This window comes from Neovison vison, chromosome 7 (genome assembly GCF_020171115.1).
Source record: "Neovison vison isolate M4711 chromosome 7, ASM_NN_V1, whole genome shotgun sequence".
NCBI classification, from domain to species: Eukaryota; Metazoa; Chordata; class Mammalia; order Carnivora; family Mustelidae; genus Neogale; species Neogale vison.
Window position 1 is genome coordinate 156,643,212 of NC_058097.1, and position 54,289 is coordinate 156,697,500.

The 54,289-nt window shown below is 52.1% G+C and overlaps 1 protein-coding gene across 3 annotated transcripts; it reads right to left on the reverse strand.

The window, feature by feature from the left end:
• Positions 1 to 311: 311 nt before the first annotated feature.
• On the reverse strand, positions 312 to 40,612 carry LMO1 (LIM domain only 1). 3 transcript variants are annotated; one of them, XM_044260893.1, is made up of 5 exons: positions 40,529 to 40,612; positions 35,819 to 36,078; positions 4,873 to 5,086; positions 2,187 to 2,312; positions 312 to 704 (listed from the first exon to the last, which is right to left on the reverse strand). In XM_044260893.1, the coding sequence occupies exons 2-5, from the start codon at positions 35,841 to 35,843 to the stop codon at positions 599 to 601; spliced, it is 471 nt and encodes a 156-aa protein (XP_044116828.1). In that variant the 5' UTR covers positions 35,844 to 36,078; positions 40,529 to 40,612; the 3' UTR covers positions 312 to 598. The 3 variants fall into 3 exon arrangements, with proteins under 3 accessions (XP_044116828.1, XP_044116829.1, XP_044116830.1); XM_044260894.1 differs by lacking the exon at positions 35,819 to 36,078; XM_044260895.1 differs by lacking the exons at positions 35,819 to 36,078; positions 40,529 to 40,612 and adding an exon at positions 5,568 to 5,600.
• Positions 40,613 to 54,289: the final 13,677 nt, after the last annotated feature.

A 54,289-nucleotide genomic window follows, 5' to 3' on the forward strand; every position in this document is an offset into this window, starting at 1 on the left:
GAAGGGAGGGTTTCACCTTGCTTCTATTTATCTTGGGGGCCAGGGTATAGGCTCTTCCAGGAGGAGGGGAGGACACCCCTGGTCCCACCTCTGGCTGTGGGATATGTGTGCTTGTCCCCTTCCCTCCAGCTTCTACCCCCTAAAGCCCACCTGGAGCTCCCCTGCCCTGCCCATCAACAGCACACACTGGAGCCCCAGGTCCTGCTCTGTGCCCAGCTTTAGGGAGCCCAGGGGAGGGCCCTGTTCCACTCCCAAGCAGAGGAGAGGGACCCCCAGGTCTGTATCAGTCAGGTGATCAACGCACAGTAACCTCCCCGGAAACATTCATAAGTTTAATCCACGCCAGTAATAAAATCGCATTACATTTCTCATAAAATAAATGTTCCCATTTATATACAGAAGACAGACTGTACAGGCCCAGCCTGGCCCCAGGAGGGGTCACACACAGACGGGCAGCGGAGGAAGGGCCATCCCTCCCATCGAGGACGGAGGAGTTCTAATCGGCAGGAGAGTGGCTGGCCGGCCAGGCGGGTGGGCAGACGGGCAGACGGGCAGACAGGCAGACGGACAGATGGGCCTGGAGGCCAGGCGCTGGGCATTACTGAACCTGGGATTCAAAGGTGCCATTGAGCTGTCCCTCCTCATAGTCCATCTGACACAAGATCATGTTGTTCTTCAGGAAGAATTTGTCTCCCACACAAAATCTGGAAAATCCAAGCAGGAGAGAGAGGCCATGGAGGGGTCCCAGTGGATGGTGGGGGCTCCAGACAGGCCCCAGCCCAGCCCAGGAGGTAGACATGTGAGAACTGAGGTCCTGGAGAGTTTTGTTCCTTCAACTTTCCAGAAGGGATCCCTTAAAGGTCTCATAGCCAACCTGGTCAATCACCCTGGGTCAGCCCAGTCCTCATCCAGACCCTGTAGTCTGGGGTATAGGACAGACAGATGGACAAGTCTGGGCCATAGTTGGGTCTTCCCTGGAGGGATGGGGTTGGTGGGAAGCTCTAGGAATATCCTACCCCAGTCCCGGAGAGGGAGAAAGAGAAAGAAGGACAAAGAAACAGAAAAAGACAGAGAGGAGACAGGTGGAGAGAGGCAGAAATGGGGGAGGAGGAAGGGGTAAAATGGTTGATTTTTTCTATCCTTCTGCTCTTTTTCCCAACTTAAGAGGATGACTCAGTGAAACTCTTCCTTTGAACAGAATCTGTAGGTTTCCTGGAGCATCCTTCCAGAAGGAGGTGACCCTGTCCTACCATTTTCCCTCCCACCCAGAGAAGGCCTTGCTTTGCTACCCGCCCGCACCCCCCACCCCTCTGTTTTTCTACAGTATGGGAGGATTAGGCTCTTTCCCCAAAGATGTCCCCAGGGTGGCTAGGCCTTCAGCCAGACCCCTGGGTCACAGGCTCAGTCCCAGAAGATCCCAATCCCACCACCAGGTGGCACTGCAACTTCACCAAGCCCTCTTAGCCGCAGGTTGGTCTGAGCTCCCCTCCTGCCCCCCCCCCCCCCCCCCCCGCGATCCCCCTAGGCCTTCTCTACAGGTCCCTCTGGACCTCATCCTCTGGGAACAATTGGAGGAGCCCCTGAGAAAATGGCTTGTCTTCCAGTGTTAGGCCCCCAGAGAGGGCTGAGAGGTTCTGGCCCCTTAGGTCCCTGGGGCCTCCCATGGGGCTGGGACATGGTGTAAGGGTTAGAAAGTGGCTGGGCTGGACCCAGACTCACAGGAGTGAGTAGCTGTTCCCATCAGGGCATTCCCTTCCAGGCACAGGAACTCCTCACTGAAATGTAGAAACATGCACATACGTATGGCCCGGTAGACCCCTGGCACATGAACATTTGAATGTGTGTGTGTTCGTACTCATTTGTCATGTGCACACAGCACACTCATGCCTGTCCTGTACATGCACGTTTAAAAATCCACACACGTGCGTGACACGATGTTCATACACAGTAAGCACATGCATGTGTGACCCATCACACCCACACAGACATGGGCCCTCCAAACATATACACAACAGTGCCAGAGGGCACACATCCGGCTATGGGGCTCAGGCATACGCGAAACACACATATGCACATGCATGCTCACGACCACACGACATCTGAGCCCGTGCATATTTGCACGTACGTGCGGGCAGTGTGCTGGCCCCGCAGGCGGCAGCGGGGGTCTGCTCTAGGTACGCACTCACCTCTGGTTGCAGAGCTGGCAAGCGAAGCAGTCGAGGTGATACACATTGTCCCGGGCCCGCATCACCATCTCGAAGGCTGGGATCAGCTTGCTGCAGGCAGCGCAGTTGCCCGTGGTGCCAAAAAGCCTGCCAGGTGTAGGGTGCAGAGGGCTCAGGGGCTGGTCAGGGTTGGGGGGCAGAGGAGCAGGCTCTACCAGGGGCCCCGCGGGTCCCTACTCCTGGGTGCTTGGCAGGTGGGCCTAGGCAAGGGGGAAGGAACACAGAGGGCAGCCTCTGGATTCTGCTAAGAGATTGGGCTTCAGAGAAATCAGTTCAGCCACCCATGGAGAGCAGTGTAGGGGCTCAGGAGTTGGGTGACACTGCCCTTCTCTGGGCTGGGCTGACAAGATCCCCCTCCTAGGCTCCCACTGGGGCTGGGCTACTGGGACCTAGGGCCAGTGGAAGAACACTGGGCTGGGCCATGAGCAAGGACTCAAGTCACACAAGCATGAACTCAGGGGCAGTCCACTGGCCCTCAGGCAGGTCCTAGGTCTCTCTGAGCCTCCTTTATTTTGACTATAAAACGGAGACTGAAGAACATTCTTTGCAGGCTTGTTGTGGAAACTTCGGTTAAGTTCTCAGTCCTGGACCACTGAGTGAATGCCTCTACTGAGTGTGTTTGCCATGTGCCAGGCCGTGTTCTGAGGGCTGTACTGAGATCAACTCATTTAATTCGACAACAGCCCTGTGGGGTGGTCTTTTTCAGCAACCAACTCACTGGGTGACTTGCCTAAATCCCTTTTTCCTCTTCCTAGATCTCAGCATAACCTTTTTCAAAAGGGGGTTCTAGACTAGGTGATCCCTCAAAGATGCTTCTAAAATAGGACAAATGCCCAAAGAAAGTTCCAAGGCCATCTGGCCCAAGGCCTCTTTCACACAGGCATTCCCTCCCTCCTCCTAGCTGCTGGCTGCAGAGCTCTGGGATGGGGCACTCACTTTCTCCCCATGTAGGCCAGTCTCGGGCAGGGTATTCCAATGGTTGAAGCCCCCACCCAGGCTCCTCTTCGCTTCTTTTCTGCACACTGGCTGAGCAAGTCCCAACTGAGGCAAGAGGGCTGAGAGGCAGGCGAGAGACCCCCTAATCCCTGATTTGTCCAGCCCAAACCCAGGCGCCTGCTGCTCAAGCTTGGCTCCATTGTTCATCAGCCTGAGCTGCCTGGTGGCTCAGATTAAGGCAGACAAAGACTGGGCCGCAACATCTGCCTGCCAAGGGAGGGGCCTCACTGCCCCCAGTGACTGCAGGGGGGCTGCCTTCAGAGAGGCCTCTCTGGGGAGGAGCCGCCCCAGGAAGCCCCACCCCTACCCTAGCCCACTGACCTACCTGGCCCCAAAGTCATTTCTTGGCCTCTGCCAGAGCCCAGAAACAATACCTTCAGCTCCAGTAGGTGTCAGGGCTCAGAATGCATGTGGGTGCTTAGACTCTGCTGAGGAGTCCATCCTACACTGTGGCCCCTCCCGCCCAGGTCCCGGGGACCCCTGGGTTGGTATGCCAACTCTCCTCAACCTGGGATGTCCAGCCCCCAGGGGCTGTCTGAAATCTTCCAACTTGGAGGTCATCGAGGGGGGAGTCCCCAGAAATATTCTTCCTTAGCCCCTCCTCCTGGCCTCAGCCCTTGCCTCCAGCCCAGCAAGGAGCACTGAGTCACACAGGTCCTAGATTATTGCAATACTTAAAAAACGTCTGGCTGAAGGCAGAAGTTGAAAGAGAAGGTACAGGCAGGTAAACCCTAGGCTCTTCCCGAAAGTAAGTCTGCTGATAACCCTGCCCGCTACCATGGCCCAGACCTGGGCAGTGGGAGGCCCCCAGCGAAGCCCTTGCCTGACCTGTTAATTAATGCAATGGGCCTTCCTTCCTCGCAAGGCCCGGCCTTGGCCACCCAGCCAAATGTAGATGCTGGGTCTCAGCCAAGGCCCCCACTTTGTGGCCTCCTTCCAGCCTTGCTGATGTCATAAATGGCCTAAGGGAGGGTTAATTGGGGGAGACAGCCCCAGGGAATAGGATCTAGGTTGTGGGGGGGGGCGGGTTAGAGCTCCACTGAATGTGAGCTGGGAAAGCTTTTGTCTTTATAATTAACTATTCACGGAGGGACAAACTGCTGCTTGGAGAAGGTCAGAAGCTAGAGGGTTCGGAGCTAGTTCAAACCCAGGTCTTTAAGCTCCAACATCAGTGGTCCTTCTCCCAGGGTCTGGCTACCTGCCAGATGCACCAGGCGCCCAGGTGTCTAATGCCAGGGCCCACTGGGCACAGGGAAGAGGAGGCAAGAAGACTTCACCAGGCAGGAGGGGCCCAGGGAAGTCAGAGCTTGACCACCTGGTCCTGGAAGGCCTCTGAGGTGTCTCCTCCCAGATTCCAAGGACAGGGTGGGTCAGAAGCACCTGACAAAGACAGGCAAAGCCAGGCTGGTACCCTTGGGAAACTTATCTCAGGTGTCCCGTGGTCTCGAAGGCTGGCTCAGGCCCTGTGCTGGGCGCTGAGCCAAGCAGCTGACGGTGTGGCTCTGTCTTTGGGCCTCTGTGGACATCTGGGGGAGCAGGGCCGGGCAAGGATGGTCAGGGATGAGCACTCAGGGCCTGGGTCTAGAAGCAGGGGCAGAGCCACGCTGGGCCTGGGGTGGGGGTGGGGGGCTGGGGCCGGCGGGAGGCGCACCTCAGGTAGTCGCGCCGGCACAGAATGAGGTTGGCCTTGGTGTAGAGGGTGGAGCCCACCTCGCCCAGGCGGCAGTCACAGCAGGCACACTTGAGGCAGTCCTCATGCCAGTACTTGTCCAGTGCCTTCAGCAGGTAGCGGTCCTTGATCTTGCGGTTGCAGCCCGCACAGCCCTTCTGCTTGCCTTTGGGCTGGACGGAGAGCATGGGCACGCCTGTGGATGGGTGGACAACAGAAGGACCGACACGGTATTGACTCTGTGGCTCCAGGGCTCGGGCCCATCCCCTCGAGGAATGGGAGCCCACTGCTTCTCCCTGTTGCCCTCTCCAGGGTGGGGGCTCCCAGTCCTCACTTGTTCCCCAGCAAGCCTCCCACCACTCGACCCTGGCCCTGGGGGTCCTGTCCTTTGAGCCACACGGCACAGGCTGTTCCCCGCCGCCTGCAGAGGTCCCTTCAGAAGCTGCAGGCAGCCTGCGGAGCCCCACATCAGCTTGGCTGTACAGCACACATGTGGCCGCAAGGCCTAGCCCCCGAGCTATTTGTCCCCATCTGGCCACAGCCTCCTGCGCGGTCTGCTTGCCAGGAGGCCTGAACTCTCCTCATGCAGCTCCATCTGCCTGGCTCTTCCAGCAGCCCTAAGAACTGAATCTCACAGTGGACTTGGGTCCACTGCAACTCCCAGATCTTTTGGCTACCTCAAGACTTGCACCTTCAGCCTACAGACTCTTGGTTCACTCCTGTGGGACTGTGGTGGTATCAGGAAGAGTGTGGGACACCCCACGACACTCCCAGTGGGGAGCAGGAGCCCTGGGGGTCCCTGCGGAGTGAGCAGGGAGACAGCAGAGCCTGGCCTCCTCTGGGCTCTCCTCAGCAATGCTTCCAGCTAGATTCAAACTTCCTACCTGCCCTGGCCTGAGGCTGGGGAGGTTCTGAGTCTCTGAACCCTTGCTCCACCCACCAGGACACAGTCTTTGAACCACGGGGGTTCCCCCACCCCACCCCCAGGGCCCATGCATGCCTCTCAACATACAAGAAAAACTACAAAAGCTAGGAATTTCAGCATGGAGTTTACTGGAGAAGCTGAGCTCTCAGCAGGTAATGTGCACTCACGCACACCCCATGCACGTAGGCCTAGTGTGTAGGCATGTGCGTGCGTGTGCACAGAGACTCAGGCTCCTAGCCCCAAGCCATGGGGGCATAAGCAGTGACCACAGGGAGCAACAGCAAGGAGGAGGTGGGGACAGAGGTCATACTGAGTCTGGACATCCAACACGGAGCCCTGAGGCATGACTGTGGTGAAGACTGATTGGAGTGAAATGCAGGGAGTCTCAGAGTCGAGACCCAGGACTGAGGCAGGTGTGGGGCATCTGTATGAGCTGCCTGAGAACCCCTCATGAAGACAGTGGGGGTGGGGGTGCGCCTTCCCTGACCAAGGCTCAGGAGCACAGAGGAGTCCCCTCTGGAGGGAAGAGCCCACCCTTTCCTGCCTCCCTAGCTCTCCACCAAGCCCATGAAGTCTGCCCTCCTCCTGGCCCTGTCCTCTCCAAGGGACTCCAGCACTCTCTAGGGTACCTGGGTTCAGTTCCCTCTCCCTGGTATCCCTCTTATCCTCCTATCCCTGCCTCCACCCACTGCCCTCGGCCCAGAGTTGGAGCGGCTTCCTTCCCCTTCCCTCTTCCTGGTGTCTGACCCTTCCTCAGACTTGAGAAGAGAAGCAGCCTCCAAGAGGCCTCAGCCTTAGAATCCACAGATGTCAGCCCAGAAGGGCTTTCCGAGCTCTTCCAGGCAAATGCTCCAAGGAATGGTGGGGAAACTGAGGCACTGGTCTGAAGGCAAGGTCTAGTATAAGCCACTCATCACCCAACAGGCTCCGGGGGTCCTCCCTGCTGCTGCGCTTTGCTGCCTCTTCAGACCTTTCTTGGGAGGCCTTCTAGGGCCCGGGAGCAGGACAGGTGACGGCAGAGGGGACGCCGCACTGACTGGCAGTGGACTCTCCTTCCTCCTTCCTCCAGTCCCTGCAGGGCCTGTTAGCTGGGATGCCTGCTGCCTAATTTCCTTAATGCAGCTCTAAAGGTTAATTGGTCTGAGAGGGATGAGGCTGAGGATGACTATGTCCTGAGGCCTGCCTGTGTCTCCTCTGCCAGGGTCCAGTCTGGTCACAGAGCTCTAAGGAGGCCGAGGGAGCCAGCTGGGGAGCAGGCAGCCCTGAGAGCTAAGGGAGCTCTGAAGGGTTCCTTCCAAGGCCAGACCCACAGGGTGAGGGAGAATGGGGGAGGGGTACAGAGAGCTGGATGTGAGGAGGTCTTTGGAACAACTGTCCCTGGGTCCTGTGGAGGGAATACCCAGCCAGCACAGCTATAAGTACACACTCACCAGCTTGCAAAATCTCAGGCCGGGTCTCGAGGATAGCCCCACCAAGCTGGTTTTCCCCTTACATACCTGGACAGGCAACAGCCTGAGCCCCCCTCCCCAAGAGAGGTCTGGCATGGCTCCTAGACTGGCTGGCCTTTAGAGCTGAGGCCCCAGCACGCCTAGCCGCAGAGCCCACGGAGCTGTGATCTGTAGCACTAGCTGGGCCTGGAACCGACAGGACCCAGAAGGGCTGTGAGGAGCAAAGCCACAAGCCAGCCCACGTCCTCTGCATCTTGCCCATGCTTGGGCTGGCTGTGGCCCATGGCAGGGCTCCATAAGGCCTGGGAACTCTGTTTCCTGGACCCTGGAGAACTTAAGAAGCCACAAGGCTTCTGCCAAACAGTGTCTGATGTCCGCCGACACACAGAACGCCAGCCTGGCTAAGGAGCTCCCAGAACATATGGGGACCTTGGGCTTTCTCTGCCTAGAAAAAACTGAAGTCCTGGGAGAAGTCTGACTCACTCCTTCCTTCTTTACTGAGCACCCACACACTGTGTTTGCTCTTTCATAGGGCTAGTTCAGGAGACCTGAAAACACTCCTGAAAAGGCAAGGAGGTTTAAAGGGGGCATCTCTTCTGTTCCCCAAATGGAGTGAGATGTTCCCCAGAGGGTCAAGGCTTGCCCTCACCACCCAGCCTCCCCAACCCCCACCCAGCCCGCCAGTCAGCCCTGCAGACACCTCTTCCCTCCCTCCCTCCCCTGCCTGGCTCTGGGAGCTGAGCCTCGGGCCATGCACTTTCCATTAAGGAGATAGCATCCCTTTGCTGAAGTCCATTTGGGATCCATTTTAGTGTTATCTAAAAATCAAATCTACATGGTAATCCTTTTAATGTACTCCTGACTTTAGAAAAAAAACAGCTTTGCGCTCCTTCAGGAAAGGTTTTAAAGCATTACCCAGTAATTACTACTCACCCATGAAAACACTGATATTTTACAATGGTTGATGTTTGAGCCTGCCCGCACGCATGGGCACTCGCTCAGACACACGCGGGACCCAGCAAAATAAACCAGTTCACATAGCCCATGTGTTACCCCTACATCTCAGCGTGTGGGGGGGGATGCCATTCGAGGGGAGGCAGGCCAAACCCCAGCCCGCCTCTATGCCAGGCAGGCTGATAGGAGGAGGAGGCAGCTCCAGGTCTGACTCATCGGCTGCCAGACACTTACCCTAGGCTCTTTAATCTGGGGAAAAGCCAGACAGTCCCAGTGACCAGGAGGGACTGCCAGAGGTCATTCAGCTTTTCCTGTACCCACTCTCCAGCCAGGAGAGAAGCCCTTCTCTTCACTTGGATCCCCCAAGGGTCTGCAACGTCAGACTCAAGTAAGTCCTCAGTAATCCCTGCCCAGCTATCCTAAGCCAAGCTGCACCCCCCATATCAGGTATGTGAATTTCTCCAAACTGCCAAGCCCACCGGCTCCCAGTCCCCCTGATGCCTCCCTCCAGCTTGGACAGCAGGCTTAGCCCAGCTGGGGAGCACTCCTGCTACCTCCCACAAGCTCCTCCAAAGCCAGTCCTCCACTCGCCGAAGCCCACCTCACCCAGTCCTGGGTCACTTGCAGCTATGCCCTGCGCCACTGCGGCCACTGCTAGCAACTCCAGCTGGCATCAGAGACCCCCCTCCCACATGCTAGCACGTCCTGCTTGGCACTGCGGGATCTGGTCCCTGTAGAATCCTAGAATAACATCCCTCTCCAACCTGCATATGGACCTGGTCTGCGTCTATCCCAGCACCTTCCCTCCACCACGGCTCCAGGAAGAAATGCCTTGCCCTCTCCATCCCACCTGCCACCCAAAGTCAGAGTCAGCAGTGGCTGTGAGGTGCAGGGCACAGAGCTGGAAGTCAGAGAGCCTACTTTCCAGCCTGAGCACTGTCCCAAGGAGCTCGAGGGCCTGGTGCAAATCCCCCATCTTTCTGACTTGTTTCTGTGAAATGGGGAGACAAAAAGATGGTGGTGAGGACAGAACAAGGTCACACATACTAAGGCTCAGCTGAATCTGGCTTCCAGGGGGGACTGACGCGAAAACTGGGGAGTATTCTTAATATGCGTCCCAGGATGCCCTCCCCTGTTCGACCCTTGTTTCCTTCAACTTTTTATCTTGACACAATTTCAAGCCTTCAGAGAAGTTGCAAAATAGAATTCCTGTCCACCTTTTGCCTAGATTCCCTAAATAGGAACATTTTACCATATTTGCTTTATCCTTCTCTATACAGCTACCTATGATTTTTTTCCCTGACTCATTTGCGAGTTGTGTTCAGACAGGAAGGCTCACACTCCTAAATACTTTGATGTGTTTTTCCTAAAAGCAAGGACATTCTGTCACGTAGCCACAATACAATTAACACAACCAGGAAATTATCCTTGATCTAACACTATTACTTGCAGACTTCATTCAGATCTGACCAATTTCCCCAATAATACCCTTTATGGCAAACTAACATTCTGGATCCTGCCTCGCTATCACTTGTCAAGTTTAGTCTGTTTAAACGTGGAAGAATTCCCAAGCCTCTCTTTGTGTTTCAAGACACTAGCATTTTTGAAGAGTCCAGGCCAGTTACGGAGTACCCTTCAGTTTGGGTTTGTGACGCCTTTGACGGTGTGACTTTAATTCCTCTGTGCTTCAGTTTTCTTTGTCGTTAATGAGTATGAAAACAGTCCGCATCTCAGGAATCAGGGAGCCAGTCTCTGCGAAGTGCTTAGGACTGATGGGACCCGGCAGTCAAAGGTTAGCTCTGATCAGTGTCACTTTATCTGGCGCAGGGGAAGGGATGACCTGAGTCACAGCTTCATCTCAGGCCCCTAAAATAGTGATGATCACAAACTTCGAGGCAAATACACGGATTTGAATGTGTGACCCTGGTTAAAGTCACATAGGCACCTGCTCGAGTCCAGCGTCACCCGAAGAACAGTCCTGTGGTTGCGGCAGACGTGTGTAGGAGAAAGCAGCGCTATGGCAGCTCAGCGCAGGCCCCCTGGGGGCGTTCCCTTGGCAGCTCTCCTCATCTCTGTTTGTGTCTCAGTGGTGCTTCTAAACCTGTCTCCACACACCGCAGCTTGGCCTCCTGGGGCAGAAGCTGGGCTCCCCTGGGGCTTGTTATTCCCATTTTACCAATGAGAAAACTGAGGCCCAAGAACGGTTCCGACCTGTCAGGGGACACATGGGTAGAATGGGACAGTGCTGGGATTTGAATCCCGGGTCCAAGCCCTGGCCTCGTTGGCTATGCTCTCAGACTGTGTGCTATGAATCTCTTGAGGTGCTTGTGGACCCCAGGCAAGAGGCATTAAAACAAAGAGCCACAGAGACTCAGGACACACCTGCAAACATGCACAGCAGCACACAGGTGCTCGTGTGCAGACACATAAACACACGCACGTACGCCAGCTCCACGAAAGGTGGGACTGTGCCGATTCTCCCCACGATGGTTTCATCCTGCAGCCTGGCACAACGCTGGTGTCTAGCAGCTGCTGACACACACCCCTGCACCCGCGCACACGCATGATGGGCGTGCTCAGGTATTACACACACCTACGCACAAGTGGTCACAGCACCTTTACTGCTTTTTAAAACACAACATTTCCGGGCACCTGGGTGGCTCAGTGGGTTAAGCCTCTGCCTTTGGCTCAGGTCATGATCTCAGGGTCCTGGGATGGAGTCCCGCATCGGGCTCTCTGCTCAGCGGGGAGCCTGCTTCCTCCTCTCTCTCTGCCTGCCTCTCTGCCGACTTGTGATCTCTGTCTGTCAAATAAATAAACAAAATCTTTAAAAAACAAAACAAAACAAAAAATAACACAACATTTCCAAAAAGTAGATGGTCTCTTGAAATTGAGCTCTGATTTTAGCAAAACCCACGAGGAAGAGGCCCAGTTCTCACCACTACCTTCCCAAGGAAACGGAAGAGTGGGAGCCCTTGGGTTTTACCCACACAGGACCCAGGGCAGTGCTGGGGATTCTCCAGAAAGGCAGTCCCATGCTTTGCACCCGCTCCAGCTGCTGCAGGTGGGGCGGGGTCTGCGGTCTTTGGGGATCTGGGTCACGGCCAAGCTGCAAGGTGCTTGTGCCCACGTGGGCCCACACCTGGGCCTGGAAGGGCAGAGGAGGGTCCCAAACAGAGCCAGCCAGTGGCCCCTCTACAGCAACAGTCCTGTTTAATAAGGAAATTTGAAAGTGTAATCTAATTCCGCAGAATCTCTTTAAATCTCGTTTTCTCAGAAGTAACTTCATTTCGCACGGACACATCCAGCCTTGTGAGAAGGCCTCCATTTCACACCAGTTTTATCTCCACAATTTCTCGTCTCACTGCACTCCTATCCCAGGGCCTTGCCATGCGGCAGGCGAGGCCTGAACTAATAGCATTTCCTACTCATTTGGAATCAAAAGCCAACGAGAACAACTGTTGAAACGCGTGGCTACAGCCACCTAGAGCACGTTCATTACCACACCTCCGTGCACCCCTTTGCAGGTGGCGTGCTCATTGCGTGAGAAGAGGGAAAGAAGTCAGGTTCCCGTGGCCTCCAACTCCTCACTGGGCCAGGGGAGGGATGCTGGAACGGTGGCCAACTCACTGGAGGACTGGCCCCTTTTGCCCTGGCACTGCCCTTCAAAGGGGCTGGTGTAGAGGCAGGTGGTATAGACACAAAGACGGGGAGCCCTGCAGAGAGAAGGGTTGGACTTGAATTCTGACTCCATTGCTTCTCAGCTCTGCCTCACTTTCCCTACCTGCTAAATGAAGACAGCCCACTTTAAAGAATTATTCTGAGGGTCAAATTAATGGACAAAATGTACAATGTATGGACATGAAGCACACTGATACAGTGGCCTAAAAAAATCAGCTAAGGGACCTCTGAGTGGCTCAGTCGATTAAGTGTCTGCCTTCGGGTCAGGTCATGATCCCAGGGTCCTGGGATCAAGTCCCCCATCAGGCTCCCTGCTTAGTGGAGAATCTGTTTCTCTCTCTGCCTGCTGCTTCCTCCTGCTTGTATGTTCTCTCATTCTCTCTCTCTCTGGCAAATAAATAAATCTTTCTAAAAAATCAGCTAAGAAAAATGATCTATGTCTTACAATCCAATAATTCTCTTCCTAGGTATTCCCCCACCAGAAATGACAGCATATGCCCACCAGAGGGGATGTACAAGGACGTCCAGAGCAGTTTTCTTCACAAGGGTCCCAACCTGCAAACACCACAAATGCCCATCAACGACAGCAAAATGGATAACACACCGCAGTGCACTCACACAGTGGAATACCACACAGCCATGAAGAAGATGGATCACGGGTACACAGCAACATGGAGAATCAGACAGCTTAATGCTGAATGAAAGAAGCCAGCCAGACACAAAAGCTATGTACGGTATAATTCTATCCCTATGCATTACCTAAACAGGCAAAACCGGTCTGTGGTGAGAAATGTCAGAATAATGGCATATGTTATCATGGGGCAGGAGGTTTGAGGAAGCCCGCTGAAGAACTGGAAATGTCCTGGTCTTGATCTGGGTGGTGTTTAAAGGGGTGCACATAAATGCAGAAGCTTGTTGGACTGAACATTTGAGACTTGCACCTCTTACTGCATATACGTTCCACCTCAAAGAAAAAAAATAAAGAACTGAGATGGACACGCCTCAACCAAGACTTTGGAGGCCTCTCCATAAAACCCACCATTTACTCTGTACTCACTACACCCGAGATCTCAGGGAACCCTCAGATTCACTCTGACGTCCTAATGATGACCCCCATTCAACAGATGAGGAAGCAGAGGCCTAGGGAGGTTCAAGTCCTTACCCAAGGTCACACATTTAGGAGGCTGCAGGGCAGGGACTGAACCCTCTCCTGGCCAACTCTGGACTTCAGATTCTCACCCAGCCCACGGCCCATGGCTTCTCTGCACAGACTGGTTAGGGAACGGTTACTGGGGCAGCATCTGGGTCCCCCTCTGTGGCCTAGATGCCAGGATGATCCCAGGGTGGGGGCCAGCAGCACTCCTAGAGCAGGACCTGGGTTAAGAAGAGGAGAAATGATGGCAGGGCACAGTCCCTATGCTCCCGTGAGCCACAGGCCACTTCTGCTCCATTGGTGGTTCCAAAGGAGCTATAAGCTATAGCTGCTGTGGGACCTTGGAAGGGTTTAGAGGTGGGGCCAGAAGGGGCACAGGGACCAGAAGGGCTGTGTAGTGGCAGATGTAAGATGCCTGCATTGCAGCCTTGAGAGGGACAAAGAAGCCCTGAGACGGCCCATGTCCTCACATGTCCTCAGGGTAGTGGGCTGAGCTGTGAGGGGAGGACCGGGGGGCTTCAGACCCAGAACCCAGTTGCTGGGGGGGGGGGACTCAATCAACAGCCAGGGGCTGCTGTGTGAACGAGGGAAGTGGGGGGCACCTAGAACGGGGCCCAACTCAGGGTAAGAAACTGAAAGGAGGTCCAGCAATAATTGCCTTCTCTGAAGTGTGAAGTCCCTTCCTGTGTCCATAGCCCATCACAGTAGGCTGGTGGGAGCACCATGCAATGCTGTCCCCGTGTACCTGCAGCTGCTAAGTCACGTTCAACAGCGGGATGATAGCCTTTACTGTCTACTCTGCCGAGTGCTTTACATTCATTAACACTCATCTTTGTAATGACCAGAAGGTCAGAGAAATCATACAACCTGCCCCATGGCAAGCCTAGGAGTGGCTAAGTGAGGGGGCCTGGGACCCAGACTGCTGACCCCAGCCCCTTCCTGCTCTAGCTCCTTGATATGACAGTATGGCATCATGATTTTCCTAAGCATTGGGGAAAGTGAAGTTCTGCTTGGACTCAATCTGGTCGCTGCCAAAAGAAGAAAGTTCCAAACACAGCTTGCAGGGTACATCAGGGCAGGTCAGACCTCTGGGCCCCAGCGCCCTCCCCAGGAGTCATTTCCTATGAGGGTGTATTTCTGCAGCAGGTTTTAGGGGATGGAACCTCCTTAGGAATGGTGTGTCCTAAAGCCTGGCCCTGCTGTGACCTTCAAGTGTCTGGAGGTGAAGGGGCTGAGCTGTCTCCACGCACATCTCACAGGCCCTCACTGTTGAGGGAAGCCAAACCCAGCACAGCCTGGTGGCTGGTGAGGGCTTTCGGAGACCTAGTCTAGACCACGCAGGGGCCTGAACGATGCCCTGGAGCAGGTGCAAATGGAAGCAGCTCCCCAGAGACACATGGTTCTCTGCTGATCTTCGGGGCGGCGGGGGCGGGGGGTACTCAGAGACGTCAGAAGCTGCAAGTGCTCTTTGGAGACTGTCTCGGGGAATGACACTTCAGTTAACTGCCCAGTTGTCTGCAGGATGAGTGCAGGCCTGATCTCCCAGCTCTCTGATTGTTTCTGTAAGGTCCCAGCCATACCTCAAAAGCAACAGGTCCAAAACAGGACTCGACCTCTCCTCCCTGAAACCCTGGCCCCTTTACCCATACCCCAGGCTTCCTCTCATCACGCTAACACCATCACCCACCCAGATGCTCAGGCCAGAGACTCAGAGTCACCTCAGGCCTTCTGTCATCCTCACTCCCTACTGCTGACTCCCACTTCCCAGACTGCCTCCCCTTTCCATTTCCGGAGCCACCATCATCTTTCGCCACGCTATCAGCATAGCTCCCTACCAGCCTCTCATGTCTACTGTCTACAATCCATTCTCCACACAGCAGCTACAGAAATCTTTCAGAACAAAGTAGGTCAGGTCACTGCTCAGCTTGAAACCCTTCCATAACTTCCAGTGGGCTGAGAATAACATCCACCCTCTTCAACAAGCTTATGATATCCTCATGCAGTCTGGCCCCTGCCTCCACCTCCCATAGTGAGCACCAGCCACATTCCAATCTCCCTCCTGCCTCAGGGCCTTTGCACATGCTGTTTCCTCACCACCCCACCCCACCCCACCCTGTTCCCAGAACACCCTTCTCTGCCTCTTCGTGTGGCTGGCTCCTTCTCATCCTTGGGCTTCAGCTTAAATGTCACCTCCTCAGAGAGGCTTTCCTTGATCACCTTATTTCTTTATTGAAATGACTCCCTGGTCATTTCCTTCTAAGTTTGTAAACATAATTTATAATTGTTTTAGGTTTTTTGTTTTTTTGTGTGTGTGTGATTGTACTTAAGACAATGATCAGTCTCTCTCGTAAGAATGAAAGCGCCCTGAGGGCCCATTTTGGGAGTCCTGTCTTATTCACCACTGTGTCTCCAGCACTTAACCCTATAAAAATCACTTCTTAACTATCAGTTCAGTTAATGAATAAAGAAACTGAGCGGAATCTATCCGAATATTATTGGTAAGAATCTGCTGGCCAGAGGGGGCTGATGCAGACAGCAGGCTTCCTGGAGATGGGAACCTCAGTCTGTCTTGTTGCTGGCCCATGCCACACATCGTTAGGCACCTACATCTCTGTGTCTCTACCAAAGCAGGTCAAACCGTGGCAGTGTCTAGGTCCCACCATCCTCAATCTGGAATTATGAGAGGTCCAGCCCAGGGCTCCAACTGACAGCTCTTTTGCAAATATAAGCCCTCTACCCTTTAGATCAAGGGGCAGCAATCCTCTTCTTCAACCCCTGCAGACCCATGAGGAATGAAGTCCCCCCTCTGAATGTCCCCTTGCACATAAATACACCATTTCAACCCTCAGCGGATAGAGGGAGAGCCCCAAAGTTCAGTCATCTGTGTAACCTCAGCAGCTCAGGCTTCCCCTTTGTGCTTGTGACCTAGACACCCCTCTTCCTCGGCACAGACCGAGCCTCCCCTACTCGCCACCTGAGGGTCCTTTGGGCTTAGGGATGTGACTCCCTCCCTCCTCCCAGCCAAGTCTGAGCCTCTGGGGGCCAGGGGGCAGAAAAAGCCCCTGAAGGTTACTACAGAAGAATCCCAGGCACAAGCCTTTCCCATCTGTAGCTTCCACCAAACCCTATCCTGTCCTGGGCTGCTGGAGCAAGCCCCCAGGTCCCTCGACAGGATGCTGCTTGGAGCCACACAGCTGTAGGAAATCAGCAGGGAAGTGTCTGGAAGCTGTGTTCCCCAGACAGCAACTCAGCTGCTCTCTGGGAACCCGCAAAGCCCACGTCACCCATCTAATGAAACAGGGCTCCCAAGGGGCCTGCAATCTCCGCAGAGGAGGAGGAGGGCATGGACTCTCAGACGAGTCTCAATTTCACAGCATCAGGGACGTGAGCACTAACGCGCTGAACCAGAAAACGAGAGTCTGGCAGGAGCTGCAGACACACCATGAGCACCAGGGGATCAGAGATTAGGGCCCTTCAAAATCAATTTTGAATTCAAACTTTTAAATGTGTTCTCCAGACACAAGGAGGGGACCCTCCAGGCAGGCTCAGCCTAGCCAGATGCTGGGTTCTGCTTCCTTCTCGAAGCATCCAGAACTTATCTGCTAGCCACAGGCTGGTTGAGGGAAGGGAGGACAAGGGGGCAAGGAGGGAGACTCCAGTGCCTGCCCCCAGGGGCCACAAGGACAGGAACCCCTTTGGCTCTAGCTGACCCAGCACTGCCTGTGGGGTACCCTCTTGAGGCTTCCTGTTGAGACCCTGGGGGCTGCCCCACCCTCTTTTGTAGAACTGGATGAGAGCCACGAAAGGCAAGGCCTGTGTGGGCCAGATCCTCCCAGTCCACCTCCCAGCCTGGCTGAGGAGGCTCACGGGGCACCAGTGGAGGAAGCCATTTAGGAGAAGACCTTGGGAGTCGGAGGGGCAGGGTTTGTATATTAGACCAGCCACAGGGCCCTAGAGAGATCTTGGGTCAGAAGTGGATGCCCCTTCTAGAAGCCGGGTGGGAGAAGGCTTGCTGTGAGTGTGAGGGTTTTGGAGAGCAGGCCTGTGAAGTCAGAGTGCTTGGCAGCCCCCAGAGTGAAGGGAAAGAAAACATTCTGCGTGCTGGTCAGTAGGGCAAGCTGGCTGCCGGGCCACATCATCCAAGGCATAGTATCTGTTGCCGAGGAGCTGACAATCGTGCTGTCAACAGACAAACCATGTGTGGAGCACTGAGTACTGTTCTGGGCCCACACGGGGAGATGGGCAGGGACACACAGGGCAGCAGGCCTCACCAGGCAGCTGAGCAGAACAGACTGCTCAGCCAAACGCCGGAAAAGGGTCCGGGCCTGAAGGCCTTGAGGGATAGGGCTGGCAGCAGATGCTCTTGCTTGGGTCCCTGATCAGCCCCATTTGTTCTCCAAGGGTATGATCGGCCCACCACTGCTGCCTTCTCCATCTCTGCATGGAGAAGCAGGTCCATGACAAGCCTCTCTGGCCCCAATGACCTCACAGCCCCCTGCTCCCCGGTTCTCTGAATCTCCGGCCACTCCTCCTTTAAGCCATGCTCCCGAGACATAAACATGAGTGACCATGAGCTCCTCTTCAGCTGAGAGGCGTCAGAAGGGGTGGCTGAAGCCTTCGGCCCACAGAGACCTCCCAGGGAGCCCCTTGTGGAACGAGGAGCAAGGGAAAGGGCTGGGGTTGACGGACCGCATAAGGGAGGTGCAGCCAGGGCTTGCCACGCCTCCTGCCCCCTGGCTCGGGAGCGGGGCTGCCAGCTCGGCAAGGAGATTATTACAACACGGGCCTGGGTAATGCTCCTTTTAGTTACAGCATAAACTGCAGCAATAAAGCGTACCTGGGGAATGTTTAGAGAAAGCACTAATGATTTCTTCCCCAGTGGTTAATAAATTCACTTCCAGATCAATTTGTTCGCGATAGAGCCCGGCGAGCGGAACCCGCGCGGCGGGCACAGCCGAGTGTGTCTTTTTCAGTATAAATGATTTATTACGATGATTAGCGGCACATAAACAATTTAAAATACAACGCTAATTAGTTTGGGGAAGAAAGGAGGGGAAAAGCCACCCTGCCTCTCTCCCCATTATGTTCTACTTCCCTAAGTGTGTACTTTTTAATTAAATCCAAATGTCACAATAAATTTAAAGTGTTTTATTACCACTCGGGGTAAGAAAGGCAGTCATGCAGGCCCCCTCTCAGGCGTCTATGGGCCCGGCTGGGGGAGAGGAATGGGGCACAAGCCGGCCTGTCTACACGCTCTCCTCTAGGCTGGGGCTCTTTCATGAGTCCCCTGGAAACCCCTCCTGGTTTCTGGCAGCCCGAGGCTGGGGAAGGCCAGGCCTGCCTGGGAGACCGCCCACCTCTCACCTTCCTGGCCAGCCCAGATGATGCCTCCTCCCTTAGCACTGGTCCCGACCCACCCAGGCACTTCTCCACAGCCCGGCAATTCTCTGTGCCCTCTCCACGCTCTCCACCTGGGCTAAGTGTGCAGGTAACACCTTCTGTCTTCCTGGCGGCTCGCTTGTCCCTTCATATACAGCATCTCAGCACATTCCCCAGTGCGAAGAGTTGCGATTACAGTTTCAGCTTTACGGATAGGGAAATTGAGGCTCAGAGAGGTAGAGCGACTTAGCCAAAGACACCCAGCTACAAAGTAGACTTTTGCCGAGTCCTTATTCCTACAGCACAGTTCTATCTTGGAGTCCTTATTGGGCCACATCCAGGCCCTCATTTCCCGGCCCTCAAGATGGGGCATAAAACATGGTGGTGGTTCAGGCAGGCCTCACCCAGAGACACATGTGAGGCAGGAGTTCAGGCAAGGGAGTTGGACTCTAATGAGGCCAGGGTCAAGATCAGGCTCTGCCACTGACCCCCAGTGTCATCTCAGTCAGGTCCGTTAGCCTCTCTGAGCTTCCCCTTCCCCATCAGCAAAGCAGGAACATGACACCCAACTCACAGGGCTAAGGAACCAAAGCAGCCAACACCAGCAGAGTGCTTGCAATCCTTGATGTGCTGTGTGAGTAATAATTACTAACAAGGTCCCTGAAGGTGAGCAGGGATCCATGAGAACCCCATTTCACAGATCAGAAACCTGAAGCCAGCAGGAGAAAGGACTTACCCACGGTTCTGCCAAATCTCGTAGCCCGGGCGGGGCCAGGAAAGGATGCTCAGACAGCCAAGGATTTCTCTCTGATACACCCAGGCACTGAGTATTAAAACGAAAACCAAATAGCCCTAAACACAGAGGTCCCACATGACCCGGCAATTCCACTCCTAAGTATATACCCAAGAAAAAGTAAAACTGTGGGCCCTCACAAAATCTTGTATATGAATGTTCATATCAGCATTACCTGCAATAACTAAAAAGGAAAAATGATCCAAATGTTCATCAACCGATGAGTGGATAAATAAAATGTGGAACATACATACACTGGAATATGATTTGGCCATAAAAGGGAAGTACTGATTTGTACTACGACATGAATGAACCTTGAAAACTTCAGGCTAGGCAAAAAGTCAGCCACAATTGCCATGTGTTGTATGATTTCACTTACATGGAAAGTTCAGAACAGGCAAATCCATAGAGACGGAAAATAGATCCGTGGTTGCCTGGGAGGGGGTAATGGGGAGTGACTGCTAATGGGTATGAAGTTTCTTTTCAGGGTGACAAAAATGTTCTTAAATTAGGTAGTGGAGATGGTTGCACGACTGTGAATGCATTAAAAACCACTGAATTATACATATTAGAAAGGTTGATTTTGCGACATGCAAATTATATCTCAATAAAGCTGTTATAAAGCAAAACAAAGCAAATACTGCTTTGAGAACAGGAGGGACAGTTGATAAGAAGTCCAGCTCTAGGGTCAGGAGTGGGGGCCTGGGAGGTAAAGTCTGCCCTCACAGGGAAGTCAGGCCCTGCTCCCCCTATCTCCTGTTGGCTGCTCCCCAGAGCATCCCCATGCCTGCTTTCCTTGCCACCCCATCCAGAAATCTGGCTGAACCCACTTTTCCAGCCCTGCTTCCCAGGGATCCACCATTCTCCTCTGATCTGTCTGCTTTCACCAATGCATTCATGTTTTGTCTTTTGTCATAATTTCTGCATCTTCAGAGGCCTATGCCCTACCCACCAAATTGTGTGTGCCCGTGTATGGGGGGGGTGCCTCCCTCAGGTCTTGAGCTTGTCCCACATTGGGTACCACGAGTTAGCCTGTGTGCATAATGAATAAGATCACAGTGAGACCCTCCAGGCCCCCAGCCCAGGCTCAGTTACAGAATTGTTACCCTCTCCTAGGGCCTGGGAGCCTCCCTGGGACAGAGGTGTGCACGTATGGATCCAGGCCACGGAGGCCATGGAGGACCTCTGCAAGGCTACCTCTGGGTGAACCGAATACCGCTGGAGAGAGCACACGCGGCGCCCAGGCTCAGCACCGCTTCCTTTGCGGCTCATCTGAGAGGCTGACTCAAGAAGACGAAGCGTCTTGGTCAACAGGGGGCGCCAGGCCTGCGCTGTGACAGGCATACCCAAGCACCCTGAGCCTAGAGAGATGACCAAGGTTAGGTTCTAAGTTTGGGCACCTCAGGCCTCATCTCAGCACACAGAGCAGCCCCGGGGAGGGGACAAGACAGCTCTGGTCACTAGAGGAGGCCATCTGTGCCATGGGCTGAGAGGACACAAGTCCGTGTTCCAGGCATGAGGCTGGTTCCATGAGCCTCCATGGCTTCACCATGGGCTGCTGTCTCAGGAGGCCACCCCCTTGGGAAACGATCCCCCACTGTCCCTAAACTTCTCTGAAGTCCTACAGGTCCTGGGGTTGAGGGGACTCCTCAGGGGTAAGGGGTAGAAGCTACCCTTCCCTTTAGGCAGCCACCACGTTCTGACTACTCAGGTGGGCACAGTGCTGTCCAGTTGGTGAAACACATGGAAACATATTCTCCCATTTGAGTTCTGTGCAAGGGACAGGGAGGCTGCTCTGAGCCCTAATGTCCATGTGAGGAAACAGGCTTGGGGAGGACACATGGTAGGGCCCAGGGTCACACAATGGTGGGTGGACAAGCAAGACTTGCTTGAGACCTCACTATCAGAAGGCAGGGCGGGTCTGGGGTCCAAAGCTCATGCTGATTACCTCTCTCCAAAGTCCAAAGAAGGCCACCTCTGCCGTAAGTTGTCACCCTCTCCTGTAGCCACTGTTTCTCTTAGAGAATTTGCGAGATTTCTCCACCTGTGCCTGGGCAGAGGCTCTGGAGGTTTCTCTCCTCTTGGGGGAGAGAATTAAAAGCCTTCCCTGCTGTAAGAGAAGGCAGAGCTCCTGGGAGTGTGGGCCCTGGAGAGCAGAGGGCGTGGCGCCAAGACAGGATAGAGTAGGCTAGGAGGGTTTTGAGGCCCCGGGCAGCCAGCCAGGGCCACCCAAGGATGCCCCTGAGAGCCAGCTCACTGCCAAGGCAAGACCTTCGACTCATTTGCACCACACGGAGGTGCCCTGAGACACAAAGATTCTGTTCTTCTCAGGGCCCATCTTAGCTATATATATAATTAGGGAGAGGACTATATTAGACACAGAGAAGGCAGAAATACTTAGCTCTTTCCCCAAATCAGGAGCTCTCATGGAAGCCTATCTGAGAAAGCAAACTGGCCCAGAGCTGGGAGGGCCAACCAAGAAACTCTAAGGACTGATCACACGAAGCAGAGTGGTTAGGAGCTGGCCCATGGTGGTGGTTGGGCAGGTCTGGACTGGCTGCTTCCCTACCTTGGTGTTCTCCTGCCTGCCTCAGGCCCACGGGCTTCAGATCATTCCTTTGGAGCCTGGAAAGCTAGGATCTAGGTCTGGTCATAAGGCAGCAACAGAAGAAGAAGGGGAGGGTCAGGGGAGGCCTCAGGCCAAAGCTGGGAAGAGCAAGCAAGGGTCCTTGGGACAGAGGAAGGTGAGGCCCAGTTTGCAAACAGGACCTTGGGGCTGTTTTCCCTGGGGTTCAACTCCAGAAGTTCAGGCCCTGGTACTGGGATCTTGATCCCTGGGAGATGTCAGATGAGCCACCACATTCCCAAGGCCACAGCTCTGGCCATGCCCTCTACCCTTCTTTTCTTGGTCTTCGGCTGCCTCCTCTGACCACCCAGACCTCCAGCCCCACCAGTCCCCTCACATGCCCAGACTGCAGACTCACCAGGAAATGGAAGGAAGGAAGGGGGGGAGGGAGGGAAGGAGAAATGGAGTGAGGAAGGGAGAGAGGGGCAGGGAGAAGTCTGAGGCTGGAGGGGTAGGGGCCGAGAACCTGGAAAGTTCAAAAGGAAGAATACTTCCCCCTCACATCAGGAGCTGTTTTTGCTGCCCCTAATGTTATCTCCTCTGATTTATTTTCCCCATAGTAGCTGTGGTATAATGTATTTGGTCTTTGTCTCTGGTTCCTGGCACAGAGCTCCTAAAACCCTTGGTGTTTCCTGAGTGCTAAGGCTATCTTCTGTGATTCGTGAGGAGCCCCTTCTCAGCACACTTGCATTTATGCTCCTGAGGTGACTTAGGGTGAGCCCCCCAACTAGTCTCGGGATGAGGCTGGGCCTGGCCACCAAAAAGACCAAGCAATAGGAGGGCTGGAATTTCCAGTCCTATGCACTGACAGACCACCAGGAAAGACAGGGAGGGCGCTGGAGGTTAAGCTTTATAGAAACTCTTGAACAAGACTTAATGAGCTCTGGATTGGTGACTGCATCCAGGTGCCAGGAGGGTGGTAGAACCCAGTTCCCCAGAGACAGAAGCTCCTGGGCTCGGAACCTCACCCTATATACCTCTTCATCTGTATCCTTATACAGTGAATGGGTCAATGTAAGAAAATGATCCCAAGTTCTGTGAGCCTTCCTAGAAAATTCTCTAACCTGAGGAGGGGATCGTGGGAACCCTGATCAGAAGTAGAGATGACAACTGGGATTTGTGATTGACCTCCGAAGTGGGGGCAGTCTCGAAGTGGAACTGAGCCTTCAACATGCAGGGGCTAATACTAGATAGTGTCAGAATTGAGTTAAATTGTAGGACACCCAGTCTGTGTCCCCTGAGAATTGGAGAACTGCTGGTTGGTGCCGGAAAACATGCCTGAGTAGTACACGTCTTAATAAACTGTAAGTCTGGGGCGCCTGGGTGGTTCAGTTGGTTAAACGTCTGCCTTGAGCTCGGGTCATGATTCGGGGTCCCAGGACTGAGCCCCATGTCAGGCTCCCTGCTCAGTGGGGAGTCTGCTTCTCCCCCTCCCCCTGCTCTCCCCCCTGCTTGTGCATTCTCTCTCTCAAATAAATAAAATCTTAAAAAAAGAAAAAAAGAGAGAAGTGTAAGTCTGTCCTCTCTCTGGAACAAAGATTGCCTTATGCTTGTGATCCTCTTTGCTCCCCTCCCAACCTCCTTTGCCTGTTCATTCATTCTCACTCACTACTGACTTAATAAATAATTGCTAAGCATCTACTACTAGGAACCGGCCCCTAAGCCATATATTTTAGTAAGAATTATACTAACACTGATGATTTTTCATCAAGAAAGTAATTCTTTTTTTTTTTAAAGATTTTATTTATTTGTCAGAGACAGAGGGAGAGAGAGTGAGCGAGCACAGGCAGACAGAGTGGCAGGCAGAAGCAGAGGGAGAAGCAGGCTCCCTGCTGAGCAAGGAGCCCGATGTGGGACTCGATCCCAGGACCCTGGGATCATGACCTGAGCCGAAGGCAGCTGCTTAACCAACTGAGCCACCCAGGCGTCCCAAGAAAGTAATTCTTAATGATCTTCATTAAGTCAGTTTGATTCCTTGATCAATTTTCTATTCACTAATGTTTAAGTTTTTTTTTGCCCTTTCCCCATTCTTATTTTACTGAAGTTTCTCCCCCTGTCCCTTAAAACAATTTTTTTTTTAAAATTCCTTATTAAAATTATTTTCATTGGGATCGATTATTTTTAAATTTAAAGTGACTATTCGGTTCATGATCAGTTTTGGCTCATATTAAATATTATGAGCTACAGCTTTTGACACCGTTAAGATTTCTTTTGTGATAATTATTTCTACCAAAAAAATATTTCCTGAGCCAACTTTGGCAGATCTAAAATTTCTCAGGAAGAGTTGATTCCTCCATCAATTTTTAGTCAATAACATATTTTGCCAGGTGCAGTGTTAACTGTTGCCAGTTTTGCTTTGTGTTAATTATTTCAACCAATTTTGATTTTTTTTCCTAGATCATATTTTTTACTTTTATGTTTTTGATAATATTAATGAGATGTTATTCTCACACACAGGCATATTTTAGCACTGATCTGATAAAGCATTCTGAGGATCAAAGAACTGTGTGAAAACATCCATGGGGCAGAAAGGCAGGTCACACTCTGCACCCGAGCTGAGTATGAGGTCAGAACCTGGTACCTGAGAGAAAGCTGCCCCTGCCCTCGGTTCTTCCATAGCCCTTGCCCCTGCCAAGGCACCTCACAGATGGGAAAGAGCTTCTGGCTGGAGTGAGAGCAGCTCCCTTCAAGAGACAGCCTCTTACTGACAGGCGAAAAGATGAGGTACAGCCCTGGCTTCCTGTCATGGGCCAGAAGCAGCCTCTGCTGGGCTTCAGACTCTTCTACTTAGAAAGTATCTCCGAGACATTCAGTTGAGAAAGGACACAGAGGCTTCTTGGCACCTTAGTTTCCCCAACATAAAAGTCGAGGGAGGGGGGTAACTACCCAGGGTCTTTTCAGGCCTGAGGCTGTGACTTCTGGTTCACTGGCTTCCAGGCTCTGGGCCTGCTTCAGGGGTCCCCTCTACCTCTTAGCTGAGGCTCTGCCTGGGAACAGCTGGAAATGAGACAGCCCACCTGGATTCAAATGTGGCAAGACCATGTGTGGAAGGCCAGAGGCCACAGATGTTCCCACCTGGGCTCTCTGCTTCTCTGACCCCAGGACAACAAAGAAAGACACGAAACCTGGACAGGGAGGTTTTTCTCCTGGCCTTGGCCTCAATACACACCTTCCCCATGGACCTATCTCCAGACACAGTACCACTGGGCAGCAAGCAGCCTGCAACCCTTGAAATGTAAATGGCAAAGCACAGACCCAGAGAGCAGAGGGCACCTGCCCAGGGACAGACTGAGAGCGGGGGTGGGGGGTGGGGGGAGCCAGGCTGTGGATGCAGGAGTTCTGGCTCCTAGCCCTGGGCTCCAGCCCACGGGAAAGCCTCCTTCAGTCCTGCTCCCACGTGAAGAACCGCTCAAGTGGTCTCTGCCCAGGCCGCTTCGAAGATGCCAGCTCCCCCTGGCCAGGCAACAGCCGGGGAGAGGGGTTGAGGCCTCAGTCTAATGGCCGCAGGAAGACTGGTTCAGGGAGTAACAACCCTCCCCTCCTCCCAGGGTCCAGTGAGTGAGAAGAGATGCCTCTGGATAACAGAGAGCTGCGTGGCAGGCCCCCAGTGTCCTCCGCAAACCTATCATCTGTGACACGAGGAATCTAACAGTTCCCATATGTGGCCCTGGTCCCTGTGTGCTTACAGTCAGTGCTAGTGCCTCTCACCACCAGGGCCAGGGAGGCCTGGGAGTGCCTTTACCACTACCTCCCCAGGCCCACGGAAGGCCTGGTTCTCATCTGAATTCAGCCACAGACCGAATTGCTGGGCTATCCTAGCAAGTGTCTTTCCCTCTCTGAGTACAACCTACTCCTCTGCAAAATGGGGCTAGTGTTCGATCTCCCAGCCTCCCAAGGGGGCTGCGAAGATTAAATGAAAAGCCTTGAGATATCTGTGGCCCTCCATGGTGTAAGGCAGAGGCAATGGGCCTCCCGGGGATGGAGCTGACGTTTCATCCTCTCTGGGGGCTGGGGCCAGAGTTTGCTGACCTCTCACGGTAGGCTGATATCTCAGATGGGGTCCACCGATCCCATTTTCTGGTGTCCATGACCTTGTGTAATCCCCCCATTTCCTTGAGTTCTAACTGGGCTGAGTGACTTGCTCCCAAGGAAGAAAATACAGCCGAAGTGATGGAATGTCACATCTGTGATCAGATGTGTCACATCTTATAAAAGACTGTGATTTCCTGCATGCTAGCAGACACTCTCTCAACGGCTTTAAGGAAACAAGCTGCCATGTTGGAGAGGCCCATGTGGTACGGAAATGATGGCTGGCCCTGATCCACAGTCAGTGAGGAATGGAAGCCCTCAGCCCAAAAGCCCAGGAGGAACCGAATCCTGCCAACAATGAAATGAGTGAACTGGGAAGCTCAATCCCCAGATGAATCTTGACATGAGACCACAGCCCCAGCCAACACCTTAATTACGGTCTGCAAAAATGTCTGTGCTAGAGGACCCAGCTTAATCTGGACCTGGACTCCTGACCCACGAAAATGAGATTAACAAGTGAGTGCTGTTTAAAGATGCTAAACTGTGAAATGATTTGTTACGCAGCCATAGGTAGCGAAGACATATGCGTTGGCATATGTCTTCATGTCTTTATGTCAACGAAGCATTGGCATACCACAGAGGACAGGGGCCTCTCCTCAGGCCACAGAGGGGACATCCTGCAGACCCATCTCAGCCCTATAAGCCATATTGTTGCGAGTTTCCCTCAGGAGTCCAGTCCTTGCTGTGGGGTGCTGTGAGGAGCCCAGAGGACAGAGGCCACTGCTCCAGGCTGGGCAGGCAAGAAAGTGGGCAGAGCCGACCCACCTCCTGAAGCCAAGGCTCCTTTCCAAAGAGCGATCCTGCCAGGGCTCCAAACCCCACGTGTGTCTGGAGCAGAGTAAGTGTTTCAAGGTATAATCACGTCCACTTTCTCCCCTGCTCCTCACTAAGACCTGACGAAGTTTAGGCAACTATACCAACTGTCTACAAGACCAGCAACAGCCTGGCCTACTGAAGGCTTGACGGACCTAAAAGGTGGTTCGTGACCACACCCACCTGATGGGTCATAACTACTATCGCAACTTACTACTCAATCAATAAGTGGCAGAGGTGGGATGTGAACACAGTCTGTCTGACTCAAAGCCCTCGCTAGTTCCGCATGCTTTAACAAATGGCGAAGCTGAGAAACAGAGATCCAGCATCCGATGGCACCCATAGGCAGCCCCCACACAATCCTTCCCAGACACCAGGGATCAGGCATTGAGAGTTTTTAAAGAATCAGGGAGGGGAGAGACAGGACAGAGTAGGTGCAGGACATGGGCTGGAGGAACCCCATGCCAGAGCTTCTTCCTCTCACGTGGGAAGAACAGGTCTTCCTCCCACACGGGTTTTTCTCCACTGAGACTCCGAGCAGAGGGGCAGCCGCTCACGCCACACAATATTAAAATGTCAGGAGTTTAAGGCCTGTGTTGGTTGAGTCATAAGTTATCGGCACCCAGTGAGGGCCGACAGAATGCCTCCCTTAAATTATTAAGCAGAAAGCGTCAGACTGTAATATTTTGCTAAACCAAAGTACAGACACAGACAAAGATGTCATTTCAATATTTGAAACCAGCAAGTTTAATTTAAAATAAGAGCAAACCAATAAGCTCAGAACATAGTGGCGTATGAGAGGAAAATTATACTGTGAGAGGAAAAAAAGTGGAAGGACTTAAGAAATTTATAAAAGTAATCTCCAAGTGGAAATTAGAAATCAAGGCCTAGAAACAGAATAACACAAAAGAAATATTACTGTCCACTTTCTAAATCAATATAACACTGCTCCACGCCGGAATTACCATGGTAACTCAAGTAAAAAGAATCAAGCAATTCTTATTATTTCAAAATAAAATCACAGCCTGAAGCCTGGGTTTTATTACAACCACTGATAGATCGCTGGCTTGTATTTATCTGAAATATTGCTTTTCAATCAGCTGGTTTATGAATGTACACAGGCCTCTCACCAGCCCACTTACCGCCCTGTTTTGAGGCGAGGGGCTAACCAATGAATTGATTCCCGCCTGGCTGTATCTGCATATAGACCCAGACTTGAGTCCGCTCTGGCGAGCACGGGAGCTGCTCACCCCTTCCACCTGTCCAGCAGCATCACAGGGCAGAGCGGAAAAGCCGGAGGAGGCAGGCGGGGCTGACCTCATTGTGGTTCCCCTCCAGGTCTGCCATCCAATGGCAGCCCCCTGGAAGAACTGCCCTGACCACCAGCCTCCCACCCCTTGTCCCCAGGCATCCTCTTGCTGGCTCCACCCCCTCTCCGAGTGTCCCTCTCGCCCACCTCCACGTCCGCCAGCTGGAACAGGAAGGCTGCAGAGCACACTGCTGCAGTAAGATGGTCTGAACTCTGGCCCTTGCAAGCGTGGGACCCGCGACCAATTACACAGTCTCTTTGTATGGCAGTTTTCTCATCTGTGAAATGAGGATAATACGTGTGGCTTTTTCCTAGGGTGGTTCAGGGTATTCAATGAGATCATACGTGGAAGATGCTTTGGTGGAATGAGTACAGAAATGGCCCCAATTCTCTACCCCTCCTGCTGGTAGTATGCACGCCCTTTGCAATGTGACTTTCCACCTCTTGCCTTCAAGAACAGAATCTGACCACCCCCACCCTGCCCCCAAATTCAAGCTGGCCTTGTGATTTATTTTGGCCTAAGGAATGTAGCAGAAGCGAAAGCCTCCCAGAGCCAAGCCCAGGACTCAGGAAATGTTGTGTACTTCCACTCTCCCTCCTGACCTGTTTCTACTATGAGAACAGGCCAGAAGAGCTTGCTGGACAACAAGGGATGCTCGTACCCCCAGTGTCCAGGAGATTGGCCATCTGCCAGGCACAAGAGAGTCCAGCTGAGACCCGAGAGACCACTCAGCCAAGCCCAGCCTAGAGCACTGACATACAGATTCAAGAGCTAAATGGATGCTTGTTGTTTTGAGCCTTTGAGTTTGGGGGTGGATGGTTATGCAGCAATAACTTACTGATACACGTGCGAAGCACAACACCCCAGTTTCCAGCAAGAGTTCAGTGACACCATAGCAAGTGTGTTTATAGGAGCCCTAAAGGCTGGGAGGCTGAAGCCAAAGAGATCACACTGTATCTGTGCAGAGAACGAGGTCCCTGCACAGAAGCATGAGGCTTCCTGGTTGATCAAGTAGTGTACATGGACATTAGGTGCCAGTTAGGTATTGCTCCCATTACAGAATGTGAAAACGGAGGTCCAGTAAGTTGTCTGGAGTCAGATGGGACTAGCACCCGGGTCTCCTGAATCATGCCAGCAGGCTGTGCCTGGAGACACAGGCCGCTCCAGGAAGTTCAGCCGGGAAGAGGCGGAAGGTAGGAGCTACTGATGCAACATGACCCAGCTGGCCTGCTCTTTGGGACGGCTGCCCCGGCAACCTGGACCAGCCTGCTCGCTCCTCACCCCCTGCTTTTAATTCACCCCAAGTTGTGTCGGCCTCTGTGGATGCCTGCCTTAGACAAAACACAAAATGAATACGCTCCAACAGGACACCAGCTTATTACTAGGTAGGGTGGATGGACTCTGAGCCTGGCCTGGAACAGTCTGTAAGAGGCCTTGACCATCCAGAGGCTCCTGTGAGACCAACTGCTAGTGTGGCAGCAGGTCTCAGGCACCATGACAGGGCAGCCCAGGCCAGGGCCCTGGCTGTAGTGAGAGCTGGGAGAAAGGTGCTAGGCAGGAGGGAGAGGCCGGGTGGTGACAGAACAGTAACAGGGTAGGGCCAAAGCCCCAGATGAATGCCATCCAGTTGTGTGCTGATAAACACTTCACAGTTGGCTCCTTCAACATCCATGGGTTTAATACACCCCCCCATGGCTCATTTCCCGCTACCAGTATAATGCCACTGAACTCAAGAGTGGGGGAGAAATGTGCCAGATCAGCTCCCGTAGGCCCATACAAGCTGACCCCACTGGTGTGGTCCTATCCCGCATGCAGGCCTGCCAGGCAAACTCACTCTAGCAGCACCGGGATGAGTTAAGCCTGAGGAAGGGAGGATGCTCTCCGTGCCTCAGTTGTCCTTCCACTCTAGGCAGGGCAGGCAGGCAGGATGGGCTATATGTCATACGCATCTCTGGGGCTGCTCTGAAGACCTGGGCCAGGTTAGTGCCCATCAGCACCTGCCAGCAGGACTTAATGTGAGGATGGAACCATGTCCTGTGGGCAGTCAGCAGGCTGGCTGGGGCCACAAGCGGGATACTCGGGCACCTGGCAAGAGGACAGGTGATGTTCCTCCTGATCAGACTTTCCTACCACCAGCCTCATCATGCCTCGGGGCAAGGATTAGAGGACAGGGAATTTGGGCAGAGAACCCTGAAAGGAACCCCAGGTTCCCTACATAAGCCAGGCAACCCTCCTGCCTACTTTCAGACTTGCCTATCCCTCTGTAGATGGAAGTGCTTGCAGAGAGCAGTCTTGGAGGCTCCTTCCTACAACACTACCTGCCTTGGGGAATCTGGCCAGGGGTGGTAAGTAGTGAAGTCAGCCTCCATCCTGGACAGACAGCAGTGATCAATGGCCATGATGGATAAACGGAAGAGGGAGAGTGAGTGAACAAGCACCACATCAGGCAGCGGATTACTTGATCACCGGGTAGTTGGTGGAGCACAAAGTCACCTCACACAGGCAGGAGGCTTTCTGGCTTATCAAGCGTATTCATGGACTCCATCTCATTGAATCTTAATTAGCCCCCCAACCAGTTAGATGCAGCTGTTCTCACTGTAGAGATGAGAAGGTAGAGAGGCAGAGCAACCTCAGCACTGGATGAGCATGGGGCACAAACCCACAGTGGACTTGACAGACCTGCAGAGCTTAGCAGGACAGCAGAGGTGGCAGCCAGCCCACTGGTTCCTGGCACACTGTGGCACCAATGCCCTTTTCTCTACCTTGCTCTCTAACTCCTTCCTGTCTGCTGGCCCTCCCAACAGGGGGCTCCTCTAGGCCCTGGAGGTGGGTCTGAACAACAGCCTTGGCCTGCTGGCTACTTGGGGGCAGCTGTGCCCTGGGCGGAGGCAGCTCTGGAGGCAGCCCACGTTTGCTGGAAGCCCCACCTTGGCTTGGGCCATGCCCCCAGTAGGCTCCCCAGCTCTGTCTTGGGCTCAGAGAAGGTCCTGTCCAACCATGGCCACTTCCCAACTCTGGCAACCGCGCTCCACAGTCCACCGTGCCAAGGCCCAACCTCACGTTCCTCTGCCCATGACCGCAGAGGGGCGGCCACCAGTGCTGGCTGGCCATCATCTGTCGTCCCAAGGGGAGACAGACCAAAATAAATCTGTTCTTGGTCTTGCTCACAAATGGGCCCTGCTGGGAGGGTCCTTAAATGGGAGTGGGTGGGGTGGCCTCCAGGTCTGATTCTGGACTCTGGCTGGGGTGGGGAATCAACTCTCTGAGGGACCAGAGACAGACCTGGGCTCTGGGAGAATGCATATTTCCACGTGCTAAAAAGCATGGTGTGGGACATGTCCAGAAGGAGAGAGACAGTAAGACAGAAAGGCAGCCACAGAGGCCAAGTAAGTGGCCACACCAGCACCAAGCCCCGGCACGCAAAGGGTGAAGCTTTTAGGCGAGCGGCGGCCAGTGATCTCAGCTTCCCCCAGTCCTAATGCTCCTGAAAGGCTCTCTCCCACTCCCTGTAATTGGGCATCAGTAGTTAATGCAGTATTGACTGCATTACACGCTCCCGTGCCTCCCCTCACTAATGCCAATTGCATCACCTTGTACAGTCACCGGCTTGCTTAGCCAATAGCCGTTAAAAGCAATCCAAATCATGAATCATATGGGAAACTTTTAGCAAGACACTGCCATCCAAGGAGACAATTTACAGTTGAGTTAATCTGGGTACATTAGCGAGACATGGATTCTGGACGACAGACCAATTTATGTTGTTTCCCTGTCCCCCGCCCCCCACCCCCTTAGTGCTCTGTGTGGGCAAATGAACAGAAGAGCGGGGAACAGAGAGAAGCACCTGCTTCTTTACGCAAGGCTCTGGGAGGGGGTGAGGGAGACCCGTCTCTATAGGCTCTCCGCCCAGCTGAACTGGGGCAGCAAAGGTAAGCAGCTCGTACATGCTGCTCAAGATTTGTAAAGCCTCATTTCCAAAAGCTGGGAGGTAGCTGCTGCCAGAGCTGCCACAGGCGGTGCAGATGGGGACCCTCCTTTTCTAGGCCGTGGGCAGGTGTCAGGCCGGGTGCCCCCCACACTGGCCTCACCAGACCTTTACACACCCTCAGCAGGCAGCGGTGCCTTTTGGGCACTGCCTTCCTGCCACCCCGCTGGGATCTCCGAAGTGGACAAGCATCACGGCCCACTCCCTGCCTCCATCTCTGGGGCCAGGAAGAGTCCTAGCCACACTCTGCTGGGAGAGACGCTGGGGACTCTTTGCACTCCAGGGCATGATGGGATAGCCCAGGAGGTCCTGTTGATGGCTGAGCAAAAGCTGGTCGGTACCCAGGAATAGCCAAGAGCCGCCCTGGCAAGTCACCCAGGTCCACTGTGGAGGCCACACTCGCAGTGGTCATTAACAATTGAAGACTCACTGTCTGGCCTTCCTCAGGCCAGCTCCACTCTCCTTAGGCAATTTTACTTATTCAAAATGCTCTCAGAATCGTGTCTGGTATTTAGTTCTGCAACCCGCCTGCTGTTTCCTGTGGGCAGCACCGTCTTCCTACGGGTCCTTGGCAGAGGCAGCTTACCTGCCTTTCTCCAGCATGCACCTGGGGACAGGCCAGCACCCCCAAGAGGGCACCTGCAACATCCCCTCTTGCCCAGTGCCCCACAACCCAAGGCTCTCCCTGTTCTTGGGGCTGCCTGGACCCTCTGCTGCCTGTTTCTGAGTACTCAAGCCCCCTTCTCCAATGGCCTGAGGGCTAATCTGTTTCAGAGCAAGAGTGCCCTTTGCTCCCCTGAGCGCACAGGCTTCCCCGGAAGGCCCCCAGCTGATTGCCAGTTCAAGTACCTGTGCCAGGGAGAGAAGGGGTCTTTCTCCGGGGAAGTTGGAGCAGGGCTTCCTTTGCTGACAGGCATGCCCGACGGCATCTAGAAAGCCTGGACCCTGAGTTCCAGTAAAGTGGAGATGGCTAGGCCAAGAGCAAGCGTCCAAATGAAAGCAATTAATCTTAAAACCAGAAGTTTAACCATTTGCAAAACAGATCTTTCCTCTCTGTGGTGGCCCTTCACTGCTCGACCTAATGGATTACTTTATTAATAATGCACTGTGCTTAAAAGCAAAAAAAAAAAAAAAAAAAAATTTTTTTTTCTGACAATTCAATACTTCAGAAAGTCTCTTAAACCCGTTGCTACGGCAAAGCGATTGATATTTTATTATCTTTCAGAAGTGCAACATGAAAGCCCTGCAGCCCAGCAGAGCAAGAGCTTTGGTCCTCGGCAGCTGGCAGACCTGACTTCAACCAGAGGAGCCCCGGCCTCTTCCGACAAGATGCTGTCAGGTGGAGAAAAGGCATTGGGGGTGGTTAATAAGGGCCCCGAGTCCCTGCTGCAGCCAGACAAAGGGTGCGGTGCTGCATCCTGGAGGTACATGCTTCTTGGGGGCCCTGGGGGGCAAGGCTGCCACCTAGCCCACAGGGCTGCCTGCTGGAAGGGCATAAGTGCCAGGAAGAAATTAGGCAGTGGGCTCGGACAGACAGGTGAGTCGATCCAGAGTTTTTCTCCCTTCCCCAATGGAAGGTGCCACCTTCAGAGTTTCCTGGAATTAGAGGATACCAGACTCTAATAGGGAGTGGAGGGCAGATGTAGGAGCAGAAAGACTGCTTTTGGAGGACACCTCTGAGCTGGGCAGGACAAGAACCGGATGGCTTCTCAGGACCCCAGCTGTCTACCTTTCTGGTGCTCTGGGCCCCAGGGCTCAGTGGTATGAACTGCAGGAAGCACCACTCTGTTCCTACTAAACTAAGCCAGGGACTGAGAAGCATCACGAGCTCTCCTCTGCAGATCTGGTGGAGACTAGGGGAAATGCCCAGGGCAGCTGTAGTGCACTGCTGTCTGGAGGCAGGAGACTGGCTAAAATGACCTCCAGGTATCTATTCCTATTCAGGGCTCATCTGAAAATCTGGAGTATCACGGAACTCAAAGGGACTGTGGGGTGCCTGCACAGAGCACGACCTAGGTGGCAGTGGTGGGGTCATTCTGTTGTATGAGACCAATCTCCCCACCTGAGGCCTCCCATGTACAGGGCCTGGGTTTTCTCCAGTTCTGGCTCGATCCTGGGGAATAAGCATGCCAAATAGCCACGGCTAAAGACACGCCCTGAATTCCATATCTCCCCATCAGGAGAGTACCCCCACACACTGAGGAAGGGCCCTCTGCGCTAACTTCTGCAAGCCCCTCATTTTACCAAGAGCAAAAGCAAAGGCTAGCTCTGGGCATGACTAGTCTAAGAGAACCCGGCGAGCTCACGACAAAATGCCTCTTCCCTCCGTCTGGCCTGACCAGGTCCTTTTCCTTGTCATTCTGTACACACCTGCAGAAGCCTAGTCCTCTGGTGGCCCCCATAGGGATCCTGGGAGAGAGCCCCAAAATGCTACAAGCATACTAGAGATGGAGGTCAGACCCTGGCCAACGTCTTGCAAATGCATCCCCTTTGCCAGAAGCACTTAGTCACCCCTTTCCTCTCTTACTATATACATGCTGGGAAATAGCCTTCAAGGCCACCTCACATGCCACCCCCAGGCCAGACACCTTAAATGCCCCTCCTTGATAGAGGTCTCAGGGCTGGTGGGGAGGCTAGGAACCCCAGCTTGTGGTAGCAGCGAAGTACACATCCTGTGTGACCTTGAGCAAGTCACTTAACTTGGAATTTTCACCCAGTGACCATGACAATAACACCACTGACCTGGTGTGCAGAGGGCAGAGGCCTAGGGGAGACTCACTAGTAGAAGGTTAGAGAATGGCCACCACCGTTAATCCAAGAGGATTCCTGATGACATGCTGCAAACCACCTTCTCAGCTCCTTACCAGTAGAAATCAGGTGACGGCGTGAGTGCCAACAATTCTATCCTCATCTCCCTATAGCACCAACACACCAGGCAACCATCACCTACAGGGCAAGGAGAGCCCCTGCCAGCCAAGGAACAACGACTGTGTGGTCACTGGCCTCTGCGTTTGGGTCAGGAGGCACCCACCCGGTTTTACCTTTAAGTGGGTTACCATCCCCAACCTCTCCTGAACACACCAGGACCCTTTCTGCAGGGCACTCCTAGTCAGGAAGGCTTTGGGGTCTATGGGGCCATTTTCTAGAGGCTTGCAGCAACCATGGGCCTTGTGTTCTGACTTCTGGGGTGCACTGAGGCTCTTGACCATGTCAGGTTTATGCCACTCTCCAGGACCTAGCCTGCACAGTGCTACTGGCCAGTGGCGGGACACTTTCTTCCTCTGGGCCAAACTCCCGCCTGCGCGCTCAGGGGACTGGGACCCACTGGGCCAGCACAAGAAGCGTCTGTCTCCCCAGGGGCCGGCGGGCCTTCTCCTCGCTCTCCGGGCACCCCACGGCCAGCATGGTCTTCCCGCGCGCCCGGGCCACAAGCTCTGGCTTCCTCTTGGGTTACCCGGCCGGCGCGAGGGAGATGGCTGTGGTTAGAGGAGCGGCCGCAAAGACGAGACGCCGCTCGCTGAGCGCCACTGCGCGGAGATCCGAGGGGACCCAAGCCTGCACGCGACCCCGCAGAGCCCCACACGGCAGGCGCCCCGCCCGCCCTCCGGCTCAATCACCCCTCCCCCGGCCCCACCTGGCCGCCCCCGCGCCCCGGCCCCCAGCGCCCCGCCCGCCTGGCAACCCTGGCGCGTGTGCGTCCCGGCGTGTGCTCCTGCGCGCCACCGCGGGGGGGGACGAAGGGGTGCGGGGCGTCGACCCCCCGCCCGCCACCTACCGTCCTCCTTGTCCAGCACCATCATCTCGGGCGCTCCGTGTCCAGCCGCAGCTCGGCTCGACCGGGAGAAGGGCGCCGACTCTGGGCGCGCTTCGGCGGGGCGGCCGGTCCTCGGGCAGCGAGCGGGCTCTAATTACCCGCTTGTCCGGCTCTTAACCTAGATTGCACTCAGCTAGAATTACATTCAGGAGCGAAGCACTTCGCAGATACAAAAGCAGTCTCACCTACTTTTGTGCCTCAGAATTGCAAGGAACTACGAACTGCAATTTAGAGAGAGAGAGAGGGAGAGGGAGAGAGAAGGGGGAAGAGAGGATCAGAGCCGTTTCTTTGATTCTCACCTTCTAAATGGCTCAATTTGCCCAGTATAATCTGTCTTAATGTAATTGCATTTGATAGCTCATAACCCTGGCTCTGGCAACGACACAGCTTTCAGCCTCATAAAGTGTTTTCCCCTCGGATTTAATCTGAATCTCAATCTAAAATTATATTCAAAGAGATGGGGGAATCTCGGCGGCCGTCTCCCGCTGCCTTTCTCCCTCAATGTATGAGGTTTGCACTTCTGCTACTGAATAAATGCACACATTTCCCGAGGCCCCCCTCCCTCCCGGGTTAATGGGGAGTGGAGACGCGCGGCTGCCCGGCTCCGCAGCGCCACCTGGAGGTCACTCGGCCCTAGCTCGGCACTTGGTTCTGCGCAGCACCCAAGGTCCTCATCCCAGATATTTGTCCGGTGGACCACCCTTGTCTTCCACTCCCACCCCGTCAGCCTTAGTTTCTGACCGCCCTCCCAGCCAGCGATCTTTCTCTGATCTTGTACCCTCCCTTCCTACCAGCGCTGCCGGAGGGTTCTTGTTACCTCCTGGATTGTTTGGCAAAGTTAGCCCTCTGCAGGGTACAAACTAGCATCACGCTTACCCCAGCACGCAGCCCCCCAACCCCCTTAAGAGCATCCTAATTCCTTAGGGAGCAGAATCCTGTTTCAGCTTCTCTCTGAGCAAGCACAGTGTGGCCTTGAAGGTTCTTCTCCTCCCAAAACTATTTATTGAGCATGTATTATTGTAAGGCGCTGATGATAACACAGTGAACAAAAGATTCCTGCTATTTCGGAGTTGAAAATCCTTGCTCTGTACCTCAAGAGGCAGGAAGGAAGACATTGCTCATCTCCTCTCTTCCCGAACCCTACTTCTCCTCCAAGAGCTTGGGGTTAGTGCCAGGCTGCCTAGACTAGGAAGGCCAATCTTAAATATCAAGAGCTTTTTTTTTTCTTTTCTTTTCTTTTTTTCCCCCTTCACAGTACTGTGATCCAAGAGGATGGAAATATTAACGATTTTCTATAGCTCAAGGAGGGCTTCAGAAAGACATGTCAGAAGTTCATCCCTGGCAGACACTTCTGAGGACTAGACCCAGGCAAGGAGAAGGTAAGGACCACCAGCTGGGATTTCATCCCATCTCTGCCTATTACCAATGGTAATAGGCAAATCACTTTGTCTCGGCCTCAGTTTCCCTGTTTGTGACGTGGGAGAACTGCGCTGCTCTCCAAGGTTGTGGTGGGAATCAGATGAGCTAATGGTTGTGAACATGCCTTGTAAACTGTGGCACCCCGACATTGTGCAGACTTACTGAGTATACATGAAACCTGGAGGCCAGGTGGTGCCCCTGAAGCCAGCGGAAGGTCCCAAAGCAGAGTGCCTGGCAAGGGTGGGAATGGGGGAGTGGGGCTGCCGCCCATCTTCCTCCAGCCTAAGTGGGGAAGTCAGTCTTTGAGAAAACAGAAGAGAGGCTGCTTCTAATGAGATGCCTCATCCGCAGCTCAGAGGGTTTCGCTTTCCCCTTCATCTAGAATACTTAATCCTAATAGTCCTTGAGTATATTTGATGTTAAATATATCATTTTGCTCAGCCTCACTGTCCCTCAGGACTGTGAGCTTGATCTCTCCCCTGCCACTGCAGCCAGAGCTATACCCCGAGGGTCTGAGGGAGGCTTTGACTCTGCTGGCCACGGGCTCATTTCGTACCAACCCGTCACCCCAGCCTGAGCTGGGGGCCAGACAGTGTCACAGGCAATGGGCCTGACAGGCTGGCAAGGGGTAGCTTCTGGCTGTAGATGCCTCTGTGGGCATTCCCTCAGAATGGGGAGGCATTCCCTTCATGAGGGCTGCGGCTTTCCTCTCAAATCCCAGGGCCAGCTCCTCCTCCCTTTCAAGGGTCTGGCCCTGACCCACAACCCAGGACTTGACTAGCTGGAGGCACTTTCCCACTCTCTTGCTCATGTTGGGCTTGGGGATCTGTCCCAACACCAGCTTCCTCAAGCCTCCAAGTTACCCAGTTAGCAGCCGTCTCACCAGCATTCCTCTGGGGAATCGGGCACCCTGTACCCCACTTCAGGGATGGGAGCAGGCCTGGAGTTCTGAGCCATGGGCTGAAGAGGCAGGTAGGGTATGTTAGCAGGGGGTTGCCACTGTGTGTGAAGGGCTGCTTGTGTCCACAGGCGGCTCTCTCTGCACCCCCAGTTGTGAGCATCGAGCTCCCACAGTGATCTGGAAAAGGGCCTCCAAAGAGTCCTTCCACTTTACAGAGCTCCCACAGTGATCTGGAAAAGGGCCTCCAAAGAGTCCTTCAACTTTACAGAGCTACCCAGCAAGTCTTGGAGGGTTTAGATGACTGGAGCTCTTAGCCAGGAAGGGGCCCACTGGAGGGACGGAGCCAAACATAAGCCTCACCCATCTGGCAGCCACCCTCTCAGCTCATGGGGAATTGCTGGCCAGGAAGGTAAGTCCTGTGCCGGGGCCTACCCCCACCCAAGCTGTCTCCAAGTCCAGGGGCACACCCACAACACCAGAGTGGAATCCTCAGATCCCCTGGGGCTGGGGGAGGTGGTTTGCACCCAACATAGCCCACAGGCAATGAGCATGTACTCTCAGGTTGATGTTGCCAAGAGTGCTCCAGAACGTCTTTGAGATGCCTCTAGGGACAGCAGAGACAGACCAGCAGCTGATCAGCCCCCAGGTTATGGTGAGGAGAAAGGGGGTACTACTGGCTGCCTTTCAAAGTCTGGGGCAGGTCCTAGCAGTTTGTCCCTGTACTTGGCAGGAAAGTCCTGAGGAAGGGTTCCTGCACTGGATTTGGGAGGTGTGTGTGAGGTGGGGTGGAGGGGCGGGAGACTCTTTGCCCCAGGGCCTGGGCAGACCAGATATTCCAGAACTCAGTGGAGGCTGTCAGATGTGCCTCAGCCTGAGGGCCCTGCTTCCAACACAGTGCAGTCGTCTCCAAGATGGGTGGCTTCACAGGTGAAGCTAACAGATGTATTTGGAGTGGCCGCCACAGATGACAGGACAGAGTGACCCTACAGATTTTGCAGTACAATCAGGATGCCTGCTGGCCAAGTTCAGATGCCCTGCTCTTTCCCCTACTAACACAAAAGCAGCCTAAATACAGGAATTTGCAATCACCTAGAATGGAGAAGGTGACGAACTTTCCTCCTTTGTCGAGGAAGCTGCAGTTATATCGGTTAGGCCTGGTGGAGGCCTAGGCCAAATCTGCTCCCCCAGGAAGCAAGTCTCTGGCCAAGCCACCCCTGCACAACAGCTCTGAGAACGTTGGGGATGTAGGCTGACCAACTATCTTGGTTTGTCCCAGGACTGAAGGGGTTCCCAGGAGGCAGGACTCTCCGCGCTAAAACCAGCTGGTTCTGGGCAAAGCAGGACAGTTGATGACCACAATGGGACAAGAGACTAGTGGGGCCAGAGAGAGAGGTCAGGCAGCCAGACCCTTCACTGCACACCAGCAGCTGCGTAGCCTCAAATTTCCCAGCCTCCTGCTCGGGCTTCATCCCCCAGGCACCGAGGAACTGCCTAGCTCCGGGGAATGGCTCTATGGGGCAGCCTGGCTGTGCCTTCTCTTGCAGATTGGTAGTCACAGTGGGAAAGCTGGGAGTTGGCCTCAGGCGTGGATCCAGATTTTTCGAGAACCAAGCTTACTTATGCAATTTAGGGGTTGGGGGTGCTCTTTAAGAAAAGGAATACAAGCCTGCTAACACAAAATGACCATCAAAGGACTATGAAGCTGAAACTTCATAAGCTTCAAGGTAAATCCGCCCCCCCACCCCGATATTCTGGATACAGGACCCGACCCTAACCAGCAGGGCAACTCCCGACACACTTGGTGGAGGAAGGGGGGGGTGGCTGTCAGGGGTGAAGCAATGTCACCCATCCCGCAGCTGTGAAGTTCTAGATCTGAGGGACCCCCGGGGCCGTGCGGGTTTGCCTGCAGGCTCTCTGGATATCCCCCTGGGGGAGGCGTTCCGCAGTCGAGTGCGGAAGGGGGGCGCGCGGACACCCAGAAAGCCTAGGAGACTTGGGGGCTGTGGGCATTGCGGGAAAGCCCGCGGCGGCGCCGGTCGCCGAGGCGCTCCCAGTGTCTGCGAGACTGCAAGAGCCTGAGAGAAAGTTCCCGGCCGGAGCGTGCAGGGCTGGCGGGCCCGCGGCGGCCCGGTGACTTCCCAACCCCGCTAAGGAACCCGCGGGCTGAGCCCAGCACCCCGGCACGCACGCCCGCGCGCACACCCAGCGCCGCGCTTCCGGGAAGCAGCCGAGCGGCCCGAGCCAGCCGAGGCCCGCGCGGGGGACGCTGCTGCCGCGACGCAAGCGGGGTGGCCTCAGCAGGGCCCGCGCCGCCGCGGCCCGCGCCCCCACCCCCAACCCCGGGCACCTACCGTCCTCCTGGTCCAACACCATGGTCCCCCGGCGGCGCCAGCCCGGAACGGGCGGAGGACGCGAAGGGACGCGCGGCTCGGACTCCGCCGCCGCCCGACTGCGTTGCTCACGCCGGCCCCGCGCGGGCTCCGCGCCCCGCGACCGGTGGCCGGGGACGGGGGCGGGCGGACCGGCGCCGGCAGCTCAGCCCCGCGGGCAGGGAGCTCTGGGGGGTGGAGGGGTGCGGTGCGGCCGGCGCGTCCCGGAGGCGGGGGCGGGGGCGCGTCGGTCCGCCGCGGGGTCGCGGGAGCCGCTGGAGCAGCCGCTGCCCGGGCCGGGCCGGAGCCGCCGCCGCCGCCGCCGCCGCCGCCGCCGCGCGCCCGTTCTCGTCCGCGCGGGCCGCGCTAGCCGCTGCCGAGTGCAGCCTGCGTTTCCCAGGGCCCCTCAGTTCCCCTGTTAATTAAATCAATTCATTATGCTCAGATCTGATTAGCGGCCCTTCCCCCCTTTGAATCAATTATTCAATACACAAACATAATTGCTTGGGCCAGAGGTGCCCGCCATTAGCTTATTTAACTCCAAGGACACTAATTACCCGCAGGGCACGGGAACTTTTCTCATTAATTCTGACAAAACACAAAAGCACAGCCAGAGTGTGTGCGTGTGAGCGACTGCGTGCGCGCGTGTGTGTGTGTGTTCGTGTGTGTGTGTGTGTGTGTGTGACCGCATGCCAGAGTGAGGGCAGTGTGGGGTGGTGAGCCGCCGCGTGAGCCGAAGATGAGCGTGGGGGTAGAGGAATGTGTGCGATCGCGGGTGGGAGTTTGACTCTGTGGCCGCGCGGGTGTGAGTGGGGGACCCGTGCGTGTGATTGTGAGTGCATCGGGCTGGGTGTGGCTCTGGGTCGGGGGACTGCGGGCCGGGGTTTGAGACCCAGCGCAGCAATGGTGAGATTGTGAGCGCTTCTATGTGTGACTTTGTGGATTTGATTCCTTGGATACAGTGGTGGGTGCACCATCCTCCCACCCCCCTTTTTTTTCATAACTGCCCCGGCACTGCCGGTTGCACATTCAAGCCCACGGGCTAAGTGCAGAACACAGAAGAGAGACGTGACGATCACGAAGTGGTGGCTGGTGTTTCTGCACTGGATGGGCTATGATTTCCCCTCCCCCGCCACCCCTGCTCCTCCAGCCCACCCGCTTTTTCAAACCCCTGGTTCCCATGCTCCACTTCCTTGGCCCATCTGGGCACTGCCCCCCACCCTACCCCACCCCCAGCCCTCCCTGCCCCTGACTCTACCCCTATTTCCACAGGTGCCTGCCACCCAGGCACACCCCCACCCAACGCCACCCACCCTCTGCCTAGTTCTTCCCTCCTGTCTGCCAGGCTGAACCGAGGGTGTGTCTGTGGTTGACCAACTTCACATTTTACCTCCCAGGAAATCTCTATTGAGAGAGAGCGAGTATGAGAGCCCACAGAGGCAGGGACACAGAGGGTAATTGATTCCCCCAAATTAGGTTTCTGCTTTCTAAAGACCAGTATTGTTCCTGTTCTCAATGTGCACAGAGGTATTGAAGATTTCCTTTTTGTTTCCTCAGGCAATGAATGAGCTTAATCCATTTGGCTTTATAAATCAGGAAACTAATATTCGCTCCTTCCATAGCAGCTTTTTAAAAAATTTAATTGGTGGTGGGGAGGGGCACAGTTTGTCACCCTTATGCTGTCCCCAAGCCACCGCTTATCAAAACACATTCTGACTGAGGGGTGGGGAGAAGGCTGAGGGGGGGGAGTGGGGGGAGTGGGGGTTGTGGGGTGGGGGAGGGGAAAGAGAGGGGGGAGGGGAAAGAGAGGGGGGGAGGGGGCTGGGATTGAGGGTTGGAGGGGTGGGAAGGCTCATCCTAGGTCTCCTGCCCTTCTTTGTCCTGCACTTGGACCCACACAGTATCTGGAAAAGTTTGTGAAATGACTGAATGATAATCAATTTGGGTGAAGAAAAGGGGAGCGTAGAGGTGCTCTTCAGAATGATCTTCCAAGCCTGCTACTGGCACTGAATGTAACCACACCACACCCAGGGGTGGCAAATCTCCTGCTCGCCGTTCTGCACGAGCTGCTAGAGACACCTTCTGTTGTCAGGATCTGGCCCTGCCACTGTCCTTCTCAAAAACCTTCCATGGCTCTCCGTGGTCCATGTGACAAAATCTAATTATTTATCCTGTCATTTCAGGTCCTTCCACAGGATCTGAAGAAGCCTTTGTGACTACCCCTACCCCTTCTTTCCACGGATCTCTGTTGATAGCCAGCAACCACCTTGACACTCCTGCCCCGCCCTCTGGACTGCTTTCCTGTCCCTGAATGTATGTGGTAGATTCCGGCTCAAGGGACTCCTCTCATGGAATTCCTCTGCTTAGGAAACCTGGCCCACATCTCAAAAATCCTCTAAGGAAACAGCTCTTCTCTGTCCTTCTAAGTGGGTGTCTCTGTGTAAAGGCTCTGGTCTCTGAGGGGTATGTGGATTATTTGGTTGAGGCCTGGGGGATGAGATCAGCCCCTGAGGGGAGTGTTAGAGCTCTCCCCTGGAGAGGGAGGAGAGATACCATATCAAGAGTCTATACTGGGTCACTGGAGAAAATGGGAGCTGCAGAGTCAGGGGAAGGAACTCTGCTTTCCTGAACATGAGATACAGGAATGGTGGCTCAGAAGGGGAGACGCTTGGGCAGCATCTTTTTCCCCCCAACCAGAATCTCAGATGGCCTGGGACCAGAACCCAGGAGTGTGCTTCCTCTGTTGGCCCAATATTTGGATCTCCACGTTATTTAGTTAGGCATGGCCAATGCCTGCATTCGTGCCAGCTGTTCCCTCTGCTAGAGCAGCCAGCCTAGCGGGCAGGACGGGGCTGAAATTCTGCCCTCTGCTTTCTAAACCATGGGCCTGGTGTAGGCTGCACCCACTCAGAGAAAGCACCCTTCTCTAATCTGTGTAAGGGCCCCATGTGGATGAGCATGGTGCTGAAGTGAGAGTCTCTGCTTGGCCAGAGTTCATACTCAGAAGGGCCAGCCTGAGAGGTCTCCCAGTCAACCCTGTGCCCCAACCCCCACCCTAACCAGGATCTGGTGAGCTCTTAGGAGACTGTTCTCCTAGTTTTCGTAGAGAAAGAGAGTGCAGAGAGCTTAACCATCATGGAGTCCTCAGGGATACTGAAACAGAAGCCCAGCCCCAAGCCCTGGTGAAAGACACTGAACTGAGTCCACAGCTGAGATTCAGACATGAACAGACCTACCATGAAGACCGAGGTCCCTAACGGCGGCCATGTTGGAGGAGAAAGAGTGAGGTTCCTGAGAAACGACCAGACAGAACCACAAGGCTTGGAGTTTGGTGGGGCCATAGTTTCAGATACAGCACTAAGCTGGGCCTGACCCACTCCCAACCAGGGCCCCAGGAAGAGGAGAGCAGTGGTACAAATGAGGGACCCAGACATTCTGGGCCCATGGCTCTGCTAGGGGATACCCTCCTGAAAGAGCTGGTCACTAGAAGCAGGGGGTATTTCCATGCTGGGTCAACGCAGGTAAGAGCAGCTGGGGTCAGCAGCCTGGTGGCCTTGGAAGCAGCACGTGCATGGCATGGAGGACAAGATGGTAGGAGCATAGAGAGCAGCTGTAATTACACGAGAGGCATCTTTACCTCACGCCCATCTTCCAATGCTGGAATTATTAGAGAGAAAGTGACTTTTTTCCAGAACTCAAAATCTCACAGTGCCCGGAGAGTGCTTGGGTTACACGTGTAAGCATTCCCAGAAGGTCTCCCAACTTCTTGGAAAGGAGGCTCCTGAAGAGGAGAATCAGAGGACCAGATCTGGGGGCTAATTTTTATAAAGGTTTGAGACCCAATACTTGGTATTTGTGTAGCTTTTATGTTTCAACCTGTCTTAGCTACATGATGGGCATGAAGGGAAAGGCTGTGTGGGCAAGAATGAGCCAGGGCAATGATAGGGGAGCAGCTCCCACCGCGGCTTTGCCTGGTGGCAGTGGAGCTCAGCAGGAGCCACAGAGGGCACTAGATCAAGGTCACACAGAAGATCAAAGGCTTTGCTTCCACTGCCCTTCCCTGCCTAGAGGGCCTCTTGAGGCCAAACTTGCTCTTCCAGGCTCCTGAACTTCTATTTCATTTCCTTCTCATTTCCCCAACCATCTGGTCCTCCTGCCCCATTCCACTTTCAGCAGATGACATCACCTCCTACCTGACTCAGATGAGAGAAGGAATCAGACAGGAAGGCCCACCCCTTCCTGCCTCCAGTCTGCACTCTTAGCCTTACCAACAGCATCAGCAACAGACCCCTGATCTCAAGCACCTTCTTTCCCCAAGCAGTGGCAAATATGGTCTCTCCACCCCCCCCCCCGCCCCCAGGGCACACCTGCTATCACCTGTCAAGTTGTTCTGTTGGCTCTTCCTGCCCCTTTTGATGTCCCCTTTCTGCTGGACCTTTCAGCACAGTAGGCAAACAAGCTCTGGGGGCTCATGTAAAACAAGCAAACGAAGTCCCTGAACTTCATGTTGTTTTTGAGATACTTCCCACCCATTCCCTTTCCTTGTCTGACTCCTTCCCTCCCCCTCTCCCTGCACAAACTCCTATCAGGTCTCTATAAGGCTTGCCAAGGTCGCCAGTGACTTTAATGTCACGAAGGGATTATTTTCAGGCCTCCCTTGACCTGACCTCCCAGCATGTAATAATGAAGTTCATTCCCTCCTTCTTGAACATGATTTTTCTCTATACTAACATGCTGTCTGGGTTTTCCTCACCGCCCCCCCCCCACCATAGATGTTGCCTTTTGTCTTAGCTATTGTTGGCTCTCCTCTTTCTTCCAGTCTTTAGCTGTTGGCTTTCCTCAGGACTGGGTCCCGGGCCATCTTAGAACACCCACCCCTAGGGTACCATCCATAGCTGCCCGTGTGTGTGACCTTCGCTAGGATCTCTGCTTTGAGTTCCACTCCAGCATTTCCAAATGTTCTCTTGACATCTCCACTTGGATGTCTCAAAGGCATTTTTTTAAAAGATTTTATTTATTTATTTGACACACAGAGAGAGATTACAAGTAGGCAGAGAAGCAGGCAGAGAGGGGTGGGGGGAAGCGGGCTCTCTGCTGAGCAGAGAGCCTGATTCAGGGCTCGATCCCAGGACCCAGAGATCATGACCTGAGCTGAAGGCAGAGGTTTAACACTGAGCCTCCCAGGCGCCTGTCTCAAAGGCATCTTAAATTTTAAAATCCGAATTGAACTCTTTGATATTTCTTCCAAAATCTTTCTTCATCTTATTTTCGTAAACTGGCCTCCATTTTAAATACTAGAATTTCAATCAAGCCAACAAAAGTAAAAAAACAAAACAAAACAAAAAAAAAAAAGAGAGAGAGAGAGAGAGAGAAAAGAAAAAGCTAAGTACATCAGGTTATTACACAGTTAGTTACTACACTAACTGCATTCCCTTATCAAAAGACAGATTGAATAAGTTAACTAATAAAAATACAGCCAAATGCTGTTTACAAGAAATACTCGCCAACAAGGTGACAAAGGAGAGTGAGAAGAAAGCCAATGGGCAAAGATACACCAAACAAATGCAAACAGAGAGGAAGCAGGAACAGCAATATTAATATCAAACAAAGCTAACTTCCAGACCTCAAACATGAGCTGCTTGGAAATTAAGATATTCTCCCTTAAATTACTAGTGGATCAAAAATAAGTTCAAAACTGAAATTGCATATCATCTAGTAATGAAAAAGAGAACAGAGAGTGCTATGCAGAATTTCTGGGACACAGCTGTACTTAGAGGAAAAAATATAGCCTTAAATGCTTTTTAATATTAAACAAACAAACAAAGTACTATAGCAATCTTGGTATTTAATCTAAGAAATCAGAAAGAGAACAAACTAAGCCAAAAGAATGTAGAAGGATATTATTAACAAAGTCAAGATCAGAAATTAATTCAATAGAAAAAAATAATTAAAAGAAAAATTAAAACCCAAACTTGATTCCTTGAAAAGACGCACAGAATAGGCAAAACTGGTTGGGGGAAAAAAAAGGCAAAAATGTACAATATTACCCAGCCATAAAAAAAGAATGAAATCTTGCCATTTGCAACAATGTGGTTGGAGCTAGAGAGTATTATGCTATGAGAAATAAGTCAGTCAGAGAGAGACAGTTACCATATGATTTCATTCATATGTGGGATTTAAGAAAGAAAACAATCGAATGCAGAGGAAAAAAAGAGAGACAAACCAGGGAACAAACTCTATAGAGAAGAAACTAATGGTCAGCAGAGGGGAGGTGAGTGGGGGGATGGGTGAAACAGGTGATGGGGATTAAGGAGGACCCTTGTGATGAGCACTGGCTATTGTATGAAGTTTTGAGTCACTGTATTGCACACCTGAAACTAATATTATGCTGCATTTTAACTGACTGCAATTTAACTAAAAATTTTTAAAAAGAGAGAAAAGAGATATATCACAGTACAGAAAAGATTAAAGAATGATAACAATAACATGTGTAAGCCTATGAAAATACATGTGAACCAAGAAGTGGATGATTTTCAGGCAAAGTAGAAAATTAATAAAATTGAGTGTAGAAGTTGAAATTCTGAATCGGCCAATAAACAGAAGAGATTTAAAAAGAAATGAAAACTCTGCCATTAAAATATCACAAGACACCATATGATCCAGCAATTCCACTTCTGGGCATATACCCAAAAGAACTGAAAGCAAGCTTTTGAAGAGATATTTGTACACCCATGTTCATGGGAGCATTATTCACAAAAGCCAAAAGGTGGAAGCAACTCAGGTATCTTTTGATGGGTGATGAATAATGAAAAATGTGTGTGTGTGTATAAATATACACATTGTATATACATATATACATTATATATACACACATATGTGTGTATGTATATATAAAATGAGATATTATTCAACCTTAAAAAGGAAGGAAATTCTGACACCTGTTACAACATGGATGAGCCATGAGGACAATAAGCTGAGTGGACTAAGCCAGGCACGAAGAGACAAATATCGCACAATTCTGCTTATATGATGTACCTAGAATAGTCTGATTCATAAACACAAAAACCACCATTACTAGGGACTGCGGCGGGGAGAGAGAAATATGGAGTTTTTGTTTAACGCATGTAGAGTTTCAGTCTGACAAGATGCAAAGAATTCTGGAGCTTGGTTGCTCAACAATGTGAATGTGCTTAACATCACTGAACTTCACACTTAAAAATGATTGAACCGGTAAATTTTATGTTATGTGTATTTCACCATAGTTAGAAATAAAATACAAAATATCACAGGGCACAGTTTATATTGAAAGTGAGTTTTATATAATCTTTGAAAACAGATGATTTTTAATGTTATTTAAACTATTCCAGACAAGAGAAAAAGTTGGAAATCTTCCTAGTTTATTTCATGAGCTAGCATTTTCTTAATTCCCAAACCTTATAAAGATTGAATTTAAAAAGAAAGAAGAAATCACAGAGCAGTTTAAATGCAAAATCTGACATAAGATGTTAGCTAACTGGATATGGGAAAAGCAGCAAAAGAATAATATACCATGTAAGGAAGAGTTGTTTTTTTTTTTTTTAAAGATTTTATTTATTTATTTGACAGAGATCGCAAGTAGGCAGAGAGGCAGGCAGAGAGAGAGGAAGGGAAGCAGGCTCCCTGAGGAGCAGGGAAGAGTTTATTTTTTAACACTGAAAACATCATTCAGCATCAGAAAATCTATCAATATAAGTCATGACATCAACAAATAAAGGGAATAAAATACAATTAGAGTAATGGATGCCAAAAATCACTTGATAAAATTCAGCAGTTATTACTAATTACATATTAAAACAGAAAGAAAGCTATTTCAATTTGATAGACTATTTACCAAAACCCAGTAGTAAATATATAAACAATGACATTCAAAAGCTGTTTCCAGAAATTGGGAACAAGATGCTCATTATCATCACTATTATTCAACATATTTTAGAAATTCTAACCAATTCAATAAGACAAGAAAATGAACTAATCAGAATAAGTAACTGGCTTAAAACAGGATGAAAATATGTTTGTTTACAAATAATGTGATTCTGTATTGAGAAAATCCAATAAAATTTAGGTCAAAAGCTATTAGGTTAATTAGGTCATGGGGGAAGGTAGCTAAATACAACCTAAATGAAAATATATATTTTTTTCCCTAAATGCAATGAGATATTAGAAATAACAATGAAGAAACTGACCATCTGCAATAGTGACAAAACTATAAAATATTCAGGAATAATTTTAAAACAAGAACCACCATCACAAAGGTAAAGATATTCTTTGAAGAAAACCATGAAACTATACTGAAGAATGTGTAACAAGATCTGATCATATAGTAAGACAGCCAGGTTTCAAAGACTTCTTCTCATCAACAGTGAATCCTCTCAAATTTAATATATATAGGTTTAATGTAATTTTGCTTAGAATCCCAAATAAAAAAATTTTTTTAGAACTGCTAAAAATTCCAATTTGAAAAACATTTGAAAAATAAATATCTGAGGGGCGCCTGGGGGGCTCAGTGGGTTAAGCCTCTGCCTTTGGCTCAGGTCATGATCCCAGGGTCTTGGGATGGAGCTCCTCATCGCATGGGGCTCTCTGCTCAGCAGGGAGCCTGCTTCCCCCACTCCTTCTCTCTGCCTGCCTCTCTGCCTACTTGTGATCTCTCTCTCTCTGTCAAATAAATAAATAAAATCTTAAAAAAAAAAAGAAAAAGAAATATGTGAGGCTAGTTAAGAACACATGAAAAGAAATACTAGTTGGAGAAAACTTGTGTTCTTGGATAATAAATCACACTACCAAGCCACTGTGATTTGAGCGGTAGGGTGTGAACCAGGGAGAGATAAGTAGGTCAGAGGACAAAGAGCCTAAAAATAGATCCAAATGTAGAAAGGACTTTAATATATGAAAAAAGTTGCATTTCAATTCATCAGAGAAAAAATTAATAAATGGTACTACCATCTAAATAGACATTTCTCTAAGGAAGATATACACATAAGCCAATAAGCACCTGAAAAGATGCTCAATATCATTGGAAATACGCATCAAATCATGATAAGATAGCATTTCACATTCACTAGGAAGCTAGAATTAGAAAGTCAGAGAATGGGGTGCCTGGGTGGCTCTGTTGGTTAAGTATCTGCTTTCTGCTTTAGGTCATGATCTCAGAGTCCTGGGATCGAGTGCCACATCGGGGCTTCTCCCTCTCCTTTGCCCCTTTTCCCCACTCATGGTTGCTCACTCTATCTATCTATCTATCTATCTATCTCAAATAAACAAAATCTTAAAATAAAAAAAGAAAGTCAGGCAATAACAAATGTTGGTGAAGATGTGGAGAATCAGAACTCACACATTGTGGGTGGGAATGTGAATGGAGCAGCCACTTTGGAAAGCAGCTTGCTGTCTCCTCAAAAGTTAAACACAGAACCACCATAGGACCCATCAGTTCTACTCCGAAGAATATAGCCAAGAGAATGAAAAACATACACCTATTCAAACATTTGTACAGTAATGTTTGTGGCAGTAATATTTATAATAGTCAAAAGAGGGGGGAGAAACAAATGTTCATCAACTGGCAAATGGATATTATTCAGCCATGGAAAGCAATGGAATACTGGTAATGCCACAAGATGGATGAACCCTGAAAACATGCTAAATGAAAGAGAACAGTCACAATAGTACATTCATATGAAATGCCAAGAATAGGCAAGTCTATAAAGACAGAAAGCAGATGAATGGATGCCAGGGACTCCGAGTTACAGGGGGTGACAGCTAGAGGGTTTGAGGTTTCTTTTTGAGGGGATGAAAGTGATCTGAAATTGATTGTGCTGAATTCCCTACCTGTGAGTAGACTAACACGTGTTGAATGGGTGAATTTTATGGTATGTGAGTTATATCTCAACAAAGTCATCTTAAAAAATGGTGCTGCCATATCGGTTATCTATCTAGAAGAAACAAAAGGGGTCTCTACCCACCAAATATAAAGTTTATGGTCCAAATCAGTTAGAGATTTTAACATAAAAGTGAAACAATGAAAATATTAGAAATGTTAGGGGGAAAACTGAATGGATTTGGATAATATAAATGAATTTGGTGGACACCTGAAAAACCAACAAAAGGAAAGACACACTTGATTTGATTTTTTAAAACTTCAATGGCAAGAGATGCCATAAACAAAGAAAAAAGACAATGATATACCAGGAAAATATTTGCAAAGTATGTAACAGTGAAAGGGAAAATATGCAAAGAATATACAAAGAATTTCTCAACATTGTAAAGAAAAAAGACAAATGCCCAAGAGAAAAATGGAAAAGGGGTATGAGCAGGCCATTCTGGGAGGAGGAAATCTAAATGGCCAATAAGGATCTTTTCCTCATTATTAGCTGGGAAAAGGCAATTTTTTTTTTAAGATTTTATTTACTTATTTGACAGACAGAGATCATAAGTAGGCGGAGAGACAGGCAGAGAGAGAGGAAGGGAAGCAGGTTCCCCGCTGAGCAGAGAGCCCGATGCGGGGCTCCATCCCAGGACCCCGGGATCATAACCTGAGCCGAAGGCAGAGGCTTTAACCCACTGAGCCACCCAGGTGCCCCGGAAAATGCAATTTAAAAAATATATATTTTATTTATTTATTTGTCAGAGAAGGAGAGAGAGAGGGAGAGCACAATCAAGGGAAGTGACAGGCAGAGGGAGAAGCAGGCTCCCCACTGGGCAAGGAGACCAACATGGGACTGTATCCCAGGACCCCAGGATCATGACCTGAGCTGAAGGCCGATGGTTAAACGATTGAGCCACCCAAGCCTCCCACGGGAAAACGCAAATTAAGCAAAATCCGCTTTCATTACCTTAATTCATCAGATTGGCAAAAAGTTTTTAAAGAGTAAAATGGTCAGGTCTGCTAAAAAATTGGGAAAATGGCTAGTTTCATTTGTTGCTGAGCAAGTAATCTGGCACTATCTATTACAATTTGGAGCAAGTCACCTGGCATTATCTATCAAAATTAAAAACGCATGTGCCTTTTGACCCAGAAATCCTCCATCTGGGAATGTATCCTATGGGGGGAAAATCACCTGTATATAAGGATAACCCTATAACTTCTGCGTTGCTTGTGATGGCAGAAAACGAAACGATCTGAGTATCACAATCAAGCAGTGACTACCTTGTCGTACAACCTCATGAAGAATATCGTGCTGCTGTTAGTACTTGAGTTAGAGCTACAGCTCCTGACTTGCAGAGGATGTCTGTGATGTACCATTAAGTGAGAATAGTAGGCTACCGTAGCCCTTAATAGCTCCCCATTTAAAAGAAAATCTCTTTCTGTTCAAATGGACATGGAGAAAAGATAACCCCCCAGCTGTCCCTATTCAAGCTATGGATATGGTGGCCTTAGCACGTGAGAATGAGAGGTGGGAATTAAGGGGAAAGCATTACCTTTCATTATTATATGCTTTTAGACACTTTTCATTAATCTGTGATTTAACAAAATTTGGAAATAAGTCAGAGTCCTTTTTGGCACTCCCTCCAGTTTCACAGTCACTGCTACTGCCCTGGTCCGAGTGATGGTTCTCTTTTGCACACTGCTTCAAGAGGTTCTTACTGGCCTCCCTGCATCTACCCTGAGCCCACTAATCCAGCCTCCACGCTCCAGATGCAGCCAGGAGTTATTTTTAAGACGCAAGTCAGATTTTGTTAACCCTCCCCTCCGCAAACGTGTAGTGGCTTCCCCGTGCTCTTTGTGGAAAGCCCCCATTCTCTGCCTGTCCCTTGGCTCTGCACGTACAGGCTTTCCCAAAGCATCTCCCATTACTGACACCCACCACTTGCTCCCACGCGGCAGCAGATTGCCTTGACATTGAACCAACACCTGCCTCAGGGTCTGCAGCTGTACTGTTGCTTCTGCATGGAATATTCTTCCTCTCATCTTCACTTGGATCTCCTCTTGCTCAGCTCTTAGATCTGGGATTTAATGTCATTTTCCTTCTCAGGGTGGCCTCTCCCCTCCAGACTAGGTTAGACCTCCCTGTTATAGCCTGGCATGGCCCTGTGTGCTTTTCCTCCATTGCTCTTATCACAATGATCTAGTTAATTACATAGTTATTTGTATAATTATTTGTGTGACAGGGATAAGAGAAAAACTATTAAGCTGTAAGTGTTCGCATCTTCTCCCTCCTCTGCTTTGGGAGAGAAGTGGGTCAGCCAAGAAAGCTTCTGGGGTCTAACCCAACTCTGAGATTCTGAACGTGGTCTTGCTCTCCTCACCCACCATCCCCCCCTCCGCCTCCCAGTTGGGGGAATTTGCCAGGCTTAAATATCACCCTATACTCTCTAATTTATCTAGCCGACTAGCTCATTCTGAGAATTGGTGATGGCCAAGACCTCGGAGGTGCTGATGAGTGCTCGGGCTTCCCCAGCCAGTGAGAGTGAGGCCCAGCTGGAGTATGGGACTCTCCCAGTCTCCAAATGGCTTTACTTCTGTACCTCCCACCCCTCAGAGACCCTCACCAAATGAACTCCCGGAGTCCCCCGTGGGCCCTCTGAAGCCACACACATTCTAGCCACCAAACCCTAGTCTGACCAGTAGCTTCAGAATCTCAATCTGAATCCTCATTCTGCATGATGAGGGGCCCTCTGTCCCCTCTCCCGCCCTACTGATCGCCTGTCCACTGAGGCCTGGACACCTGGAGCGATCCTGGGCTGGGTCTCAGAGGCCAGGGGTTCCCACATGCTTCTGAGGCTAGTGCTGGCTCAGGAGCTGCATAGCCTCTGACCGATTGGCCTGTGGGGCTGAGAAGAACCATGACTCACTCGAAGAGAACAGACTATTTCCCGACAAGCTCACCAGAGCGAACACACCCACACACAGGTGGTCCCCTTGGAGCTACGACCGCATGTCCCAACAGCACACACATCTCACAAGCGGTCCCGGATGCTACAGCCTGGGACTGTGGTTGGGGAGCCCTCCTGGTCTGCTCCCCCCCCAGTCTCTACTTGAGCTCTCCAGTCCCCCTCCCTTCCGGATCAAAAAGGCCAAAGGGGTTCCTCCTCACCAAGTGCCCAACCTGTCTTGAGAGATCCTGCTGGCTCCTACATGACATGAGGTTAGAGGAAAAAAGTCCCCTGAAATGTATAATCCCCCCCGCAGCTACAGCTTCCTACAACCTGCCTGAGGTTCTCCAAGCTGGGCTTCGAGCCCTTGCACTCAGGCCACCCTTTGTGGCGAGTCCCAGAAACACTTGAGTCCTCTCAGGGCTGGAGGTCACAGCTGGCCTCCACTCAGAGCCTGTACTAGATATGCCCAAGCCTGGCAGAATGAGCCACCCACAGCCCAGGGGGAAGGGGCATAGTCTGGGGACAGGCTGCCGATTCGAACCCTCTGAGCCAGCAGTGCCACCCCTCGGCCTCTCAGACCTGGAGGAGACGGCTCAGCCTGGATCTTGATTTTCGTTCTGACTTCACTTCTTGCAGATCTCCAACAGTTCTTCCTTCTTGAGTGTGCCAGACAGCGGTTGGCATCCCCAGCCTAGGCTCTCCCCTCCCTCTGGGGCTCATGGCTGCTCCAGGGGAGACTATCTTTCCCAGCTTTTCTTGCAAGTAGGTGTAGATAAGCTACTATTCTCATCCGTAGGCAGGAGAGATAGACCTACTTTTGCCTCTTTCGTTTAAAAGGAAGTTTTCTTATAAGCTAGAATATGGACATTCTGGGACCCAGATCGGACTATGCCA

Coding starts and splice junctions, on each gene's coding strand:
- LMO1 (XM_044260893.1), bottom strand. CDS start 35,843: ATGATGGTGCTGGACAAGGAGGACG. Junction 5,087..35,818: donor GGTGCTGGACAAGGAGGACG/GTAGGTGGCGGG, acceptor ACCCATCCACAG/GCGTGCCCATGCTCTCCGTC. Junction 705..2,186: donor TGCCAGCTCTGCAACCAGAG/GTGAGTGCGTAC, acceptor TGGATTTTCCAG/ATTTTGTGTGGGAGACAAAT.